Source organism: Odocoileus virginianus, chromosome 24 (assembly GCF_023699985.2).
Source record: "Odocoileus virginianus isolate 20LAN1187 ecotype Illinois chromosome 24, Ovbor_1.2, whole genome shotgun sequence".
Classification (NCBI taxonomy): domain Eukaryota; kingdom Metazoa; phylum Chordata; class Mammalia; order Artiodactyla; family Cervidae; genus Odocoileus; species Odocoileus virginianus.
The window spans coordinates 175645-247733 of NC_069697.1; the positions used below are offsets into that span (position 1 = coordinate 175645).

The window sequence follows — 72089 nt, forward strand, 5'->3', positions numbered from 1 at the left end:
CAGAATAGGAAAGACTAGAGATCTCTTCAAGAAAATTAGAGATACCAAAGGAATATTTCATGCAAAGATGAGTTCGATAAAGAACAGAAATGGTATGGATCTAACAGAAGCAGAAGATATTAAGAAGAGGTGGCAAGAATACACAGAAGAACTGTACAAAAAACATCTCCATGACCAAGATAATCATGATGGTGTGATCACTCACCTAGAGCCAGACATCCTGGAATGCGAAGTCAAGTGGGTCTTAGAAAGCATCACTATGAACAAAGCTAGTGGAGGTGATGGAATTCCAGTTGAGCTATATCAAATCCTGAAAGATTATTCTGTGAAAGTGCTGCACTCAAAGTGCCAGCAAATTTGGAAAACTCAGCAGTGGCCACAGGACTGGAAAAGGTCAGTTTTCATTCCAATCTCAAAGAATGCTCAAATTACCTCACAATTGCACTCATCTCACACGCTAGTAAAGTAATGCTCAAAATTCTCCAAGCCAGGCTTCAGCAATACGTGAACCGTGAACTTCCAGATGTTAAAGCCAGTTTTAGAAAAGGCAGAGGAACCAGAGATCAAATTGCCAACATCCACTGTATCATCAAAAAAGCAAGAGAGTTCCCGAAAAACAGGTATTTCTGCTTTATTGACTATGCCAAAGCCTTTGACTGTGTGGATCACAATAAACTATGGAAAATTCTGGAAAAGATGGGCATACTAGACCACCTGACCTGCCTCTTGAGAAACCTGTATGCAGGTCAGGAAGCAACAATTAGAACTGGACATGGAACAACACACTGGTTCCAAATAGGAAAAGGAGTAAGTCAAGGCTGTATATTGTCACCCTGTTTATTTAATTTATATGCAGTGTACATCATGAGAAACTTTGGGCTGGAAGACACACAAGCTAGAATCAAGATTGCTGAGAGAAATATGAATAACCTCAGATACGCAGATGACAACACCCTTATGGCAGACAGTGAAGAGGAACTAAAGAGCCTCTTGATGAAAGTGAAAGAGGAGAGTGAAAAAATTGGCTTAAAGCTCAACATTCAGAAAACTAAGATTATGGCATCTGGTCCCATCACTTCATGGGAAATAGATGGGGAAACAGTGGAAACAGTGTCAGACTTTATTTTTGGGGGCTCCCAAATCACTGCAGATGGTGACTGCAGCCATGAAATTAAGAGACACTCCTTGGAAGGAAAGTTATGACCAACCTAGACAGCATATTAAAAAGCAGAGACATTACGTTGCCAACAAAGGTCCATCTAGTCAAGGCTATGGTTTTTCCAGTGGTCATGTATGGATGTGAAAGTTGGACTGTGAAGAAAGCTGAGCACTGAAAAATTGATGCTTTTGAACTGTGGTGTTGGAGGAGACTCTTGAGAGTCCCTTAGATTGCAAGGAGATCCAATCAGTCCATCCTAAAGAAGATCAGTCCTGGGTGTTTTTGGAAGGACTGATGCTGAAGCTGAAACTCCAATACTTTAGCCACCTCATGCAAAGAGTTGACTGATTGGAAAAGACCCTGATTCTGGGATGGATTGGGGGTAGGAGGAGAAGGGGACGACAGAGGATGAGATGGCTGGATGGCATCACAGACTCGATGGACATGAGTTTGAGTAAACTCCGGGAGTTGATGATGGACAGGGAGGCCTGGCGTGCTGCGATTCATGGGGTCGCAAAGAGTTGGACACGACTGAGCGACTGAACTGAACTGAACTTAAACTGAAGGTGTTTGTGTCACTCAAGAGCTTTACTACCATTATCTAGTTATATATTTAAGGGTTGGAGTTTGTCCTTGCTTACTACATTATGATTCCATTGCAAAATCACTTTTTCCATCAGGCACTTCTCTATTTCTCAGGATATAAGATCTCTTAGGATTTCACTCTGTTGAGATAGGACTTAAATTTAGCTTCCTAAACATGGGCATCTCTGCAGACCATTTAGTATAACTTCCTGCCATTAGTATGGAATGAGCTGTTGTGGCTACATTATTATAAAAAATTGGATAATTAGCTTAACAGGATTTTACATTTAATTGAAGTTGACTTTCTTAGATTACAGAAGAAATTCATGTAGTTAAAATTTAATACATCAGAGACAAGCAATTGAGAAAGAAATATCTACATGATTCCCCTGTGCCACTATACCTTTATTTGTAATACTCTATAGGCAACAGTTTATTTATTAATACAAACACTTGCCTTTAGAAAATAATTGTGTGCCACTGAGTCATGGGCCAATTCGTGTAAGTTCAGTGTACCAAGGAGGGTACCAAGAGGGGTGCCAAGGAGTACAAGGTTCATTAAGTCTCTTTGTTGCTTGGAAAAGTATTAGAAGTACATATGGGTTAAAAAGGGGTTAAATAAGACATTTTTGCATTACTAAATAATCTATGAAGATTGCACTACTTATTTCACAACAATATACTGCACTGTCATATATATAAAGAATTTCTAGGGATACAAATTTATGATAATAATTCTGAAGTTTCTGGTAATGGTAAACAGATTTTACTTTCAGAAAATGTTTTTGATGTGCAATGAACAAATCAGTTCAGTCACACAATCATGTCTGACTCTTTGCAACCCCATGGACTGCAGCATGCCAGGCTTCCCTGTCCATCACCAATTCCGGGAGCTTGCTCAAACACATGCTATATAGAGAACACTTAAATAATAACTATATAGATAAACATTTTTCCAAAAGGTTACCTGTAGAGCTAGGTAAGTATAGACCAAGAAGTAACAATTTCGACAATTAACGAGGCCTTCTATAAACTCCCTCCTAAATGGCTAATCTCTTACGTCCAAAGAATAGACACTTTCTTGACTTTTACTATGACATATCAGTTTTGTATTTTTTTGGACCAGACGTAACTGGATGTCTATAGCATGCACTATTTTGTTCAATTACATTCAATCCATCCCTGCTGTTGCATGCAGTTTCAGTACATTCATTGTCATTGAAATATCTTAATTCTTTGTGCATATGCGTCATTTATTTATCTACTTTAATGTTGATGAACAATCATATTTGCCACCAAATGGTAGTGAGTATAATATGAAAGGCATATGAATTAAATATAGAGAAAGTGAAGAAAATGGTTAGAATTGGAATTAGATCATGCAAGACAAAGTATTTTGATGCTAGCCTTCCATTTCTATGGAAAATCAAACCAGAAATCTCTTACAAGTCCTTTGTACTCTTACAAGTACAAATCTCAATACAAGCCCCTATTTGAATCACAAATTCTGCGGGGTGTTCACAATAAGTGACTATTTATCCCCCACGTTCTATTTAGGGCCAGGGATCTCACACACTGTACAAGTCAATCAATTTAAGACACCCTTTATTGAGATTAAAATTCTTCATTTAATATGCAACATTTTATTTTCTTCAGTTCACTCAGTAGCCTTAGATTTGCTCATAAGGGCTAAATGCAGATGGAATCTGATTTTAGACACATTAGCATTTTGTGCTTTTTTTTTTTTTTTGGAGAGTAATGTTCTAACTGTATAATATTTATACTTGTGAGATTGACACTCATCTTTGTGTCAGGCTTCATTCTGAATCAATCTCACTCCTGCCCTCCTGCTGTTCAATACAGTATCTAGAAGGTAGATAAACATTTCAGAAGAAGGAAATGGCAACCTACTCCAGTACTCTTGCCTGGAAAATTCCATGGATGAAGGAGCCTGGTAGGCTACCGTCCATGGGGTCCTGAAGAGTAAGGTACAACTGAGCGAATTCACTTTCACTTTTCACTTTCATGCATTGGAGAAAGAAATGGCAACCCACTCCAGTGTTCTTGCCTGGAGAATGCCAGGGACAGGGGAGCCTGGTGGGCTGCCGTCTATGGGTTCGTGCAGAGTTGGGCACAACTGAAACGATTTAGCAGCAACAGCAGATAAACATTTCAAAAGGTAATAACATTTAAAAGGATTGAGAAAATATTATAAATAAAAGAAATATCCCCTCATTTTTCTATACCTCGACACATCCCCCTACCTGTCTCAGAATCCTAGAAAAGCTTTTACCCTGGAGTCTACCACCTATTCTCCTACTTGGGCTTTAATCTAAAATGTTTTCACTCAAAGGCGTCTTATGAAGGCACTTGAATAGACTTAGGTACCAAATTATTTTTGGCTTGTTTTATTGTAGAAAACACTCAAGAATGCACTTGATTCTTACAGGGTCCTTCAAATGAATGCTTATGTCTAAATACTAAATAAGCCACTTTCAGCGATTCAATCACCAGCAAACTAGAGTAGAGCTATGTGAAGTTTTCAAATATCTTCTAACCAGAGAAGAGTTCTTTGGTTTAATTATTAAAAAAAAAAAATCATCTGGATGTCTTTAACTTTCCATTACTTTTAGTATTCACAACCAGTTTATGTACTTAGATATAAGATGCGTGTATGTGTGTGTGAGTTTGTGCTCAGTTGTGTCTGACTCTTTGTGATCCCCTAGGCTGTAGCCTGCCAGTTCCTCTCTCCATGGAATTATCCAGGTAGGAATACTGGAGTGGGTTCCCTTTCCCTTCTCCAGGGGATCTTCCTGACTCAGGGATCAAACCTGCACTTCCTGCATCTCCTGCATTGACAGGTATATTCTTTACCACTGTGCCATCTGGGAAGCAGATATAAGGTACAAAACATGTGTTTAAGGCACATGCATTTAAAGCTATCTTTAATTTTTGTGGTTTTTTTTTTTTTTGCTTTATTATGAATAAATTTTCAATAAAATTAACTTATTTCTTTCTCCTTTTCTCTCTTTCATTCTTTCACTTACCCACTTGCTATATATCTCCTGGGTGACAGTCCTTAAAATCAGGATGTTCATAACCCCACATTGAAGGAAATAATTTAGAAAACAGATACACCAATGATCTGAAGCACAGGCTGGTGTGTGAATCAAGCTCATAGCTTGCAGGAGAGACGGAAAATCCCTGGAGGAGGTGACTAGGTTGCAAATTGCGGCACTCCAACCTGGATACAGAGTTTCCTTAAATGACATGGTCTTGTCCCACCTCACAGTCACTCTAACTGTCCAACCATCTTCACAGAATACTTTCTCTGCTGACTTTCATCTCTCAGTTACTTCCTACTTATCTCTTAGATACCAAACTAGTTGTGTTCATTTTCAAGAAGGAATTTTTAGCTTTCTTCAAAACATTTGAACAATGTGCTTTGGGTTTATGTTGTTCAGTCTTTACATTGTGGTACAAATATAGTTAATTATAAATAACGTGAATAATTATCTAATTAACACCTATCACTTCCATTAGAAAAGATTAATTTGTGTAAAAACTGCTAGATTTACCATTAAATTCAGAGGAAGCAAAAACCTGGCAAACTAACAGTTCAGAACTTTTCCACAAGTAGGGAGTCTTAAATGTAAGTTCAAGACATAAAATGGAAGCATGGAGTATATAGGAAACAGCACATTTTGGAATGACTTGAACATAATTAAAAAATACTTATTGATCACACCATAGGAATCAAAACAATTTTGACTTAAATCATAGTGTAAGAGTAGGAGAAAAACATATACCTACAACTTTACAATGGAACCACTTTCTATTTTTAGGCTTCTTCAGAGCCTCTTTCACATGCTTGTTTCTTAAGCTGTAAATCAGGGGGGTTAACATGGGAGTCACAAGGGTATAAAACAAGGTCATTTTGTCTTCATCTAGAGAGTAGGATGAACTTGGCTGGAAATACATGAAGAGCAGGGTTCCCTGGAAAATTGCCACATCACTTAGGTGGGAGGTGCAGGTGGAAAAAGCCTTGAACCTCCCTTCAGCAGAGTGGATCTTTACCACTGCTAGGATGATGTACCAGTAAGACACAGAAAGACCTGAGAGGGTACTCAGTTCAGTGAAGCCCAAAATGATACATATCACTAACGCATTGACCTGTGTGTCTGTGCAAGATAGTGAAAGAGGTGGACCATAGCAGAAAAAATGATTAATCTCATTGACTCACAGAAACACAGGTGGAATATTAATATTGTATTAATTAAAGCATCCACAATGCTGATCATATAAATCTCAACCATGAGCAGGGAGCACACCCTGCTGGACATGCTGACTGCATAGGGCAAGGGGCTGCTGATGGCCTTGTATCAGTCACAGGCCATCACTGCCAGTGGGAGACACTCAGAATCTACAAAGGTTCAGAAGATCAATGAATGCAGAGCACAGCCATAAAAGGGGATTGATTTGTTCTTGGCAAGGAGGTCTATCAACATCTTGGGTCCAATTTCTGTGGATTAGCAGGTCATTGAAGGAGAGGTGACCAAGGAAAAAGTACATTGGCATGTGAAGCTGGGAGTCCATTTTTATTAAAATGATCATCCCAAGATTTACAACAAGAATAATGAGATAAACAACCAGAAATGTGGTAAATGTCACTTTGATTCTAGAGTCATTATTAATTCCCAAGAGAATGAATTCTCAAGGAAGGGCAATTTTCTCCATCCATTCTTCTTTACTCTTCTAAAATGCTCCAGAAATCATAAAAAAAAAAGAGTGAGATCAAAGGTTTAACTCTTCTTGACATTTGGAAAAATATAATCTGTAAATAAGAAAAGATATATTACAATGCATTATATCTTTTATATCCTTTATCCTCATAACATAGCTTAGAGATGTCTCATTGTATGTTGTTGACAAAAGTTAACAGGATTTTGACAATTTGATCCTCAATTTGGATGTCATCTGTAAGGTATGTGAATTGTGTGAAACTTTACTGCTTTATCTCAGCAATCAATCATGAGATTAGAGATCACTACAGGTTAATATGATATGAAAGCAACACCCAAATTAAAGACACAAAACTGGAATATACAACCTTATATTTATAAGATAAATATCCAATTGAGCATAAAAGTGGTTATACTTCTTGAGTTATTTAAGAATCATATGCCAGAAACCAACACAACATTGTAAAGCAATTACCTTCCAATGAAAAATAAAACTTAAAAAGGAATAATAATTTGCTCAAGATTGTGTATTAAACTTGCACAATGAGCATATCTTGGAATTTAAAATAAACAATATGATATTACTATTCTCAGTCTAAATTAGTGTTCATATTTTTGAGACATTAGATATTTCATAAGTTTTTATCTAGATATATTCCACATTATTGTTACTTACATGCAGGAGTGGTGAGGGGTCAACAGATCTGTCTCTTGATCAGCCAAACAAATTCTAACAAGTGGGATCAACACAGCCTTTTAGATTTTAGCCTCATTTATTCCAGGTGGCTGCTAAGGTAGGCGGTGCCTGAGACAGGGGCTCCATACCTGGGTTGCAAAGATTTCCTATGGGAGGGCATGACCGTCCACTCCAGTGTTCTTGCTTGAGAATCCCATGGACAGAGGAGCCTGGCGGCCTACAGTCCATAGGGTCACAAAGAGTGCGACACAACTTGAAGCAACTTAGCATGAACACACATCCATTAAAAATAGAGATGGAAAAAGGAGCAATAAACATATCTTTGATATATTGCCTTCTATTTGTGTGTACATGTGTGTGTATGTATTTTTGTTTCCCTGTTAATATATGAAAACTGGAATATGAATGATAGTTTGATTTTGCTTTAAATAAGTAAATACAATATATGGTTTATACCAGGCTGAATTTGTATTTGTATATATCAGTGGTGACTGGTGAAATATTGAAAAAAGTCTTAAGTATACATATACCATTTCACAGTGGTTAAAAATATGATTATCTTCTTAATTTTGATTATTAACTAAATTAATATAACTTTTACTTATCTAATCAAAATGAATCCTTTTTCCCTTGCTTTAAAAGAAACATCATTTTTTTGCAAAGAGATTGCAGACTATGACTAAAGAAAATAGGCAAAAGAAATTTATCTACAATTTTCTAAACAATTTATTCCTTATTTTTTCAAATATAAAGTATTTTATTTTTCACTCTTATATTTGGTTACTTAGAAACCTACCTGTGATCAGCAAGCCTTTTGGCGCTTGCTCCTGGTAACTGAACAACATACACAAATCACATTTAATTTTTCATAGTGACATTTGGGAGTAAATCTCCAAAGCTTTTACACTCATGTTTTTGTATTATGCAAACATATGATTAATTAGATTTCTACTTCTGTATTTTCCCCTGTGATTGATGCAACCACTTCAGTGGTGGCCAAATTTTACTTCTTTGCAGTTGCTTCAAATTGATCAATATTAGAAAGGTAAAATGATATTAATATTATGATTCCCTAAGTTACTCTAAGTCTACACCATCTTCCACTCAAATTAGACATCTAATGAAAGTAAAACAAACTTTCTATTTAATTATTTTATCTTATCATTCATCCTGTTAAATTCTAAAATTAATACATTAATTAAAATGGTTATTTTACTTTTTATTGCTTATTCTTAATTATTTTTTACTTTGTGTGTATATTTCAGTGTCAAACCAAAAACTGATTTCCAAGACTGATGTCAAGTTTACCTCCTGTATTTTGTTTAGAAGTTTTATGGTTTCCATTCTTATGTTCGAGTCTTTAACTCATTTTGAGTTGACTTTTGTAAATGGAATAAGGAGAGTACAGGTGGCGCTAGTGGTAGAGAACCCGCTTGCCAATTTCGGAGACATAAGAGATCCTGGTTGGATCCCTGGGTAGGGAAGATCCCCTGGAGAAAGAAATGGCAGCCCTCTCCAGTATTGTTACCTGGGGAATGCCACGGATGGAAGAGCCTGTCAGGTTACAGTCCATGGTGTCGCACGACTGAGCAACGCAACACAGTTTCGTTATTTGGACTGCAGCTATCTAGTCGTTCCAGCACCATTTATTAAAAAAGACTATCTTCTCCATTGTATATTATTGGATTCATAATTGTACATTTACCAACCATGTGGCTTATTCGTTCCATTGATTGATGTGTCTGTTTTATTCCAATATCATACTCTTTTGATTAGTGTCTTCATAATATAGTTTGAAATCAGGAAAAGTGATGCCTTCAGGTTTGCTTTGCTTTCTGAAGACTGGTTGGCTATTAAGCATCCTTTTTGGTTCCATATCTCTAGGGTTTTTTTTTTTTTTTTTTTTTTTTATCTTGTGAAATATTGAATATGTAGCTTGTTTTGAGTGATACAGGTATTCTAGCTATAATAATTATTCTGATGCTTAAGAATGAAATACCTTTCCATTTATTTGTCTTCTTCAGTATCTTTCAGCAGTACAATGTTCCTGTATTTCATCAATACAATTTCTGTGTATAGTTCATTCACCTCTTGGTTAAGTTTATTTTAAATATTTTTATGAGATTTTTTTTGCTTAATTTATCTTTCTGATAAATAATTGTTAAGTGTATAGAAATGCAACTCTTTTTGTATTTATTTTATACCTGAAATTTAATGAATTTATTTATTGGTATTGTTATTCTTTGGCCACCTCATGTGAAAAGTTGACTCATTGGAAAAGACCCTGATTCTGGGAGAGATTGGGGGCAGGAAGAGAAGTGGATGACAGAGGATGAGATGGCTGCATGGCATCACTGACTCGATGGACATGAGTTTGAGTAATCTCTGGGAGTTGGTGATGGACGGGGAGGCCTGGTGTGCTGCGATTCATGGGGTCGCAAAGAGTCAGACGTGACTGAGAGAGTGAACTGAAATGATGTTGAAAAATGTAATATTTTCTATATACTATATGATGCTACCTGCAAAGAGACTATTTCACTTCTTTTTCCAACTGGATGACTTTTATTTCTTTTCTTTCCTATTTCTTCTGGCTAGGACTTTGAAGAAAATGTTAAATGCAATTTGCAAGGGTTGGAATTCTTGTCTTGTTTCTCATCTTTGAAGGAAAGATTTTACCTTTTCACTGTTTAATGTGATATAAGTTGAGTTTGACATATATGTCCTTTATTTTTACTGAGATAGGTTCCCTCTCTAACTGGTTTGCTGAGAATTTTATCACGAAAAATTTTCAAATTTGTCATTTGTTTTCTGCATTTCTTGAGATGACTATATTAATTTTTCTTGTGTTTGTTAATGTGGTATATCACATTAATTGACTTGCACAAGTTGACCTGTCCTTGCATGCTTGGAATAAATAACACTTGATCATAATGTATGATCTTTATAATACAGTTTTGATTTTTTTTTCAATATTTTGTTAGAGATTTATGCATTCATGTTTATCAGGAATATTGACCCTTAATTTTCATTCCTTGTTGTGTTTTGTCTGGTATTGAGCCAAGGTAATGCTGGGCTCATAAAATGAGTTTGGAGGTACTCCCTGTGCTTCTTTTTTTTTTTTTTTTTTTTGAAAAGTTTAAAAAATATTAATTCTTTAAATGCTAGAATTCACCAATGGAGCCATGTGGTCCTGAACTTATCTTTTGGGGAAGCTTTGGATATCTGATTAAATCTCCTTACTAGTAAGTGGTCTATTCAGATTTTCTAGTTTTTCATCATTCAGGCTATGTAGATTGTTATGCTCTAAGAATTTAACAATTTCTTCTAAGTCATTTGATTTTTTTTTTTAGGGGGGTGGATTTATATTGTTCATAGTAGCTTCTTATGATCTTTGGTTTTTGTGAAGTATCAAGGGTCATATCCCTGCTGCCATTTATAGTATTAGTTATTTGAGACTTCTCCCTTATTCTTGGTAAATTTAGCTATTTTTTCCCTCCATTTTATTAATACACAGAAGAACTGTACAAAAAGTATCTTCATGACCCCGTTAATTACAATGGTGTGATCACTCACCTAGAGTCAGACATCCTGGAATGTGAAGTCAAGTGGGCCTTAGGAAGCATCACTACAAACAAAGCTAGTGGAGGTGATGGAATTCCAGTAGAGTTATTTCAAATCCTAAAAAATAATGCTGCACTCAATATGTCAGCAAATTTGGAAAACTCAGCAGTGGCCAAAAGACTGGAAAAGTTCAGTTTTCATTCCAATCTCTGAGAAAGGCAATGCCAAAGAATGCTCAAACTACCGCACAATTGCACTCATCTCACACGCTAGTAAACTAATGCTCAAAATTCTCCAAGACAGGCTTCAGCAATACGGGAACTGTGAACTTGCAGATATTCAATCTGGTTTTAGAAAAGGCATAGGAAACAGAGGTCAAATTGCCAACATCAGCTGGATCATCGAAAAAGCAAGAGAGTTCCAAAAAAACAGGTATTTCTGCTTTATTGACTATGCCAAAGCCTTTGACTATGTGGATCACAATAAACTGTGGAAAATTCTGAAAGAGATGGGAATATCAGACCACCTGACTTGCCTCTTGAGAAATCTGTATGCAGGTCAGGAAGCAACAGTTAGACCTGGACATGGAACAATAGACTAGTTCCCAATAAGAAAAGGAGTACGTCAAGGCTGTATATTGTCAGCCTGTTTATTTAACTTATATGCACAGTACATCCTGAGAAACACTGGGTGGATGAAGCACAAGCTGGAACCAAGATTGCTGGGAAAATTATCAATAACCTCAGATACGCAGATGACACCACCCTTATGGCAGAAAGTGAAGAAGAACTAAAGAGTCTCTTGATGAAAAGGAAAGAAGAGAGTGAAAAAGCTTGCTTAAAGCTCAACATTGGGAAAACTAGGATCATGGCATCTCGTCCCATCACTTCATGGCAAATAGATGGGGAAACAGTGGCAACAGTGGCTGACTTGATTTTTTTTTGCTCCAAAATCACTGCAGATGGTGATTGCAGCCATGAAATTAAAAGACGCTTACTCCTTGGAAAGAAAGTTATGACCAACCTAGATAGCATATTAAAAAGCAGAGACATTACTTTGGCAACAAAGGTGCTTCTAGTCAAGGCTATGGCTTTTCCAGTGGTCAAGTATGGATGTGAGAGTTGGACTATAAAGAAAGCTGAGTGCAGAAGAATTGATGCTTTTGAACTGTGGTGTTGGAGAAAACTCTTGAGAATCCCTTGGACTGAAAGGAGATCCAACCAGTCCATCCTAAAGGAGATCAGTCCTGAGTGTTCATTGGAAGGTCTGATGTTGAAGCTGAAACTCCAATACTTTACCCACCTCATGCAAAGAGCTGGCTCATTGGAAAAGACCCTGATGCTGGGAAAGATTGAGAGCATGAAGAGAAGGGGATGACAGAGGATGAGATGGTTGGATGGCATCACCAACTCAATGGACATGGGTTTGAGTGGACTCCGGGAGTTGGTGATGGACAGGGAGGCCTGGCGTGCTGCTGCTCATGGGTCACAAAGTGTCGGCCATGACTGAGCAACTGAACTGAACTGAGGTGAAATCTACAGCTTTTATGGTGATTGCCTTTTTCTATTTCTTTGAACTCTGATCTTTGTTATTTTTTTCTTTTACTAACTTTTGACAGCATGTTTTGCTTTCCTAATTCCTTGGGTGTATAAAAGGTAGCTCTGGTTTTTTTTTTTTTTTCCCTTAATGTAAGCATTTTTTCACCACGAACTTGCCTCTTAAAAAACTGTGTTTGACGCCAGTCAGGATGGCTGCTATCCAAAAGTCTACAAGCAATAAATGCTGGAGAGGGTGTGGAGACAAGGGAACCCTCTTACACTGTTGGTGGGAATGCAAATTAGTACAGCCACTATGGAAAACAGTGTGGAGATTTCTTAAAAAGCTGGAAATAGAAATGCCATATGACCCAGCAATCCCACTTCTGGGCATACACACCGAGGAAACCAGATCGGAAAGAGACACGTGTACCCCAATGTTCATCGCAGCACTGTTTATAATAGCCAGGACATGGAAGCAACCTAGATGCTCGTCAGCAGACGAATGGATGAGGAAGCAGTGGTACATATACACCATGGAATATTACTCAGCCATTAAAAAGAATTCATTTGAATCAGTTCTAATGAGATGGATGAAACTGGAGCCCATTATACAGAGCGAAGTAAGCCAGAAAGATAAAGACCATTACAGTATACTAACACATATATATGGAATTTAGAAAGATGGTAACGATAACCCTATATGCAAAACAGAAAAAGAGACTCAGATGTATAGAACAGACTTGTGGACTCTGTGGGAGAAGGCGAGGGCGGGATGTTTCAAGAGAACAGCATTGAGCCATGTATATTATCTAGGGTGAAACAGATCACCAGCCCAGGTTGGGTGCATGAGACAAGTGCTCGGGCCTGGTGCACTGGGAAGACCCAGAGGGATCGGGTGGAGAGGGAGGTGGGAGTGGGGACCAGGATGGGGAATACATGTAAATCCATGGCTAATTCATTTCAATGTATGACAAAACTACTGTAATGATGTAAAGTAATTAGCCTCCAACTAATAAAAATAAATGAAAAAAAAAACTGTGTTTGTTGTAGCTTGTTATTGCCCTCTAATTTTTGGCATGACATTTTTTAATTTCCATTTGTGACAGTATATTTTTTCAAATTAGTTTTTTATTTCTTCTCTGAACTCCTGGTTGTTCAGGGATATGTTTAATCTCCACTAATTTGCAAATTTTTAAACTTATTTCTCTAATTATATTCTAGTTTTATACTGTTGTGGCTGGAAAAATGTTTGATATGGCTTCAATTTTCTGTGACACTCTTGAATGAAAGTCTTACTGTCTGTCAGAGTCAGATGATCTGGAGATGTGTTGACCCTTAAAATGTTAGTCACTCAGTCATGTCAGACTCTTTGTGAACTCATGGACTATAACCCAGCAGGATCCTCTGTCCACAGAATTCTCCAGGCAAGAATACTGAAGTGGGTAGTCATTCCCTTCTCCAGGGGATCTTCCTGACCCAGGGATTGAACCCAAGTCTCTAACATTCCAGGCAGAATCTCTACCATATACCTAGGATAGTCATAAAAGCTGAGGTACATCTATGTGTACAAATTCCTTCCAGGGAGATACTGGTAAATCGGGGTGAGAGGCCCACAGACAATTGAATAAGTCAATTTTAATTTTATAATTCCATTTATAGGAGTTAAAATATTCTTGCCTTTATTTCACATCTACTAGATCTCATAATAACAACCAGTATGTAGATCAAATGTATCTTTAGATGCTCTGATACAGGGCAGTCAAAAGGAGAGAGATTACCTAACCAGATTACACATCTATATTCTCTAAATTAGCAGCAATCCACCAACACTCCATTTTTCTTGGACAATATATCTCAAAAAATGATTTCTACCATGTTTCTGCTCATAAATAACAGTTTTAAAATATTGTGTGTAAATTGAGGAAACATAATACAGGTGAAAAACCCTGCAGTATTTTAATTCTGTGGAAGAGGTCAGCTTCTCATGAATGCCCCCTGTGGAAGCCAGAGAATCTGCTTGGGCTTTAATTTCATTCTGAAACATTTTTGCACAAAGACACTTTACAATGATAGCTAGAAATTCTAAAAAACAGTGGTGTTTAACTTCTACAACTGTAATAAATAAGTGCATGAATTTTGCATGCTTCTTCAAATATATCTGTACTGTTTAGACATGCTGATTCAGTGCTTTAGCATCAGATTCCAGAGCAGAAACCAACAAGATATATACATATTAAGAATGTATACAGATGAATGTTCTTTACTTCTAGTGTGATATGTATCTTCTTTCTAGATCAGCACCCTAGTATTCCAACAATTTTATATTCTTTCTTAAAATTTATTATATATATATATATATATATATATATATATATATATAGACACACACACACACATATGTTCAAGCCACATACAATATCTTCAGTTAATTTTGATTTTGTTAATTACTGAAGTCTAATAAAAACTCACAAATGTTATCTACTCTTTATTCCTTCCTTTTTCTTTACTTCTTTCTCTCTCTCTCTCTTTCTCCATTTGTGTCCCAAACATTAGGTAAGTGCTTTGGATAATACAAATGGAATGCAGAATCCTTGGGCAAAGATTGCTCACAATCTCATACCGTAGGCCATGATTTCACAAGCAATATGATATTAAATAGAATGACTAAAGAAAATGGTTGTCTGTGAACTACGAAAAGGAACATTTAATCAGAGCCTAGAACGGGAGGAGCTGATAGCTAATTATTAAAGAAAACTATACAATTTATGAAGGCACTTTAAATTGCTTTCAATTTTGGATTTCTTAATTCTAAAAAGGTGTGTGTATGTGTGTGTCTGTGTGTTCAGTCGCATCTGACTCTTTGTGACCCCAGGGACCACAGCCTACCAGGCTCCTCTGTACATGAAATTTTCCAGACAAGAATACTGGAGCAAGTTGCCATTTCCTACTCCAGCAGATCTACCTGACCCAAGGATTGAATCCAAGTCTCCTGCATCTCTTGCATCGGCAGGCAGATTCTTTACCACTGAGCCACTGGAAATCCCCTCAAAAGGCATACAGCAGCTCAACTCAAGACCTCTGTAAGTATCAAATCATCTTCTAGAATCTTTTCCTTTTCCAAATTATTTTTGGATCTTACAATTAATATCTCCATTCAGGAAAACCTTTCTTCTTCATACTGTGTTTTGACATTTCTTCCTAGATTTTTCACCCTCAGTTCAGTTCAGTTCAGTCACTCAGTTGTGTCCAACTCTTTGTGACCCCATGAATCGCAGCACACCAGGCCTCCCTGTCCACCACAAACTCCTGCCCATCTCATGCCCATTGAGTCGGTGATGCCATTCAGCCATCTCATCCTCTGTCATTCCCTTCTCCTTCTGCCCCCAATCCCTCCCAGAATCAGGGTCTTTTCCAATGAGTCAACTCTTCATATGAGGTGGCCAAAGTACTGGAGTTTCAGCTTCAGCATCAGTCCTTCCAATGAACACCCAGGACTGATCTCTTTTAGGATGGACTGGTTGGATCTCCTTGCAGTCCAAGGGACTCTCAAGAGTCTCCTCCAACACCACAGTTCAAAAGCATCAATTTTTCGGCACTCAGCTTTCTTCACAGTCCAACTCGCACATTCATACATGACCAATGGAAAAACCGTAGCCTTGACCAGACAGACCTTTGTTGCCAAAGTAATGTCTCTGCTTTTTAATATGCTATCTAGGTTGGTCATAACTTTCCTTCCAAGGAGTAAGTGTCTTTTAATTTCATGGTGGCAGTCACCATCTGCAGTGATTTTGGACCACAAAAAAATAAAGTCTGACTCTGTTTCCACTGTCTCCCCATCTATTTCCCATGAAGTGACGGCACCAGATGCCATGGTCTTAGTTTTCTGGATGTTGAGCTTTAAGCCAGCTTTTTCACTCTCCTCTTTCACTTTCATCAAGAGGCTTTTTAGTTCCTCTTCACTCTCTGCCATAAGGGTGGTGTCATCTGCATATCTGAGGTTATTGATATTTCTCCCGGTGATCTTAATTCCAGCTTGTGCTTTTTTCAGCCCAGCGTTTCTCATGATGTACTCTGCATAAAAGTTAAATAAGCAGGGTGACAATATACAGCCTTGACATACTTCTTTTCCTATTTGGAACCAGTCTGTTGTTCCATGTCCAGTTCTAACTGTTGCTTCCTGACCTGCATACAGGTTTCTCAAGAGGCAGGTCAGATGCTCTGGTATTTCCATTTCCTTCAGAATTTTCCACAGTTTTTTGTGATCCACACAGTTGAAGGTTTTGACATATTTTTCACCCTAAGTTTTTATTTATTTTTTTGACTAATGAAAGTTGTAAACTTTACTATGAATTGTATGCATAGTTAGTTAAAAAATGTTTATTTATCTAAATTATAAGGTCCATTTTTGTACAAACTAATGGATTTTTTAAGAAATGTAAAGCAATTAGAGGCAGACAAAAAAACAGTAAATAGTTGATAAATATTAACATACTTGAAATAATAATGCTTGAATGAATGGATACACACAAAAAATATGATAGAATTTGAAGAGCCAGCAAGTTTTGCACAGAGAGAGTTTCAGAGATAAGGTCAAGACATATAATGAAGCATGACAAGTTTTGAAAACTGTAACAATGTCCTATGGCTGAACTTTAGTATAAATACTCATTTATTAAATAATTTGATAAAATTATGTTTCTCATGTATCATACCATATAATTTTGCAAAAATAATAATTACTATATGTGTATGCATATATGTGATATAAATATTTGAAATCATCTTTTATTTTTTAGTTTTTTAGGGCATTTTTCACATCCTTGTTCCACAGGCTATAAATCAGAATGTTTAACATGGGAATCATAAGGGTGTAAAACAATGATGTCATTTTGTCTTGATCTAAAGAGTAGATTGAACTTGGCCTGAAGTACATAAAAAGCAGAGTTCCTGGAAAATTGCCACAGCAGTTAGGTGGGAGGCACAGATGGAGAAAGCTTTGAACCTCCCCTCAGCAGAATGGATCTTTGAGGCTGCTACGATGATATAATAGTAAGAGACAAGAGCTCCTGAAATCAAGCTCAATTCAATAACTCCAAAAACAATAAACACTGTCAATTCACTGACCTGTGTATCAGAGCAGGAAAGAAGGTAGAGTGGAGGTAAGTCACAGAAGTGGTTAATCTCATTTGCCCCACAGAAACATAAGCAGAATGCTAATGTCATGTGTATCAGAGCAGCTGTCATCCCCACCAAGTAAACCCCAGCCATGAGCAGGGAGCACATCCTGCTGGACATGCTGACCGCATAGAGCAAGGGCTGCTGATGGCTTTGTACTGGTCATAGGCCATCACTGCCAGCAGGAGACACTCAGAATCTGCAAAGGTACAGGCAATCAAGAACTGTAGGGCACAGCCATAGAAGGGGATTGGTTTGTTCTTGGCTAAAAGGTCAACCAGCATCTTAGATCTGATTGTTGTGAAATAGCAGAGGTCACAGAAGGAGAGGTGGCTGAGGAAAAGGTACACTGGTGTTTGCAGCTGGGGATCCATTCTAATCAAAATTATCACTCCAAGATTTCTCAGAAGATTAATAAGATAAACAAGTAACATGGCAAATAAGGTCACTTTCCCTCCCAGATTACTGGTAATCCCCAAGAAAATGAATGCAGTCACAGAGGAGCAATATTCTTTTTCCATACTTTAATTTTTATTATCTAAATTTTTGACAAAGTGATCAGGAAAACTATAGATGAACATATGGACATGTGCAAAATATCTGCAAAGGAGAACACAGTCTCTTTGTGTAAATGTCATTTTATACTCAGAAAATTACCCAATCATATACCTACTTTTTGAAGGAACATTGTTACCTACCTGGAAAAATAAAAACAAACAAAAAAAACTGTAATACATATTGAAAAAGTTTTATCTAAGTCTGCATGTCATCATGATGTATATAAAAGTTTATGAGTTTTTCATTTTTCTAGATTTTTGCTTTCTTATCTATGGAGGTATAATTAGATGAATGTTTCATTCTATGTTCAAAATACCATAGAAGAGACACCAATGTTTGACAGACCTGGCTGTCAGTTACAGGATTAGGCATTTTCCATCTCTAGAAGTACTTATTTGGACACAAAAAAGTGTTACCATTGTTAATGTTTCTCAAAAACAGCTCAGATAATGTAGGTTTAAAAAGATTTTCTATTTGTTCTAGAGCATATCAGCAACTATTCATAATGAAAATTACTATGTTACTGTCCTAGTCTAAGTTTCCTTCAGCATTCTGTAGACATGAAATAAGTATTATTGACCTTTACTATAGAAATGCGCTGTTGCTTTGCCACAGTACTCATTACCGATCTCTGCAGCACCCTGGTGCCAGGGGATGAATTCCTTGACCAGTCAAAGAAAAATGATACAAAGAAATGAAAGCAACAGAATTTAACACACTTATTTTCATTTCTTTGACTTTAGATTGGCTTTCATATTAAAACAAAGAAAAAAAGAAAATGGGATGAGGTATAATAAACACTTCTAATAAATATAGTCTCCTCCTTGTATGTATTTGCATGTGTCGTGTCTGCATATATGCACGTCTCTGTTGATATAACAATTAGAATATTGGTGACAGATTTTCTTTAAGTATATATTGGCATATGATTTACACAGAATTGTTTGCACATATTGCTATTTATAGTGTGGTATCTAAATTCTTTTGTAAATAAAATTTTAGAAAAAAGACTAAAATGTATATATATACTTCCTTAATGATGAAGAATAAAGGCTTTCCTGTGAATCTAAATTAAAAGTAAATAATTAAACAATCATCTTATAGATACTAGAGACAGATTCTTCCAGTTCTGAGAAGAAAATATTTTTTGACCATTAAGTTTATAAATCTCTCATTTTTTTAATGGTAAGTTTTTCTCCTATATTCTTAAGTCTGGAAACTCAAGAACATACCTGGAATGAGCAGGTCTTTCTGTCCTTGCTACTGATGCCTTAAAAAACAAACAGCTAACCTTTTATTTTGCCTGGTAGCATTTGGGACTTATACCTATGAAGTTTCCATCCCTTGGCTCAGTGTTTGCTAACATTTGGTTAATTATATTTTCTGCTCTGCATTTTTCCCTGTGAAAACAGTGAAAAAAAATTTGCAAAATTTGAGCTTTATTTCTTCACTATTGTCAACATATTGATCTGACAGGAAGAAAAATACAGATTATGTTTATTTTAAGCTGCACAGTTACACTGTGCATCTTACACTTTGACTAGTTACCTAGTCAAAGCAGAAATCCAGTGAATTAAAAGATTTCCCCACTTAGTAATTTACATCTTCCTATCATTCATTTTGTTTCTACCTTTTTGAAATATTCACCTTTCCCATGTCATTTAGGAATATTTCCAGTAATGAAAGGATATGAAGAAATGTCAAAACAATGCATGAAAGGCCAACAGATTTTTAAAAATCAGTACCTAAAATCAATTATTTTTGATTAATGCAAGATTTGATTCAGTTTGTAGGGATACTTGGATTCCACTCACAACTATTAGAAATGAAAAGTAGGGGAAATGCACTTATTTTATACTTGCACTATATCTTTTTAGAACAATGATTGACTCGGGTGGTAAAGACTTATTATGACTCATAATTTTCCCTCTTTTTAGAGAGGCAAAAGCAAGATATGTGTATTATAGAGAATTGATGATGCATTTTAGTCCCATTAGGCTCCAAAATCACTGCAGATGATGGCTACAGCCATGAAATTAAAAGATGCTTAATTTCTTTGGAAGAAAAGTTATGACTAACCTGGACAGCAAATTAAAAAGCAGAGAGATTACTTTGCCAACAAAGTTCCATCTATTCAAGGCTATGGTTTTTCCAGTAGTCATGTATGGATGTGAGAGTTGGACTATAAAGAAAGCTGAGCCCCAAAGAATGGGTGCTTTTGAACTGTGGTGTTGGAGAAGACTCTTGAGAGTCGTTTGGACTACAAGGAGATTCTACCAGTCCATCCTAAAGGAAAACAGTCCTGAATATTCATTGGAAGGACTGATGCTGAAACCGGAACCAGTATTTTGGCCACCTGATGCAAAGAACTGACTCATTGGAAAAGACTCTGATGATGGGAAAGACTGAAGGCGGGAGGAGAAGGGGATGACAGAGGATGAGATGGTTGGATGGCATCACTGAGTCTATGGACTTGAGTTTGAGCAAGCTCCAGGAGTTGGTGATGGACAGGGAGACCTGGCATGGTGCAGTCCATGGGGTAGCACAGAGTCAGACATGACTAAGCGACTGAATTTAAGCCCCCTTAACAATCATTTGATTAACTCTATAGCTAATGAGTGGTGTCACCATAGCAGTTCGGACACATTATTCAAGTACTTAACTGCTAGCTTGTGGAAATGCTGAAGAGGGTGGATTCTTTGTCCAGTCGGCTCAGTGGGTAATATCCACCCTCAGTTGAGGAGATGCAGAGAGACACGGGTTCAATTCCTGGGTCGGGAAGATGTCCTGGAGAAAGAAATGCCAACTCACTCCAGTATTCTTACCGGAGAAATCACATGAACAGGGAAACCTGGTGGGCTACAGTCCACAGGGTCATAAAAGAGTTGGGCACAATTTAGGGACTAACCAACAACAGCAAATCTCACATAGTTTTCATTTTTCTATTGTGTTGGGAAAACTTAAGATATATTTTCTGAGCAAATTTCAAATGTACAACACAGCATTGTCAATTATAGTCATCACATTGTGCCTTAAATCCCCAGAAACTATTCATGTTATAACAGAAAATCTGGACAATTTGAGCAACATCAATATCCCCTTCCCCCACCTCCTCTAGACCAAGGAGGGTTCTTTGAGTTCTACTCAGGTTCTTTGAATTCAGCTTTTTTAGATTCCATATAAAGGAGATTATACAGCATTTGTCTTTACTTTGTCTGACTTATTTCACTTAACATAATTCAAGATTAATCCATGTTTTCAAAATTGTGATTCTATAAGGGAGCAAAATTTGCCGCCCCAAAATATGGCTTTTTGGTATGGCCATTATATTGAGCTGAGTAATTTTCATTGTGCCAAATACTTGTATTTTAATCACTTTACATATATTTTCTTATTAAATCCTACAAGAATCCTATGACTTTATGGGTATCCCCATTTTATGGTTATTCATTCATTCATTCCATGCATATTTCTTGAATGCTGACTTATTATAAACAAGAGATCATTTTAGGTAATACCTAGGTGAAAAAAAGAGCAGTGTGGAGGCCATGGTAGGAATCTACATGGTTTGATTGGAGGTCAGCAGGGAAGGAGCTGGTACTGGCTGCAGGGAAAGGGAGCCAGGTAGGGTTGGGGTCGGAAAGGTAGTGGGCAGCAGTTCCTGTGGGTAGATGTAAATGACACAGAAAGGTTTTTTTGTTTTTTTTTTATCTTGCCCTTAGCTGTCTAAAGTAATTTAGATAGATCTCATGTTTCAAAGAAGGAACTACTATCATAGGTGGGGACTGCAGGATAGTATGAACTAGGTCTCCTAGACAAGGAGGAAACTAAAAAGTTCTGTTAAAATTTCTTTCTATGACTCAGTGTTTCTGTGCCTCCCAGGAAACGTTTGTCTACCAAACATTTGCTCTTTTCACCTCCTGGTGAATGGCCTTCCATTTCTTTTCATTTTCAGGCTCCTACCACTTTCTCCTTTGTCAAAGTTATATATGGTTAAAATGTAAAGATAAAATGAGATTATGTATACCTCCTTTTACTTGTCTTTGAAATCTCTCATGTTATATGGATTCCACCTATGTATGTAATTAAACATTTTTTCCTCTTGTTAATCTCTTTCATATAAATTTAGTTATTAGATCTGCCAACATGTACAAGGAGGGCAGAATTAATTTTTTCCTTCCTTAAACTTCTTTACTTCTAAAAAGTCATGGAATTGTCCACCTTAAGACCCCTATAATTGTCAGGCCTCTGCCTGCTTTCTTCTCCTATCACAACATGCATCATTTCTATTTTACACTCTAATCTCCATTTGATGAAACCTTTATAAAAAAAAACTAGATTTAGGATTTTCTTTATATCTATTGCCTATTGTTTTTACTTAATGATGATATTGAGGTTAGTATGAATTATTTGATATGTATGTAATTAATGTTAATTATTCAAACAGATAATAAGATTTATTAGTATAGAAACTATTCAAAGTGCTATGGAACACAAAACACTTAAATGCTCAGACTTCATTTAGTAAACACATAATGCACTAAAAGAACAGTAAATTGATATTTGAATTAAAGAATGGACAAAAATTTAGCAAAACTAGAAAGGTTGAAAGTCTTTCTAAATAGAGGGGATATTATTTATAAATTTTAGACACATAATGAAGTATGTAACATTTCTTAAAATTGAGCTTTAGAATGGATACTTATTTTATTTATTAAATTATTGGAGGCATCTTTGTTTCTCTTGTAACATTCAAAATAATTTTACAGTAAATAATTTATTTATGCTATAAATAAAATGCATGGGTGCACATATGCCAAATATAAATATTTAAAACCTTCTTTTATATTTTAGCTTTTCTAGGGCACCTTTCACATCCTTGTTCCATAGGCTATAGATCAGAGGGTTTAACATGGGAATCACAAAGGTGTAAAACAATGAGGTAATTTTGTCTTGACCTAGAGTGTGGGAAGAACTAGGTCTGAAAGATACGAAGAGTACAGTTCCCTGGAAAATTGCCACAACAATTAGATGGGAGGTGCAGGTGGAGAAAGCTTTGAACCTCCCTTCTGTAGAGTGGATCTTCAAGCCTGCTAGAATTATATAGCAATAAGAAACAAGGACTCCTGAAATGGAGCTTAATTCAATAAAGCCAAAAACAGAGAATAATGTCAACTCATTGACCCATGTATCAGAGCAGGAGAGAAGGTAAAGTGGGGATAAGTCACAGAAGAAAAGGTTAATCTCATTTGAGTCACAAAAGCATAAGCAGAATGCTAATGTCATGTGTATCAGAGCAGCTGTCATCACCATCATGCAAACCCCAGCCACGAGCAGGGAGCATACCCCACTGGACATGCTGACCGCATAGAGCAAGGGGCTGCTGATGGCCTTGTACCAGTCATAGGCCATCACTGCCAGCAGGAGACACTCAGAATCTGCAAAGATACAGAAGACCAAGAATTGCAGAGCACAGCCATAGAAGGGGATTGATTTGTTTTTGGCTAAAAGGTCTATCAACATCTTGGGACCAATTGCTGTTGAATAGCAGAGGTCACAGAAAGAGAAATGGCTGAGGAAAAAGTACATGAGTGTGTGCAGCCTGAGGATCCAACCTAATTAAAATAATCATTCCAAGATTTGCCAGAACGTTAATGAGATAAACAAGAAAAAACAGGATAAATAGGATTACTTTAATCCCAGGGTCATCAGTAATTCCAGAAAGTATGAATTCAGTTAAGGATGAGCAATTTCTTTTTTTCTATTCTTCTATGCTGTTCTCTAAATTCTTGAGGAAATTATCAAGGAAACGACACAGACATGTGTACCACTTCTGGACGTTTACAGTATATTTATAAGGAAGAACACAATTTATTTCTGCAATTTTCATTTTGTACTCAGAAAATGACTTGGTCAATAGTCACTCTTTAAAGAGGCATTGCTATCTACCTGCTAACAATATAAATATGTGAGATAGGTACTTGAGGAATTTGTTCTAAATCTACATGTTGTTCCCAAGGTATGTTACAATCTACAAACTAATTACTCTGAGCATAACCTTTCTTGTTTCAAGAAGAATATTTGGATGCATTAATGTCTCATTATATCATCAAAACAATGTGAAAAAAAACAACAATGTTAGAAAACACCAGGCTATAAGAGGGACTAGTATTTTCTATGCTTGAAAAACCTTCAGGCATACAAAAGTGTTTACAATTTTTATGTCACTTAAAGAACAATTTAGAATATTTACGTATTAGCATTAGAATAAATTATTACAACATACACTAATAACAATGAAGATGTTATTGGTACTAGTCTCTAATATCTAATGAGACATGTGATAATTAATATCACCTTTTCTCTTGAGATTTATTACTGCTTTACCACACGACTCATTACCTGTTTTTTGAGTGTCTGGTGCCAAAGATGGAATCTCTAAAACAGTCAAAGAACTAAAAGGAAATGTAAACAGCATAATTTAAAACATATTGCTCTATCTCTTTGGATTTTGAATGGACTTTGATAGCATCCAAGTGGAAACAGGTTTAGTGACAATAAATGCTTCTGAGATACATTGGCTTCTCTGTCTAGTGTGTGTATGTGTGTTGTGTTAGAATGTTTATTACAAAGTCTCTAATGTGCGTAAGATGGAGAAGGCAATGGCACCCCACTCCAGTACTCTTGCCTGGAAAATCCCATGGACGGAAGAGCCTGGTAGGCTGCAGTCCATCGGGTCACTACAAGTAGGACACGAATGAGCGACTTCACTTTCACTTTTCACTTTTCACTTTCATGCATTGGAGAAGGAAATGGCAACCCACTCCAGTGTTCTTGCCTTGAGAATCCCAGGGACGGTGGAACCTGGTGGGCTGCCGTCTATGGGGTCGCACAGGGTCGGACACGACTGAAGTGACTTAGCAGCAGCAATGCGCATAAGAATAGAATATAGGTGAGGAGCTTTTCTTTAGACCTTATGACACGGGATTCACATGAACGTGAATTTTGCACATTTTAATTTTTAAAGTGCTACCTACATTACTTTTTAAATAAGGTAAAACTAACAACAACAACAACGAAATCCTTAAATTTATCGATATACCATTCTGATGATAAAAGAAGTGAAGATTTTCCTGTGAATTAACATCAAAATAAATTGATAGTCATATTATGGATGCTAATAAGTACAAGCAGATTCTGACAGTTCTGAGAAGAAAATATTATTTCTGGACATTAAATTATATAATTTATTTAACTGAGTATGCAGGCATAAAATGTTTTACTTACAAATTTATTTTCCCAAAACAGTAGCTATTTGTTCTAGAGTCTTGAAATCATTACCTGGAAACCTAACTGAGATGAGCAGGTCTTGGGTAGCTGAATAACCAGATAGGCTTTTATTTTACCAGGCCCACTGGGACTCAAATCCCTGTGCTAGTGTATGTAGGTTTTGACAATATGCAAACACATCATTAAATTTATTTCTGTGTATAGCCCTGTGAATTCAGAAACAACTTAGCAAAGTCAAAATTTTATGCTTCAATATTGTCACCAAATTAATCTATGGTATAAAGAAGACTGCACAAGGTATTTAAGGTGTTCCTCACAGTTACCCTCTATCTGCTCAAAAAGATGCACAGCTTGAGAGCTTTGAGTTAAATTTTATTTGGGGCAGAATGAGGGCTGCAGCCTGGGAAACAACATCTCAGGGAGTTCTGAGAGATTTCTCCAAAGAGGCACTGGGGGAAAGTCAGTACATAAAATTTTGATGACAGGGGAGTTCAGTGCAATCAAGTGCTTATTTTACAAAAGGTTTCCTGCTAAGTAAGGAGCTAATGTCACCATGCAGGGATTTAGGAATTTTCTAGATATGAAGAGATGCAAGGATTAGGATCATAAAGTCAGTTCCTGAAAATATCTGTCTGAAGGCCTGTCCCACCAGTTTCCCTGGGGCACGGAGTGCCTCAGTCTCAGCCCCGAACCCCCCTCAGGGGGGTCGCAGGTCAGCAGCTGCAGCAGAACAGCGCTCGGTCTCCGCGGAGGCGGACGGCAAAGGCCCTGCTGCTGCTCCGCTGGTGGCAGAGACTGGCAAGTGCTGGTGTGTCGTGGACACCTCCATCAATATTCTCCTTCTCCAGTCAGGGCAAATCTAGCAAAGATCAAGTAGATCCTTCTTCTCCAAATTCTCTGGATTGTTCAATGTGTTTTAGAAGTACTCTCCATAACTACCTCATGTGGGGATATTACTACACTTTGATTGCATTTATTTTTATTAAAATATAGATATACATACATATATATATATATATATATATATACACACACACACACATACCATAAAACTCATTCTATTTGTATAAATAGTTCTTTGGGTTTAAATATTTTCAAGGTTGCTCACCCATCACCATTATCTACTTCTGGATACATTTGCATCTACATATCTACATTTGCATCAAAAAGACACTCATACTAACATCTGTCACTACCTCTTCTTCCCTCCCCCAGCTCTGGCAACCACTAATCTGCTTTCTGATTTTATGTAATTGCATATTCCGGCCATCTCACATAAAAAGAATCATGAAATAATGTCTGTCTATGTGTGTGTGTCTCCTGTCAGGTTTCTTTTCTTCAGTTAAATGTCTTTAAGGTTAAGTCATGTTGCTGAATGCATTGGAATTTTGTTTCATTAAATGGCACAAAAATATTGCATTTTATAGATGCAACACATTTTATTGATCCATTCTTCAAAAGGATGAATGCTGGCTTGTCTCTACTCTTTATCTATTATGAATAATGATTTTTTTAACACTTATGTCAATGTTGCCTTTCAACGCAGCCTTCAAAACCAAACATCAGCCTATTCCCATCTTTTAATCTCATACTGATAGCTTACAGTGAACAACGTTAGATTTGTGATCTCCAAAGAAGATTTAGCTTCAGGACCAGGGTCCAGGCTTGACCACTCAGAGCTTTTGTGTGGCAGAAGTTTTATTCCAGTGAAAACCAGAAGTTTATTCCAGTGAAAAGTTCTATTCCATGGAAACCTTCTGGCACAGACATCAGAAGGGGATGGAGAGTGCCCCCTCACTAGTCTTATCAAACCCTAATGTACTTTTACCAAACCGACCCCCCAACATACATCTTAAGTTAACAAGGTTAAAACTAGCAATAGAAAGGTCTTACCAGACCCACTCCCACAACATAGGTCTTAAGACAACAAGATTAGTCAGAAGGTTCTTGTTAAGAAGGAGAAATATGTCCTTAAGCAAGATGCATTGTTGTTATATAATCATTAGTACAGAGCTTAAGGAGAAGCACACCCTTGAGCAAGATGAGTTGCTTTGTGTAATCATTAGCTCTGGGATTAAAGAAAATATGTGACTATCAACCTACTTAAGAATTAACTCTCTCAATATCATCCAAGGACATTTAATTGAATCTGTGACTTCATCACATGATCTAATGTGTATGCTGTTTCTTTTTTTTTTTCATTTATTTTTATTAGTTGGAGGCTAATTACTTTACATCATTACAGTAGTTTTTGTCATACATTGAAATGAATTAGCCATGGATTTACATGTATTCCCCATCCCGGTCCCCCCTCCCACCTCCCTCTCCACCCCATCCCTCTGGGTCTTCCCAGTGCACCAGGCCTGAGCACTTGTCTCATGCACCCAACCTGGGCTGGTGATCTGTTTCACCCTAGATAATATACATGTTTCAATGCTGTTCTCTTGAAACATCCCACCCTCGCCTTCTCCCAGAGTCCACAAGTCTGTTCTATACATCTGAGTCTCTTTTTCTGTTTTGCATATAGGGTTATCATTACCATCTTTCTAAAGTCCATATATATGTGTTAGTATACTGTAATGTTCTTTATCTTTCTGGCTTGCTTTGCTCTGTATAATGGGCTCCAGTTTCCTCCATCTCATTAGAACTGATTCAAATGAATTCTTTTTAATGGCTGAGTAATATTCCATGGTGTATATGTACCACAGCTTCCTCATCCATTCGTCTGCTGATGGGCATCTGGGTTGCTTCCATGTCCTGGCTATTATAAACAGTGCTGTGATGAACATTGGGGTGCACGTGTCTCTTTCAGATCTGGTTTCCTTGGTGTGTATGCCCAGAAGTGGGATTGCTGGGTCATATGACAGTTCTATTTCCAGCTTTTTAAGAAATCTCCACACTGTTTTCCATAGTGGCTGTACTAATTTGCATTCCCACCAACAGTGTAAGAGGGTTCCCTTTTCTCCACACCCTCTCCAGCATTTATTGCTTGTAGACTTTTGGATAGCAGCCATCCTGACTGGTGTGTAATGGTACCACATTGTGGTTTTGATTTGCATTTCTCTGATAATGAGTGATGTTGAGCATCTTTTCATGTGTTTGTTAGCCATCTGTATGTCTTCCTTGGAGAAATGTCTGTTGAGTTCTTTGGCCCATTTTTTGATTGGGTCATTTATTTTTCTGGAGTTGAGCTGGAGGAATTGCTTGTATATTTTTGAGATTAATCCTTTGTCTGTTGCTTCATTTGCTATTATTTTCTCCCAATCTGAGGGCTGTCTTTTCACCTTGCTTATAGTTTCCTTTATTGTGCAAAAGCTTTTAAGTTTCATTAGGTCCCATTTGTTTATTTTTGCTTTTGTTTCTAAAATTCTGGGATGTGGGTCATAGAGGATCCTGCTGTGATTTATGTCAGAGAGTGTTTTGCCTATGTTCTCCTCTAGGAGTTTTATAGTTTCTGGTCTTACATTTAGATCTTTAATCCATTTTGAGTTTATTTTTATGTATGGTGTTAGAAAGTGTTCTAGTTTCATTCTTTTACAGGTGGTTGACCAGTTTTCCCAGCACCACTTGTTAAAGAGGTTATCTTTTTTCCATTGTATATCCTTGCCTCCTTTGTCGAAGATAAGGTGACCATAGGTTCGTGGATTTATCTCTGGGCTTTCTATTCTGTTCCATTGATCTATATTTCTGTCTTTGTGCCAGTACCATACTGTCTTGATGACTGTGGCTTTGTAGTAGAGTCTGAAGTCAGGCAGACTGATTCCTCCAGTTCCATTCTTCTTTCTCAGGATTACTTTGGCTATTCGAGGTTTTTTGTATTTCCATACAAATTGTGAAATTATTTGTTCTAGTTCTGTGAAAAATACCGTTGGTAGTTCGATAGGGATTGCATTGAATCTATAGGTTGCTTTGGGTAGTATAACCATTTTGACAATATTGATTCTTCCAATCCATGAACACGGTATATTTCTCCATCCGTTTGTGTCCTCTTTGATTTCTTTCATCAGTGTTTTATAGTTTTCTATGTATAGGTCTTTTGTTTCTTTAGGTAGATATACTCCTAAGTATTTTATTCTTTTTGTTGCAATGGTGAATGGTATTGTTTCCTTAATTTCTCTTTCTGTTTTCTCATTGTTAGTGTATAGGAATGCAAGAGATTTCTGTGTGTTAATTTTATATCCTGCAACTTTACTGTATTCATTGATTAGCTCTATTAATTTTCTGGTAGAGTCTTTAGGGTTTTCTATGTAGAGGATCATGTCATCTGCAAACAGAGAGAGTTTCACTTCTTCTTTTCCTATCTGGATTCCTTTTACTTCTTTTTCTGCCCTGATTGCTGTGGCCAACACTTCCAAAACTATGTTGAATAGTAGTGGTGAGAGTGGGCACCCTTGTCTTCTTCCTGATTTCAGGGGAAATGCTTTCAATTTTTCACCATTGAGGGTGATGCTTGCTGTGGGTTTGTCATATATAGCTTTTATTATTTTTTATGAGTTTTAATCATAAATGGATGTTGAATTTTGTCATGCTGTTTGTTGAATTATGTTGTATTTTTCCATAAATATGGCTACTGCATTTAAGTCTTTAGGAAAAAGTTTTGCTTTTATTATCTTTATTTTCTAAAATTGCTAATACAGGAGTTGCAAAGCTAACTGCTTTCTAAACATTTATTGCTAAGTATTTCTGTCTGTTAAAGTGGATAATACTGTACAAAGGATAGAAACATATTAGATTTGGGATTTTCCTTACTGACTGTTCATACATGCAAGGATGACTCATTTAAAAATTTTTGGTGGGTTTAATGATTTTCTAAGTAGGTTTAATTTTTGTTTTCTTAAATAATTTGTCTGATATTATCCATACTAGATTTGCATAATTAGAAATATTGAACATTTCCTTTTTCTATAGAAATGTAGTTGGAACACAATATTATATTAGTTTCAGATATATAGCTTAGTGATTCCATATTCTATATTCTCCATATATAGTTACAAAATATAGTCTATATTCTCTGTTTGTACATCATATCTTGTATCTTATTTATTTTATATCTAATAGTTTGGTTACTAGCAGGGGGAGGCATGAGGGAGAGGAAAGATTTGTGAGTAAATCAGAGGGAGGGTTACATCATCTTGGTACCTGTCATGAGAGATTGTAGAGCCTAGCCCATCTTTCAACTGAATATTTCGTTATGACTTCAGTCAACATGAAGAAGAAAAACAATAGCAAAAAATGGATCAATGGTCATTATTTTAAGTCATGTAATTTTGAAAAAGTGTTTATGTAGCAAAAGATAACTAGAACAGTAAGAGTAAATACATCAGAGAGAAACATCTCCATAAAATATAAAGAAAATATTTGAAAGCCATTTATTCATATATATGACACAGAACATGTATCCAAAATACATGAAGCTTTTGTCAATAGTAAAAACAACATTAACAACAACAAAAATGAACAAAATACTGAACAGATACTCTCACCAAAAAGATATATAAACAAATTAAAGCACAACTTTCTCAGAATCATTAGTTACTAAGGCAATGACAACAAAGTCACAGTAAGATAATATAACACAAATGTTAAATGCACTGAACCTGAATACTGATCATAATTAATCTCTGTTTCATCTGAATTCTCATTGGGAAATTAACAGCGACACAGGCTTTCTTATTAGTTTTGGCATTTTTCTCAGTTTGTTCTTTTCATTTGTTCTTTTACTTATTTCTATGAATCTAGGAAATTCATTATGCTAAAATGTATATAATTAGTACATATTTCATTTTGGAAAAGTGATCCTTAATGATAATTTTTGATGCCTTTTATATGTCACTGTCATTCTTTATTCTGAGGATGCTAATACTAAAATACCACCTGTACTCCTGTGGAGATATTGTTGGGGCAAACTTAAACCTCAACTAATTTTTAATAATCCCGCACTAAAATCCAGAAGGTGATGAGCTTGTTTCAAAGGAATTTTACTATCATTATTTCCTTCTCTATCACACATATGGTGCATGTAGAGTTGTCCTTAATCACCTAATTCTATTCCTATCCATTCTAATTTTTCCCTCAGCTACTTCCATTTTTTATAGGGTATAAAAGTCCCTTGAGTTACATTTTGCTCAGTCAGAACCCTGCTTTAGCTTTTTAACAGGGCGGCTTCTCAAAACTATGAAAACTAGCATCATTTTGATCTATTCCCACTCAACAATTGAAACCTGAATTGGGGTAACTACAGTATTATTACAAGATGGGTAACCTAAAATATCTCCTAATGGGATTTGTGTTTCATTAAAAATGAAGATCTTAAATAATTGAAAAGCTTGTCTTAAGGAGAAAACATATTCCTCAGACATAAGCAAGTGAGAAAAAAAAAAAATCTATACTTAGGGTTTTCCTGGTGCCTTGGCGACACTAAAACAATTCTATGTAGGGAAACGCTACCCAGATCAAGATCTTCTTCAGAATGTAGTTTTCTGGTCCCCAAATCTTGCATGGTTCTAAACTGAAGTACATTATAGCTCTCTCCTGCTGTGAGAATGACTAGGAGAGCTAGTGGGTATATAAAGACAGTGTTGTTCTACAAACAAGGCAGCATTTTTAGTAACATAAACATTAATACTATATTGAGATAGTCTAGAAAGTATGCACTACATCAATTTCATAAATATATAATGAACACTTGTACAAGAAACTTTTAGCTTTAAAAATAAAAATTAACAATCTCCTACAATCTCATAGTGAATGTATTCTATTTATGGGAAGCCATTGTTAGAGTATAATATACACATAGAAAAGGCATTTTCTGGATTTAGAAAAGGCAGAGGGACAGGAGATCAAATTGCCCACATCCGCTCAGTTCAGTTCAGTTCAGTTCAGTTGCTCAGGCATGTCCAACTCTTTGAAATCCCATGAACCACAGCATGCCAGGCCTCCTTGTCCATCAGCAACTCCTGGAGTTTACTCAAACCCAAGTCCATTGAGTTGGTGATGCCATCTAACCATCTCATCCTCTGTCGTCCCCTTCTCCTCTCGACTTCAGGCTTTACCAACCTCAGGGTCTTTTCAAACGAGCCAGCTCTTCACATCAGGTGATCAAAGTATTGGAGTTTCAGCTTCAACATCAGTCCTTCCAATGAACACCCAGGACTGATCTCCTTTAGGATGGACTAGTTGGATCTCCTTGCAGTCCAAGGGACTCTCAAAGAGTCTTCTCCAACACCACAGTTCAAAAGCATCAATTCTTCTGCGCTCAGCTTTCTTTATAGTCCAACTCTCACATCCATACATGATGACTGGAAAAACAGCCTAGACTAGATGGAACTTTGTTGACAAAGAAATGTTTCTGCTTTTTATTTTATTGTCTTTCTTTATTTTTTCTATTCCTTTTTTTCCCATTTATTTTTATTTGTTGAAGGATAATTACTTTACAATATTGCAGTGGTTTTTGCCATACATTGACATGAATCAGCCATGGATTTACATGTGTCCCCATCCTGATCCCCCCCTCCCACTTCCCTCCCCATCCCATCACTCTGGGTATTTCCAGTGCACCATCCCTGAGCACTTGTCTTATGCATCCAACCAGGTCTGGCGATCCGTTTAATATGCTGTCTAGGTTGGTCATAACTTTCCTTCCAAGGAGTAAGTGTCTTCTAATTTCTAGGCTGCAATCACCATCTGCAGTGATTTTGGAGCCCAGAAAAATAAAGTCAGCCACTGTTGCCCCTTCTAATTGCCATAAAGTGATGGATCATTGAAAAAGCAAGGTTTCCAGACAAACATATATTTCTGCTTTATTGACTATGTCAAGGCCTTTGACTGTGTGGATCACAATAAACTGTAGAAAATTCTTCAAGAGATGGGAATACAAGACCACCTGACCTGCTTCTAGAAATTTGTATGCAGGTCAGGAAGTAACAGTTAGAACTGGACATGGAACAACAGACTGGTTCCAAATAGGAAAAGGAGTACATCAAGGCTGCATATTGCACCCTGCTTATTTAACTTATACACAGAGTACCTCATGAGAAACATTGGGCTAGAAGACACACAAGCTGGAATCAAGATTGCTGGGAGAAGTATAAATAATCTCAGATACTCAGATGACACCACCCTTATGGCAGAAAGTGAAGAGGGACTAAAAAGCTTCTTGATGAAAGTGAAAGATGAGAATGAAAAAGCTGACTTAAAGCTCAACATTCAGAAAACTAAGATCATGGCATCTGGTCCCATCACTTCATGGGAAAGAGATGGGCAGACAGTGGAAACAGTGGCTTACTTTACTTTTTTGGGGCTCCAAAATCACTGCATATGGTGATTGCAGTCATGAAATTAAAAGATGCTTACTCCTTGGAAGGAAAGTTATGACCAACCTAGACAGCATATTAAAAAGCAGAGACATTATTTTGCCAACAAAAGTCCGTCTAGTCAAGGCTATCGTTTTTCCTGTGGTCATGTATGGATATGAAAGTTGGCCTGTGAAGAAAGTGGAGCACTGAAGAATTGATGCTTTTGAACTGTGGTGTTGGAGAACACTCTTGAGAGTCCCTCGGACTGCAAGGAGATCCAACCAGTCCATCCTAAAGGAGATCAGTCCTGGGTGTTCATTGGGAGGACTGATGTTGAAGCTGAAACTCCAATACTTTGGCCACCTGATGCAAAGAGCTGACTCAATGGAAAAGACCCTGATGCTGGGAAAGATTGAGGGCAGGAGGAGAAGGGGAATGACAAATGAGATGGTTGGATGGCATCACTGATTCAATGGACATGAGTTTGGGTAAACTCTGGGAGTTGCTGATGGACATGGCGGCCTGGCATGCTGTGGTTCATGGGGTCTCAAAGAGTTGGACTTGACTGAGCAACTGAACTGAACTAACTGATGTGTGTAGTCATATGTACAGATATATAATATAAATATTTAAAAATAGCTTATTTTTCAATTTTTATAAGACCTCCTTTATATCTTTGTTCTGCAAACTATAAATCAGAGGGTTTAACAAGAGAATCACAAGGGTGTAAAACAATGAGGTCATTTTGTCTTGATCTAGAGAATAGGAAGAACTTGGTCAGAAATTCATGAAGAGTAGAGTTCCCTGGAAAATGACCACTGCAGTTAGGTGGAAAGTGCAGGTGGAGAAAGCTTTGAACCTCCCCTCAGCAGAGTGGATCTTCAAGACTGAAAGGATGATATAACAATAAAAGACAAGAACGCCTGAAATTGTACTCAGCTCAATGAAACAGAAAACAATAAACACCATCAGTTCACTGACCTGTATATCAAAGCAGGAAAGGAGGAAAAGTGGAGGTAAATAACAGAAGAAATGGCTAATCACATTTGACCCACAGAAACATAAGCGGAATGCTGATGTTGTGTGGATCAAGGCATCTGTCATTCCAACCAGGTAAACCCCAGCCATGAGCAGGGAGCATACCCCACTGCACAAGCTGACTGCATAGAGCAAGGGGCTGCTGATGGCCTTGTACCAGTCATAGGCCATCACTGCCAGTAGGAGACACTCAGAATCTGCAAAGATACAGAAAACCAAGAATTGCAGAGCACAGCCACAGGAAGAGATTGATTTATTCTTGGCAAATAGGTCCACCGGCATCTTTGGGCCAGTGACTGTGGAATAGCAGAAGTCACAGAAGGAGAGGTGGCTGAGGAAAAAGTACATGGGTGTGTGAAGCTGGAGATCCATCCTAATCAGGGTTATCATTCCAAGTTTTGACAGAAGATTGATGAGATAAGCAAGGAGAAACATGGTAAATAGGATCACTTTGTTCTAAGTGTTATCAATAATTCCCAAGAAAATGAACTTAGTAAAGGAGAAGCGATTCTCTCTACTCAGCCTTCTTTGTTCTTTTCTAAAGTTTTAGCAAGTGATCAAGAAAATGACACATGGATGTGAAACACTTTTGCACGTCTGCAAAATATCACTAGATGGAGCATGATTTTTTTTCTATAATTATATTTTTATATTTAGAAAATAATTCATGTAATGTATATGTACTCTTGAAGAGGGACAGCTCTAAATAAGCAGTAATAAAATTGTCTGGACTTGAGCTTTGAGAAATAGTGATGTAAATTTAGATGTCATTCATGAGGTATGCTACTTTCTACAAACTCTTCTCTGAGCATTATTTTCCTTATTTCAGTGGGTAGATATCGATAAATTTCACTCTCCAAAGCAGAGACATTACTTTGCCAACAAAGGCCCTTCTAGTCAAGGCTATGGTTTTTCCAGTGGTCATGTATGGATGTAAGAGTTGGACTGTGAAGAAAACTGAGCCCCGAAGAATTGATGCTTTTGAAATGTGGTGTTGGAGGAGACTCTTGAGAGTCCCTTGGACTGCAAAGAGATCCAACCAGTCCATTCTAAAGGAGATAAGCCCTGGGTGTTCATTGGAAGAACTGATGCTGAAGCTGAAACTCCAATACTTTGGCCACCTCATGCGAAGTGTTGACTCATTGGAAAAGACCCTGATGCTGGGAAGGATTGGGGGCAGGAGGAGAAGGGGACGACAGAGGATGAGTTGGCTGGATGGCATCACTTACTCAATGGATATGAGTTTGGGTAAACTCCAGGAGTTAGTGATGGACCGGGAGGCCTGGCGTGCTGCGATTCATGGGGTAACAAAGAGTCAGACATGACTGAGTGACTGCACTGAACTGAACTGATCTGAACTATCTCTTCAAAATAATATGTAAGGACACCAGTGTTAGAGAAGACAGGTTTAAGCATGAGACTAAGCATTTTCTATGCTTGAAAATATTCACGAGTACAAAAAAAATGATTAGAAAAAATAACTACAAAATTTATGTTTCTCAAAAACACATGATCACTTTAAGAGTCTTTAACTTAGTTCCAGAAACAATGAGTATAACACTGACTAGCATTAATAAAAAATAATTATAGTACAGATTTTAGTTTAGGTTGTGTTTATTATTTGGAGATACATGAAATAATTATTATCTACCTTTTTTCTAGAAATTTGTAATTGCTTTCCCACAATGCTCTTTATCTCATTTTGTAGTGGTTGTAGTCTAGGGATGAATCTATTGACCAGTGGACAAAAAAAGTTAAAAGGAAGTAAAAGCAACAGAATGTACCACATACATTTGAATCATTTTAGAGTTTAAATCACCTTTAATTTAATAAAATGTAAATGAAAAGACTGACAATAGATACTTCTAAAATACAGACTTCTATCTATGTTATATGTATGTATTTATGTGTGTGAATGTGTATATATATATTTAATGTATCTGAGAATAGAATATAAGCAATAGACTTTTTCCTTAGACCTAAGTAAACAGGGTATATGGTTTGCTGTGGCGATGAATTTGTACATGTTTTTATTTTTACTGTGGTACATACACTATTTTTTCAATAAAACAATATATACCTTAAATTGTTTTTTAATATTTAACAGATGATAAAAAGAGTAAAGTCTAATCCATGAACCAAGAACAAAATGAAATAAATTAAAGTAGGTGTGTGTGGAATTAATAAGTTCAGACTCATTCAATTCTGAGAGGAAAATATTATTACTAGCCATTAAATGCAGATTTTGGAGAATAGGAAGGCATAAAATATTTCACTTACTAAACTGTGTCTTTCTCAAAAAGTTAAGTATTTTCTCCTATATTCTTTAAGTTAGGATCTAGAAACCTGCCTGAGATGAGCAAGGCTTGAGTAGCTGCACAACAATCAGTGAGTGTTAGTCACTCCGTGTCCAGCTCTTTATGACCCCATGTGACCTTCCCTGGCTCCTCTGTCCACGGAACTCTCCAGGCAAGAACACTGGAGCAGGTTGCCATTCCCTTCTCCAGGGAATCTTCCCCATCCAGGGATCAAATCTAGGTCTCTTGCACTGCAAGCAGACGCTTTACCATCTGAACCACCAGGCAAGAACAACAGGCAGATGGCCTTTCATTCTACCAGGTACATTGGGATGTAAATCCTGGTGCTACTGCTGTTAGGCTTTGATGTTACACAAACACTTCGTTAATTGTATTTCTGCTTCTCTATATTCCCTTGAGAATTCAGAGACAACTTAGCACCAGCTGAGTTTTTGTGCTTCACTGCTGTTACCAAATTGCCCTGTGTTAGGAAGAAAGCTGCAAATTGTAAGACTGCTTGACAGTTACCCTGAAACTATTTTCTCCTTCTCTAGTAAAACAGGAAACTTAAGGAAACTCAAAAATAATCCCTCCCTCCATCACTTCTAACTTCTTTGCATTATTCATTGTGTTTTTGAAACATTCTCCTTCATACCTCATTTAGGAGTATAACTACACTCCAATTGTATTTTCTTTTATATTAAAGTATAATACTTATATTACATATGTCATAAAATTCACCCTTTTAATGTATATAGGTTTTTGTTTTTAGTTTTATCGTGTTTTCAAGGTTTTTCAGTCATCACTACTATCTACCTCCAGAATATTTTCATCAGTTCAATATGAAATCCAAACCTTTTAGATCTCATTCCCTGTCCCTGCTGACCCCAGCCCTGGCAGCCACTAATCTATATTCTGACTCTGTGAAGTTTCTTATTCTTAGTCTTGCATATAAACAGAATCATGCAATGTGTGTTGTATTTTTTCTTCTCTCAGACTTTTTTTCTTCAGTGGAATACTGTCAAGGCTCATCCATATTGTTCATGTGTCAGAATCAGAATTCTGTTTCACTGAAGGGCACAATAATATTTCATTGTATGGATATTGCACACTATATTGATCCATTGTTCAATTGGATAAATCCTGGGTTGTTTCTGCTCTTTATCTGTCATGGATAATGATGCTACATTATTCTTATCAATACTAACTTTCAAGGCAGCCATCATCACCAAACATTATCTTACTCCTATTATCCAACCACATACCAAAGGATATTTCATTGACTTTATGTCTCCCTCACATTTTCTAAACAGTGCACTTTTTTTTCTGAGTTATATTAATTTGTTCATGTAAGAATCTGTGTACTAAATTTAAGGTCTCAGAAATTAGAGCAATGCTTATTTTGTATTTTCTAAACTTCATGACATAACGATTTGAAAAAATAGTACTTTCTAAATATTTGCCATTAAGTATTTATGACTATTAAGGTAGAAAATAATGTGCTATGCTCAGTTACTCAATCATGTCCAACTCTTTGCAACCCCCTTGGACCACAGTCAGCCAGGTTCCTCTGTCCATGGAATTTTCCCAGCAAGAATACTGAAACTGGGTTGCCATTTCTTCCTCCAGTTGAACTTCCCAACCCAGGGATGGAAACTGTGTCTCTTGCATCTCCTACATTGGCTGGCAGATTCTTTAGCACTGAGTCACCTGGGGAAATAATGTAAAAAATAGCAATAAACCTGTTTTGAAAATTTTTCTACAGATATAGCTTAATTGTACAAAAAAGGTCTTAATGATCTGGATAACCACGATGGTGTCATCACAGAGTTAGAGCCAGACATCCTAGAGTGTGAAGTCAAGTGGACCTTGGAAAGGACTACTATGAAAAAAGCTAGTGGAGGGGATGAAATTCCAGCTGAATTATTTCAAATTTTAAAAGTGATGCTGCTAAAGCGCTACACTCAATATGCCAGCAAACTTGGATAACTCACAAGTGGCCACAAGACTGGAAAAGGTCAGATTTCATTCCAACCTGAAAGAATGGCAATGACAAAGAATGCTCAGACTACCATGCAACTGTGCTCATTACACAAGCTTGCAAGGAAATGCTCAAAATCTTTTAAGCTAGGCTTCAACAGACATGAACTGAGAATTTCCAGATATACAAGCTGGATTTAGAAAAGGCAGAGGAACAAGAAATCAAATTGACATCAGTTGGATCACAGAAAAAGCAAGAGAATTTCAGAAAAATATCTACTTCTGCTTCATTGACTATGCAAAACCCATTGACTGAGTGGATCACAATGAACTGTGGAAAATTCTTAAAGAGATGTAAATACCAGACCATATTACCTTCCTCCTGATAAACCTATATGCAGTCAAGAAACAACAGTCAGAATCAGACTTGGAAAAATGGACTGGTTCAAAGTTGGGACAGGAGTACATGAAGGTTGTATATTGTCACCATGTTTATTTAATTTGTATATGCAGAGTATATCATGCAAAATTCCAGACTGGATGAAGCCCAAGCTGGAATTAAGATTACTTTAAGAAATAACATCCTCAGATATGCAGATGATATCACCCTAATGGCAGAAATGAAGGAGAACTAAAGAGTCTCTTGATGAAGGTGAAAGGAGAGTGAAAACGATGGCTTAAAACTCAATATTCTAAAACAAAGATTATGGTATCTGGTCCCATCACTTCATGGCAAATAGATGGGGAAAAAGTGGAAGCAGTGATAGATTTTATTTTTCTTGGGCTCCAAAATCACTATGAACATTAAAATTAAAAAATTCTTGCTCCTTGGAAGGAAAGCGATGACAAAACTTGAAAGTGTATTAAGAAGCAGAGATATCACTTTGCTGACAAAGATCCAAATAGCTAAAGGTATGGTTTTCCCAGTAGTCACGTAAGGTTGTGAGAGTAGGACCATAAAGAAGGCTGAGGCCAAGATTGATGCTTTCAAATTGTGGTGCTGGAGAAGAATGTTGAGAGTCCCTTCAACAGCAAGGGGATCAAACCAGTCAATCCTGAAATAAACCAACCCTGAATATTCACTGGAAAGACTTATGCTGATGCTGAAGCTTCAATTCTTTGGCCATCTGCTGTGAAGAGCCAACTCACTAGAAAAGACCTTGATGCTAGGAAAGATTGAGGGCAGGAGGAGAAGGGGGCGGCAGTGTATGAGATTGTTGGATGGCATCACCGATGGACATGAGTTTGAGCAAACTCAGGAAGATAGTGGAGGACAGGAGAGCATGGCGTGCTACAGCTCACGGGGTCGCAAGGAATCCAACATGACTTGGCAACTAAACAACAATAACAGTATTGGAGAGTGAGGGAAATGCTTGAAAATCATGTATCTATATATCTGAAAAAGAATTTGTATCCAAACTTTATGAAAATCTCTCATCAATAATAAAAATAAAATTAATAAAATTTACACTAAGGATTGAATAGATACTCTCACCAAGAATATGTTCAAATAACAAGGTTATATATAACAGTTTGCTCAGCATCTTTACTTGTTAGGGACATGACTGTAAAGTAACAATGGGTTAAAATTAAAAATGCTGATTAAGCCTAATTTTCTGTTTTATCTGAATTTTCATTTGGTATTTAACAGGAACACAGATTATATTCTTATTTGTTTGGGTTATATTTCTATTTATTTATTTTTATTTTGCTTGTTTCCTGCTTTTTCTTGTTTTTTTTTTTTATCTGTAAACCTAAGAAACTCATCTAGCAAAATTTCATATCATTAGTACATTTTTAATTTGGGAAAAATGATTCATAGGGACAATTGCTGATACCTTTTTAATGTCTTTGCCATTGCATTCTTGATGTGATCAACCCAATACTCAAATATCAAATGCATTACTGTGGGGATATTGTTGAGAAAAAGCTCAAACCACATAACTAATTGCTAATAATTTTCCACTGGTTAAAATCAAGAAACTGATGCACATATGTAACAAAAGAATTGCAATATCATTATTAAACCTCTCTGGCACACATTTGCTGTATGTAGAATTGTCCTTGATTACCGAATTCTGTTTCAATTCAAATTAATTTTCCTTCAGGTACTTCCTGATCTTCTGGGATTCAAAAATCCCTTAAGTTGCATTGTATTCAACCAGAACCTGACTTTCACTTTGTAACAGCTCCTCAAGACCATGTAGACGATCATGCCTTCAATGCCCCACAAGGGGGCAGCACTTCTTCATGGCCCACTGCTTTTTTCCGGGAATTTCCTTGTTTCTTATCTCCGATACTGTTGATTTCTGATGTGTTCGTTTCAGTTGTATGGATACATGATTCAGATGTGCATAGATGTTTGTTTATTCTCTTTGGGTTCATTTTCACGTATAGGTGATTACAGTGTGTTCATCAACTTTCCTGTGCTATTCAGTAGTTACTTTTGGATCATCTATTTGATACATATTACAGTATATATGTCAATTCCAAACTCTTAATTTCTCCCACTGTTTCTGAAGGTTGGGGGCTCTGCAGAGGGCAACAGGCATTCCTGGTCCATTGTGGAGGCACGCTGCCTGCTACGTGCCCCCAGCTCCCTTAACCCCCGTGACACTCCAACCTCGGTCACAAGCCAATCAGGCTCCAAGGATGAGACATCAGCCCAGGTCACTATGGCCTAAGGGGAATAGAATCAACATTTCTTCTTCCATATTTTTCTGTTTTTACACTATGATTTGAACTGGAGTATATAGGTGAGTTACAATTTTGTGGGGCTTTTTTTTGCTTTTCAATCTAATGCAACTTTATTTTCTTGGTGACCAGACGTTTCTTTTCTAAATCTGTTAGGCAGTGTTTCTTTGGGAAAGAACTTCATTTGTATCCATTTTCAGATTACCCTAGTAGAGGTGATATCATATGATAGTTGTCTCTCCCTGTCTCCCTTACTTCACTCGGAATGATCATCTCCACTTTATTTTCTGCGGCTGGACTTGGAGTTATTTCCTACGTCCTTATTGTTGAAAAATATTGCATTGTGTACATGTGTCCCATCTTCTGTCTCCATTCTTCTGTAATTTCTACTTTTAACTTGCTTTCCAGACTTGACTATTGTACCTTTTTGGGCCAAGATTGCAGGGGTTCCAGTGTCTTTTAGATGTTTTTATTTTCTTTGGGTTTATGCCCAGGTGTGGGACTGCTGGGTCCTACGGCACTTGTGTTGCAGTGAAAAGGGGGAAAAGACGAATTTATTGCAGTAAAAAAGAGAAAGAGAGAGATGAATTTTTCTCTTTCCCCTTCCTGAGAACAAAGGCAATAAAGAGAACTGTGAGCAGACCTGAACATTCCTAGATTTTTTTTTAACTTTAGCCACTCCTAGCTTTGCATGTCTGTAGCCAAGTTTGCTTTCCTGCCCCTAACTCTGTAGGAACTACACTTTGCCCTATGTAAAATCTCCTCTATCCTGGGAATAGTTAAATCATACTAAGGATAATGAGTCTAATGACACTAGAAAGTTAGGCTGGGTGCCTTATAACAATGCCAGTATATAGTTTCCCTAAAAAATAAGGATTGGTATGGGACAAACTAAGTCAGATGACTTAGGTATATACTAGGCTATGCATAATGGAAGTTCTTAAGTTCTTACTGATGACCTTGTCATTATTGCTAGCTATATTGTTTTCTACATTGCCTGTTTCAAAAGTGTTGTCCTAAGCCAATTATACAAAGTGAAGTAAGTCAGAAAGAGAAACACCAATATAGTATATTAAAGCATATGTATGCAATTTAGAAAGATGGTTATGACGACCCTATATGCAAGGCAGCAAGAGACACAGATGTAAAAACAGATTTTTGGACTCTGTGGGAGAAGGTGAGGGTGGAATGATTTGAGAGAATAGCATTGAAATATGTATTGCCATATGTAAAGTAGATGACCACTGCGAGCCTGACTCATGAAGCAGGGCGCTCAAAGCCGTGCTGCGGGACACCCTGGAGGGGTGGAGGGGAGGGCAGCGGGAGGGGGGTTCGGGGTGGGGGCACACGTGTGCACCTCTGGCTGATCATGTTGATGTACGGCAGAAAGCCACCGCAGTATTGCAAAGTAACTGTACTCCAATTAAAATAGATTAACTAATTTTTAAAGAATTTTTTTAAAGTATTGCACTCTACATTACCAAGTGTGTTACAAAATGGCTACGTAATGCCCCCAAGCTAGGGTCAGATTCATGACCCTGAAGAGGCTGGGCCATCTACCACTGAAGCCACTGACTTTAACACCCCCTGAAAGGAGTTCAGGGTGGAAATTAGGAATGAGGTACTCTGTGCTCCGAAAACAAAAACTGCAGAAAAGGCCTTTAGATAGTTGGACACTTTGGGGAGGAAATTTTTATGACCCCTGATTCTTGTATTTTAAACCTAGAGAAACACTAACATCACTGACAGCGACAGCCACTTTGGCTATTAAGAAAAAAAACTTACAATTAAAGTCAAAACAGAGTAAATAGCTAGGCGACACTGCAGTGTGATTTCAGACAAGCCCTTGCGTTGTTGAGAACCTGAGTCTTCCGAGCTGTGTCAGACTTAGGGTGCCATCAGCCATTCTGAAAACCAAGCCTGCTGGCAGCAGGTGACTGCAACCTTACTTTTTAAAGGTCTCTTCTTGTAACTGTTATATGTTTAGACAAGGAAATTGCTTTGGATCATATGTTGACAGGAAAAATAAATGTGTAATGACCAATAGCCACATTAAAGGTTAAGACCTACGTAGATAAACGTAGACACTGGCGACCTGGCTACAAGTCCCCTCAAAGCGTTAAGTCTAAATTAGGATTCAGGCTCAATTTCAGGCTTAATTTTTTCTAATTTGTCTATTAATGTTCAGGTTGTCATTCCTCTATTTCTGAGTCCTAATGGCTCCAGCCCTTTGGACGGGATGACCTCAGCACTGACCCTGTCTGGACACAGTCAAAATTGCCATCAAACGTAACTTGGTCCTTACTCGTTCTTTGAGCCCCATTTACAATAACTCTTTTACCGATCTATGACCTCTGTTTTCTTAACTTATCTCCTCCAGATGACAACAGACTTACATTGAGATAATAATGATGGGGAGAGAAAACCCACGCCCCCAAGGTGATTACAGCCACGCCTCTGAACAGATCCTGTGGGAACAACCACAAAAGTCACCCTGGGGCCCCTTAATCAAACGGGGCAAGAGCCCCGTGACCCCAACTCAACAGGGTCCCTGAGTCCCCGGTCAGCATTCAAGATGCTGTGAAAGGCCGGCCTTCTGTCCCTCGTCACCCCAATAAGGATTTCTTGGCCTTCACATCTCTCAAGGAGAAATTGAAGCAGGAGGAAGATGGGCCCCTGGGCTGAAGGAAAGATGGGCCCCTGGGTTGAACAGAGCAAAACTGAGGTTTTGTCCTCAACCAGACAAGAAAAAGAATGACACCTATTTACCTTGTCTTTGATATGGAGGAAATAAAATGACAGGAGAATTTGTTGCAGTGAAAAGGAAAAAGAAAAAAAAAAAGTGAGTTTGTTTCTTCTTTCCTGAGAACAAAGAAGATAAACAGAACAGTGAGCAGGCCTGAGCATTTCTAGTTGTTTTTTTTTCTTTCATTTTTACTTTAGCTGCTCCTAACTCTGCATATCTGTGACTTAGTTTGCTTTTCTGCCCCCTCCCTCTGCAGGATTACATTTCACACCTACTGTCCTGTGCTTACCCTTACAACACCCTTCCCCTTGTAGTTACACATCAGAAAGAAGGCTGAAGAGCCACCCAACTGCCAGGCTCAGTTACTGGGTTACTGATGCTAGCCTGGGACCATTTTTTGAGACATTCTAACGCATTTGTTCCTCATCAGCAGCCCCTCACTGTGAGCGCTTGCCTTATATAAGCCACTAGACTCCTCGTGGAGCAGGGAGCAGCACAGTTTTTGAGGCAGGAGCCTACTGTGTTCTCCTCTCCACTGGCTGAGGATTAAAGTCACCTTTCTATTCCTCCAAGCTTTGTCTCCATGTTTTTTTGAATACGGTGGACAGAGAAAGCCAAGATTTTGGCCAGCGACACTTGTATGTGATTTTTAAGTGACCCCCCACACATTCTCCTAAGTACATTGGGAACAACAGTGCAGGAATTTCCTTCCTCTCCACACCCTCTCCAGCATTTATTCTTTAAGATGTTTTAGGTGGCCAATCTGATGAATGTGAGTGCTTACCTCACTGGACTTTTGATTTTCATTTCTCTAGTCATTAGTGACGCTGAACAACTTTTCATGTGCCTATCTGCTCTCTGTAAGTTTTCCTTGGAGAAACATCCATTTCAATCTTTGGCCCATTTTTTTTTTTTTCTTGGTTTGTATGTATTTTTTATATTGAGCTGCATGAGCTGTTTGTATGTTTTGGAGATGAATTCCTTGTGGGTCTCTTCCTTTGCAAATATTTCTTTCTATTCTGAGGGTTGTCCTTATCTTTCCTTGAGGGTTTCCTTTTGGTATGCAAAAGCTTTTAAGGTTAACTTGGTCTCATTTTCTGATTTGTGGTTTATTTTTCATTTTTCTAAGAGGTGGATCCACAAAGAACTTGCTGCATTCATGTCAAATTGTGTCCTATTTCTAAAGAATTTCATAGTATCCATCCTTACAATTAGATTTTTAAAATCTATTTGGAGTTTATTTTTGTGTATGGTGTTAAGGAGTATTCTAACCTCTTTCTCATTTTCATGGCTAAGGAAGCTTCACAATGTCCTCCATGGTGGCCGTTACCAATTTATATTCCAAGCATCAGTGGAGGAGGGTTCCTTGTCTGCACACCCTCTCCAGCAGTTATTGTTTTTAGAGTGTTTGGCCATGGTCCTTCTGACTGGTGTGGTGTGATACCCCGCTGTAGTTTAGATTTGCATTTCTCTAATAAATAGTGATGTTGACATCTTTTCTTGTAATTATTTTAAAGGGTGTGAGTTAAACTTACTTCTTGGAATTGGCTTCATTAATGCCTGCCTTGTTTTGAATTATTTTCCAATGACCACCCCTAAGGCACTTCTCCGTGCCTTAGGAGGGCAGGTGTTTTTTACTTTGTGAAATGTGAGTATCTCCTGCCATATTAATAAACATGAAACGTCACAGCCATCAGTGATTTCTGGTGTCCAGGTGTGAATGAGGGTTCCCCAAACGGTGACCCAGAGGATGTCATCGCCACCCCACCCCCCCCAACACACGCACAGTGATAGCTGAGGAGCTGGGGGAATGCAAGAACAAGGTGAACAAGGAAGCAGGATTGGCCCCAGACAGCTGAGGTGATTATGAAAGGAATGAATTCAGTGAGCCCAGAGGCTTGCATCTTCCCAAACATTGAATGCTAAATTCCTTAACTGGATATCTGATCTTTGCTGTTCAGACCATCTGCTTCCCTTGTTGTAAACTTGTATAGCCTAACTTCCCCTCCTGCCTCCTTGGAGCAGTTTTCTCAGAGATACTGAGATGCTGTCTCCCAGACTTGGGGTTGTAAACATTCCCACCAAGTAAAATAACTTTCTCCTTTCAGGTTGTGACTGTATTTTTTAGTTGACAATTTACAGACCTTTAATTCTTACATAAATGCCCGGCAGCACTGCTCTTCATGGTGTTGTTACAGAAAATGGCCACAAGGCGGCAGCACTTCTCCATGTCGCACTCTTTTTTTTTAAACCTGTACTTTCCTTATTTTCTATTGGATATAATTGATTTCTAACGTTGTGCTTGTTTCAGATGTACAGGAACTAGATTCAGTTACATTAATACCTAGACATTTATCTATTCCCTTTTGGTTTCTTTTTCACATGTAGATGATCACAGTTTGTTCAATAAACTTCCCTAGGTTATTCAGTGAGTACTTTTTGATCATCTATTTGATATGTATTAATGTGCATATGTTAACTCCCATCCCTTCAGTTATCCCGCCTGTATCTGGAGAGCCACAGGCACTCCAGGTTCATCGTGGAGGCACACTGCCTGCCACATGCCCCCGGCTCCCTCAGCCCCAGGACACTCCAGCCTTGGGCCCCAAGCTAATCAGGCTCCGGGAATATGACACCAGCCCAGGTCACTGTGTCCTGAGGGAAATAGAGTCACTATTTATCTTTTGATTTTGCTGTTTTTATTTCATCATTTGAACTAGAGTACATAGGTGAATTACAGTCTTGTGGGTGGCCTTTTTCCCTTCTACCACAACTAGTTTCACTTCCATTAATACATGTTGAGTTTCTTTCCATATAGGTTATTACAGAGTGTGGAGTAAGTGTCCTTGTGTTATGCAGTGGATCCTGGTCATTTATTTTATAAATAGTAGTGTGCAAATATTAGTCTGAAGCAACTCATTTCTCCATGCCCCACATTTATATCCTGATGATTAGAAGTTTCTAGTCTGTGAGGCTCTGTCCCTGGGCAAGAAGTTCAATTGTATCCATCTTTAGATCACATCTATCATATGATACTGACACTTGCCTCTTCTTTGTCCGTTACTTCGCTCGGAATGATCATCTCTACTTCCGCTCCTGTGGCCTGCCTTGGCATTATTTCTTACTTCTCTATGGTTGAGAAATATTGCATTGTGTTCATGCACACCATCGTCTGTATCAATTCAACTGTGCTTCTACAATTAGCTTGATTTCCAGTCTTGGCTATTGTACCTTAGGGGGTCAAAATCACAGGGTTACCCATCTTTTTTTTTTTTTTTTTTTTTACAATATTCTGGCTGTATTCTGGACCCCTCCCCAGTTCAAACAGCAGACACAAACTGGCTCAGGCTCCAGGGATGGGATAGCAGCCCAAATCAGGGAGGTTGCAGGGAATAAATTAGACACTGATTTTTTTCTTTTTCATAACATGCTGAAGTTATGTCTGAGTGCAGTTGATTTGCAGTTTTGTGCCTCCTGATAGTGTACAACCGCCTGATTCAGTTATGACAGCGTATCTGTTCCTCTTTGGATTCTTTTGCCACAGAGATGATTGCATAAGCTCAAGCAAAGCTCCACTTGCTTAACATCAGGTCCTTCTTGAGCATCTATGACAGCTACAGATTTCTGTGTGTGTATGGAAGGAAGGAAAAGAGATCATCATTTTGGATCATCTATTACAGCTATTTATTTATGTGTGTATGTAAGTCCCTACCTCCAAATTCATCTCTGCCCTTTCTTCTTTTTTTTCACTGTGTTTGAATTCTCAAAGTCTCTTTTTGGGTTGTAACTTAGTTCCTTTGTATCTCTTTCTTATTTTTCCTACAAGGGACATCAAAGGCTGTTGCCTTCCTCAGTTTGACTGATTTCACTTAGCGTATGATCCTTCAAGGTCCATCCTTCTAGCAACCAGTGGCATAATTTCATAATTGCAGTGGTGCTTTTTCATAGCTGAGTATTCATCCATCCTCTATATGTAGCACATCTTCTTTAACCTTTAATCTGTCAGTGGACATTTTCCTGGTTCTGTGTTAAGTAGAGCTGCAGTGAATGTTGGGGTGCACGTGTTTTTATTGAATGATGACTTTCTTGGGATATGGGCCCATGTGTGGGGATGTCCGGTTCTCCTGAGGACTGGCTCTCTCTTGAGTTTTGTTTTGTTTTGTTTTGATATGCAGAGGCTGAGCTTTCTAGTGGCTGTTGTCAGTGTCCATTTCCACTGAACATGTAGTGGGGTTACCTCACTTGCTGGCTCTCTCCTGTATTTATTGTTTGTAGACTTGTGAGGATGACCAGTCTGACTGGTGGTATTTTGTTGATCCTTTAATGGACCAGAACCTGGTGGTCCGGAGTCGACAATGAGAGATTGTAAGAAGGAAAGAGGTTAATATTCCCTGGGTTACGCAGCCGGCTTCCGGGCTCCAGGGAATCAGCCAGAAATAGAGAAATAGAGAAAGACAGAAAGAATAGAAAGAAAAAAAGAAAGACATGGGGACCAAAGCTTTGATGGAGCAAAAGTGTTTTAATCAACATGGCTTGGGCATATATACTGTAGCTATTCTCAGCAAAGATAAAGATTAAAATTCCAGACTTACAAAACCTAAGACATCCCTATTAGAGAGAGAGTTGCAAACAATCATCTTTTACTGTAGGGCTCATAAAAAGGAAGAGGGTACTTATCACCGTAATGAGAAATGCCTGGATTCCTCAGCCCCAGGAAAGGCGCGCCTCTCCTCTTAATTCCTGAATATTCAGGAATCAATAAGGGCCAGAGGGTTCCTGACAGATCCAAACAGCACACGGGAAGCCTCTGGTTAAATGCTTCCTGACAGGATTTGATTTCCCGTTGTTTTGATTGGCATTCCTGCAACGGGTAGGGTTGCTGTGCATCTACTCCTGTGGTGAAGGTTTGCTTTTTTTTTTTTTTCTTATTTCCTTTACATTAAAGGGTATGAAGAAATTTTACTGTGGCAATTGGTTTCTTGAAACTCTGTTGTATTTGGAATTTATTTCTGCAACTCCAGCCCTGGGAGATTTCCTGAGGGCATCTGTCATTAACAAAAATCCCAGGCCTTGTGAATTAGAAGTGCTGGTCAGCCTCTTTGGTCAAGCTGTAGTTGCAAGAAATGTTTACAGGCACTTTTGAAAGTTCATCTCTGGTTCCTGGGAAAGTCAGCATCCTGGGCTGTGGATTAGAGTGAATTATACCTGAGCAAACACCTAAGGGCTTGTGTTTCACTACTGTCCCCCATAAAGCATCACACACACACACACACACACACACACACACACCAGACTAATTCCATCACACACACACACACACACCAGACTAATTACTCCTGGGTCAACAGCACCCTGCTGAATGTGCTTAGGTGCCTAGGAGGCTGCACTCCAGAAAGAAGGCTTGAGCTGGAATGCCCAGCACCAGGGGATGTGCAAGGTTTGTAACATTTGCTCCCAAGTCCCTGGAGGCCTGGATCCCGCTGGGGAGTCTGGTCCGAGCCAGAACATAGCAGACAGTAGATGTTTAAAAAGGGTTCAATGAAGGGCACACTTCCAGGCTATGTCAAACTCACCCCAGTCCAGCAGTGGGACCTAAGCCTGCTTAGGTGCTAGGAATGGGGTAGCAGCTCCAGTCAGGGAGGTCGGAGGGAATAAAGTAGGCACTGCTTCTCTTTCCTTCTCTTTAATATCACGCCAATGTTATGTTGCAGTATAGTTGATTTGCAGTGTCTGATTGTTGTTGTATATAGCTGCCTGATTCAGAATAATGTATCTATGAGATATGTCTATTCTTATTTGGTTTTTTTTTTTTTTGCCATAGAAGGTCAAACAGAGTGGTAAGCATCAGATCCTGGTGGATTGTGTATGTCACACAATTTTCTGTGTATACAAAGAGGAAAGGTAGCAGATAATTTCTGTGGATTCTCTCCTAGAGATACAGATTTCCATGTATAGGTGAGAGGTACAGATTCCCATGTATACGGGAAAGGAAGGAAGGAAGGAAGGAAGGAAGGGAGAAAGGAAGAGAATAATCCTTGGAGATTATTGATTACATATACAGGTTTCTATGTCTATGTTAGTTCAGCTCTCCTAAGTCATTTTCAGGGCCTTCACATTCTTTTCTATTTTTCTTTTCTTGGAACCCTGCTTGTGTTTGAAATCTCAGAGTCTCTTTGGGCTCGTAAATTTGGTACTTTGTATGTCTATTGATATTTTACCTAGAAGGTACATCATACACTATTGTCTTCCTATGCCTGACTGAGTTCTCTTAGAAATGATCCTTTAAGGTCCATCCCTGTGGATACCTGTGGATGTGTGACCCCAGCTTCAGGATCTGGGAAGGGATTCACCTTGGAGACTGTGAACATGTAACGCAGTTTCAGGGTCTGGGAGGGGGGCTCACCCTGGAGACTGTGGACGTGTGACCCCATGTACAGGATCTGGGGGTGGGGTCACCTTTGAGAGTGTTTACATGTGACCTCAGGTGTAGGGTCTGGGGGTTGTGTGGGTCTCACCCCTCTGCAGAGTCAGGATCGTGTAGACCCAGAGACCCCCCTCCCCTTTCCTGTAGCGTGTCTTGTTCCCCTGAGATTTCCAGCGTTTGAGTTGAAGGTGTTGCCCTGATGTACCTGTGGCCCTTTGTCTGCTCTTTTTTTTTTCCCCATTTATTTTTATTAGTTGGAGGCTAATTACTTTACATCATTGCAGTGGTTTTTGTCATACATTGAAATGGATTAGCCCCTTTGTCTGCTCTTGTTGCATCCATATGAGGTCAGGCGCTTTGGGGCAGCTGTGTTCTGTGTTCTACTGAGTGACCGATAACCCTTGGTGTGCAGTTTCTGAACCCCACTTGAGATTCTGGCCCCGGCACAGTGAGGCCCATCCACTGACCCCACACTGTGGTGAAGGAAAGGAAGCATGTGTTGCTGGTGCTGAGCAAGGAGTCCAGGGCAGACCATGCTAAAAAGGCCCACACTCCCTGAAGGCTTTCACGGGAAGTTTAAAAACAAGGTGAAGGAGGAGGTTATGGAGCGGGTGAGCCGCTCGGGGATCTTCTCCTGATTGGCTGGTGGTGAGGTCATTGGAGTCTCCTGATTATGGTGAGGTCATCGGGAGTCTCCTGGTTGGCTGGTGGTGAGGTCATCAGGAGTCAGCGTCATCACCTTCTGGTTCTAACAGGTCTGGAGTCCACGTGCTTGTGGGCAGCCTGCAGTCTACTTATGCAGCTGGTGGGGGTCTCAGCATGCATAAGACAGCTCACAGGACACAGCTCAGAATGTTACCTACAGCTCTTGAGGAGGAACATAGGTCCTTGACCTTGTTTAATGGCTAAGGTATTGTTTTGTCTTCTTTAACAGTTTTCCTTTCTTTCTGCATGTTCTCCCCTCTCTCGTGAAATGTACTCTTTGGAACGCAGAGAAGCCTGGGAGTCTAAAGGTTTTCTACTGACAGGAGGCAGGCAGAGGAGAGGACATGCTACGTTTTCCCTTAAGATTTGATTATTTTTTTGGATTAATGGATTAATCAATGCTTTGTAGGATCTTCTCCTCTTGTTTTATTCCCACCTCTTCCCAGGAAGGTCAATTTCAGTAATTAAAGGACATGGTAGGGACTTCCGGTCCAGTGGCTAACAGTCTGCGCTTACAGGTTCATTCCCTGGTCAGAGAACTAGATCCCACGTGCCACATCTAAAAGATCCTTTGTGCCAGACTGGCCCCAACCAAATATTATGATAAATAAATTACAAATATAAAAACCAAAAAATTTTTAATTAAGAATAAAATACTTGGTAAAACCCCTATGTAGCCATTCTTGCAAGTCCTTATTCAGAGAGCACATGGCCATGCTACCTATCTACAGACAGGACCCCGTGACAGATAGATGTCACCAGAGAGGCCATGCCTCTAATACCAGAACTACAAGAGGCAGTGTTCTTGGTAAACAGGCAGGACTTGTGATTGCTGAGTTCATTCACTTGTTTTAACCTTTCCTTGAATGTAGTCTGTGGTTGAAACAGCAGGACTCTGTCACCCTTGCCCCCTCGCCCCCAGCATGTCCTCTGCCTGCCTTTTGTCTGTGGGAAGTTTCAGTCAAATAAGTTTAATCAGAGAAATGAGAAATGCTGAAACAAAGGAAAACAGTCAAGGGAGACTAACCAATAATAATGCTGCCATTAAGCATCATCAAGGACCTCTAGTTCTTTCTCTAGGTCTGTAGATAACATTCTGAGCCACATCCTGTGAGCTGTTTTATAGATACCAAAACATTAGGTGGAGAAGTTAACTTCGTGATGATCAGACTTTACCCAGGGCATTAGCTGCTACAGTTCAGAGAACTGGCCACAAAGAAATGAGAAAAAACTGCCCCTGGAACTGAAGATTAACTATACCTAAAACAAAATGATTCCGGTCAGACCACTGATGACCAATTCCAAGATGACTGTCCAAGCTGACTGTGCTGTTTCTGCATGTAGCCCCTCTCCCCGCTCCCACCCCAGCCCGTCTGTAAGAGCTCTCACCCCCTGCCTGCTGGCAGTGGGAGCGGCCTTTGGACAGACCTCCGCCATCCCACTCCGCCATCCCACTCCTTGCAGTTGCCGGCATCTAAAACACAGCACACTTTCCTCTCCACCAACCTGGCCTGCTCATTGGCTTTTGAGCAGCGAGCAGCCAGACTCCGCGTACTTTTTCAGTAACATGCTAATTCACAATTGCTTTAATAAATAATTAGATATTGGTTTAGGTTTATTTTACTGTTAACTACCAGTGAGTCTACGCATTCTGGTATAAGCTTTATGCAAGCAGAAACATTTCTTGCTACTAAAATAAACAGTATTGCTTCTATGAATTAATAAATTCAGTTTAGTTCAGCCACTCAGTGATGTCTGACACTTTAAGACCCCAGATATGCAGCATGCCATGCCTCCCAGTCCATGACCAACTCCCAAGCTTGCTCAAACTCATGTGCATCAAGTCGGTGATGCCATCCAACCATCTCATCATCTATCGTTCAGTTCTCCTCCTGCCTTCAAGCTTTCCCAGCATCAGGGTCTTTTCAAATGAGTCAGTTCTTCACATCAGGTGGCCAAAGCATTGGAGTTTCAGTTTCAGCATCAGTCCTTCCAATGAATATTCAGGACTGATTTCTATTAGGATGGACTGGTTTGATCTCCTTACAGTACAAGAGACTCTCAAGAGTCTTTTCAAACACCACAGTTCAAAAGCATCTGTTCTTCAGTGCTCAACTCTCTTTATGGTCTAACTCTCACATCCATACATGACTACTGGAAAAACCATAGCTTTGAATAGATGGACATTTGTCAGCAAAGTAATGTCTCTGCTTTTTAATATGCTGTCTAGGTAAGCTTTTCTGTCAAGGTCTTTTAATTTCATGGCTGCAGTCACCATCTGCAGTGATTTTGGGGCCCCCAAAATAAAGTCTGTCACTGTTTCCATTATTTTCCCATCTATTTACCATGAAGTGATGGGACTGGATGCCATGATCTTAGTTTTCTGAATGTTGACTTTTAAGCCAACTTTTTGACTCTGCCCTTTCAATTTCATCAAGAACCTCCTGTTTACTTTCTGCCATAAGGGTGGTGTCATATGCATATCTGAGGTTATTGATATTTCTCCCAGCAATCTTGATTCCAGCTTATGCTTCATCCAGCCTGGCATTTTGCATGATGTACTCTTCATAGAAGTTAAATAAGCAGGGTGACAATATACAGCCTTGACACACTCATTTCCCGATTTGGAACCAGTCTATTGTTCCATGTCCGGTTCTAACTGTTGCTTCTTGACCTGCATACATATTTCTCAGGATGCAGGTAAGGTGTTCTGGTATTCCCATCTCTTGAAGAATTTTCCACAGTTTTTTGTGGCCCCAGTCAAAGGCTTTGGCATAGTCAATAAAGCAGAAGTAGATGTTTTCTGGAACTCCCTTGCTTTTTCAATGATCCAACAGATGTTGGCAATTTGATCTCTGGTTCCTCTGCCTTTTCTAAATCCAGCTTGAACATCTGGAACTTCATGGTTCATGTATTATTGAAGCCTGGCTTGGAGAATTTTGAGCATTACTTTACTAGCGTGTGAGATGAGTGCAATTGTGCTGTAGTTTGAGCACTATTTGGCATTGCCTTTCTTTGGGATTGGAATGAAAACTGACCTTTCCCAGTCCTGTGGCCACTGCAGTGTTTTCCAAATTTGCTGACATATTGAGTGTGGCACTATAATAGCATCATTTTTTAGGACTTGAAATCACTCAACTGGAATTCCATCACCTCCACTAGCTTTGTTTGTAGTGATGCTTCCCAAGGCCCACTTGACTTTGTACTCCAGCATGTCTGGCTCTAGGTGAGTGATCACACCATCGTGGTTATCTGGGCCATTAAGATCATTTTTGTATAGTTCTTCTGTGTATTCTTGTATAATTAATAAATTAGCCTGGTAATAATTAGTAGTTGATGCATTTATTATTGGTATTTAGGTGATTGTGTGGTTGGCCTTGAGTGCTTTCTTTATTGATGAGTGCTTTTAAACTCACTGTGGTATTGTATATGCTTGTTTTATAGAGATATTTGTTGTTGCTGTTGTTATTTAGTTGCCCAATCATGTCTGACTCTTTGTGACCCATGGACTCATGGCCGGCCAGGCTCCTGTGGCCGTGGGGATTCTCCAAGCAAGAACACTGGAGAGGGTAGCCATGCTCTCCTCCAGGGGATCTTCCTGACCCAGGATCTTCGAGTCCCCTGAATTGGCAGGTGAGTCTTTACCACTGAGCCACCAGGGAAACCCAGAGACATTTGTACCCTGTAACTGAAAACCTGTATCTAAAAACATATCTTTTAAAATAACACTGAAAGTTATGTTAAAAATTATGATTAAAGTAATATTTAAAATTGAACTGAAGTCCTTTTCTGGACAACCACCTATCACCAGGCTTACAGGGCTTCTTAGCTCTGCTCGTAAATCGTAGGAGGAGTTTGTTGCTGTAAACTGTCCATAAGCAGCTTCTCTGGCTCCAGGATATTTAACTTCTTCCATCCTCCTTTATGGTACTTTATCCATAGCACCGACTATAAATTTCTATCTTCTACATGTAGATGCTAAGTCTTTTATTTACTTATGAGCGTTGAGTCTGGTGGGAAGCTTGGTCTGGCTTTAGTACAAAGTGTTCTGACGTTTGAAATCTCCTCTAGGCTTCACTCTGATCCATCCAAGCATACTTTCCAGGATGCTCATCTTGTCAGGACTTATCGCCTCCTGTATGTTAGGGGCTATGAAGTCACTGATACTGGAGGCGGTGAATGTGTGTGCTTCATGACTCAACCAAGTTCTCTATTGTTTATTTACCACTAAATTCTCCTTTGGTTTTTTATTTCATAAAAATTTTTTTTTGTTTGTTTGTTTTTCCATAAAAATTTTTGTATACGTTATGTTCCTGGAGTACAAAATGTAGCCTGCATCTTCATCTGCCCTGGGCTACACCTTGACAGAACATCTGATAATTACGGTAATTATGCTTTCTGCTGCTCCTCACCAGGGTTCCTGAGAAAAGGATTTACCAGTGTCTGTCGATTATCAAACAAGTTCCTCTAGAGGAGCATGAATCACCACCAAGTTCCCTGACTTTTAGGCTGATGCTAATCCTATTCTGAGAATAAATTTCTTGTTATAATTATGTGAACGTAGGGCCAAGTGTAGACGGATATCTGATCCCAGTGTGGATCTTCGTTGTGGTGTAATCAGAACTGTTAGAGTCATATTTATATACTTATATATTTTCTTAATTTAAAAACTTCTCTTTCACTTTTATTGATGTGCAATTGACATATAAAGACTGTATAATTTTAAAATATACAGCATAATAAGTCAACGTACATACATGATGAAATGAATACCACAAAAAAAAAATTAGTGAACATCCAATCTTACATAAATGCAACATTAAATAAATAGGAAAAATATTTTCCCTTTGTGTTGAGAACTCTTAAGACTCTCTTAACTTTCATCTGTAACGTACACAGTGTTAATTTTATTTCATAGCTTATTTTCTTTCAGCTACGGATTTTTATAGCTTCACTAGGACTTAACTTAATTTTGAGGTAATCTTTAACATGCTTTACGCTGGATTTCTACTGATATGAGTTAATCTTAGGACCAAACTGACTAACGTACAATGTGCCAACCTCAACTGGTTATTGTAACTTACTCAGACTTCCTCTTGTGTGTTCTTGGTCTCTCAGTTATTGTAACTTACTCAGACTTCCTCTTGTGTGTTCTTGGTCTCTCAGTCATGTACGATTCTTCATGACCCCATGGATTGAAATCCACCAGGCTCCTCTGTCCATGGGATTCTCCAGGCGAGAATACTGGAGTGGGTTGCTGTGCCCTCCTCCAGGGGATCTTCCCAACCCAGGGATGGAACCTGGGTCTCTGTGTATCCTGCATTGCAGGAGGATTCTCTACCTGCTGCTGCTGCTGCTGCTGCGTCACTTCAGTAGTATCCGCACCTGTGTGATCCCATAGACTTCAGCCCACCAGGCTCCTCCACCCCTGGGATTTTCCCAGGTAAGAGTACTGGAGTGGGGTGCCATTGCCTTCCCCATCTACCTGCTGAGCCGCCTCTTATGGCTTACCTTTCAACTGTGCTATTTCCCACGGGGCAGGGTTACACAAAGCAAAGTTTTTTGTGTACCTGGTGTCTGCTCCATTTAATCTTCTATGTTTAGAGACCATTCTCAACCATTCTATGTTTAGAGATCTGACACAGATAATTGCACGTGTAATTGTATCAATCTTAGACATTAGTAGACTGGAACTTGGGCTTCCCTTGTGGCTTAGCTGGTAAAGAACCTGCCTACAGTGCAGGAGACCTGGATCCGATTCAGGAATGGCTACCCACTCAAGTATTCTGGCCTGGAGAATTCCATGGACTGTATAGTCCATGGGGTTGCAAAGAATTGGACACGATGGAGTGACTTTCACTTTCACTTTGTCAATTGATTACAACTGCTACACTCAACGTGAAATTAAAAGACACTTACTCTTTGGAAGGAAAGTTATGACCAATCTAGACAGCATATTAAAAAGCAGAGACGTTACTTTGCCAACAAAGGTCCGTCTAGTCAAGGCTATGGTTTTTCCAGTGGTCATGTATGGATGTGAGAATTGCACTGTGAAGAAAGCTGAGCACCAAAGAATTGATGCTTTTGAACTGTGGTGTTGGAGAAGACTCTTGAGAGTCCCTTGGACTGCAAGGAGATCCAACCAGTCCATCCTGAAGGAGCTCAGTCCTGGATGTTCATTAGAAGGACTGATGCTGAAGCTGAAACTCCAATACTTTGGCCACCTCATGCAAAGAATTGACTCATTGGAAAAGACCCTGATGCTGGGACGGATTGGGGGCAGGAGGAGAAGGGGACAACAGAGGATGAGATGGCTGGATGGCATCACTGACTCAATGGACATGGGTTTGGGTAGACTCCGGGAGTTGGGGATGGACAGGGAGGCCTGGCGTGCTGGGATTCATGGGGTCGCAAAGAGTCGGACATGACTGAGTGACTGAACTGAACTGAACGGAACACTCAGCAACACTTTGATACCCCATGGGTATCTCTGCTGTTTACTGTTGTAAAGCCATGCAGAATGTATGGTGATACAGCTCAGTTCAAGTGTGACTTTCCATTACAGAGCTTCAGTTTACTCATCCATATGATAAACTTTTAACCGTGGTCTGAGTGGGCCTAGCCAGCTCACAAGATGGCTTTAAAAATCAAATTAAGTAATTAACTTTTTAATGGATTAATTAATTAGTTTATTAACTTTTGGCTGTGCTGGGTCTCTGTTGCTGCTCAGGCGTTTCTCTAGCTGTGGTGCATGGACTTCTCACTGAGGCGGCTTATCCTGCCGTGGAGCACAGGCTCTACGGCGCAGGCTCCGTAGTTGTGGTGCATAGGTTTAGTTGTTCCACGACATGTAAGATCTTCCTAGACCAGGATCAAATCCGTGTCCCCTGCACTGACAGGCAGACTCTTCACCACTGGACCAAAAAGGAAGCCCATAAAGTAATTTACACACGAGAGAATTTTACAGAAGCCGTACATGCAAACAATTCCAGTAGTTGGAATTCTTCAGAAGGAAGTAATGAGCATATCATTTCAGTTTTATATTTAAAGCTTTGCTTGCATACTAATTTAAAATCATTTCTTAAAAACACAGCAATACACATGCCTCCAAGCAGGAAGTTGATGTAGTGGAATGCTGGAGAGAGATAGCAAGGAACTGTGTGGATATTTACAGACACTAATCAGAAATATCATTAGTGGCTGTTTTCTCTGGGGGTAGTAGAATCACAGAAAATGTTTAAAACTTTCTGTTTGCTTTGTAGTAAGTTATGAATTTTCTCCCATATATGTATAACTTTGATAATGTTTTAAAAAGAAAATACTTGGGGGAAAAAAATCAATGTTTCCCTGTAAAACAGCATTTAAATAGCTCTCCCCAGAATTTTCATCCTACAGAATTCCATTATTTGAGGCTTGTGGTAGAACAGTAAGTGCAAGGCCATTCTTGAATGCTGTCAGGAAAGTCTGTTTAGCAAAATTACTGCCTTTCCAAGTAATCACACCAGCAAAAGAAAATGATTTCTTTTCCATTTCCCATCACTGTGTTTAAATTAAATTCTCTCTTCTCTTTGTTTCCTTGTTCTCTTGCCTGTGTCATTTCTCTGTGGCTTAGAAGAGGTTCATTTTGTGAGACTGTCTTATCTCTATGGAAACTCTAAGAAAATATAGAAAGAATTGGCTGAGTTGGAGTGAACACAGACAGTGAAATCCATTTTATAATCCTTCTGTGGACCATGATTGTCCAGTGCATCTCTGCCTTTCCTGGTTCTGATACTGAAATGCTTCATCTCTCATTGTGTGTGGCCTCGGCCACCTCTGAGACACGGTGTCCCTCTGAGCTGAGGAGGAAGGGTTTGCTGCCTACATAACAAACCAGCAGAACGGTTGTTCTCGTCCCCTCCAATGTGTCTGGAGAACCGAGGTAAAGGAAACGATGCTTTACTTGACTTGTTTACTCCTTTTCTTTCTCCTTGATGGAAGCTAAGGCTCTGTAAATGTTATTGTATTCTGTTTATTCTATAACAACTACTTAGCAAAAGGGTTTAGCTTTTCTTCTCTGCTGCTGCTGCTGCTGCTGCTAAGTCACTTCAGTCGTGTCCGACTCTGTGCGACCCCATAGACAGCAGCCCACCAGGCTCCCCCATCCCTGGGATTCTCCAGGCAAGAACACTGGAGTGGGTTGCCATTTCCTTCTCCAATGCATGAAAGTGAAAAGTGAACGTGAAGTCGCTCAGTCATGTCCGACTCTTAGCGACTCCATGGATCGCAGCCCACCAGGCTTCTCCATCCATGGGATTTTCCAGGCAAGAGTCCTGGAGTGGGTTGCCATTGCCTTCTTAACCTCAAATGAGAGCCTTTAAAAATGTAACTTCTCTCTTCAGGTAATGCAACAGTAGCATATATATTGATGTATGTGTAATATAGCATACACTATGCCCACATGGACTTATAACAGCAAAGATCTCAATGCAATTATTCAATATGTACCATTTTCCAAAATATGCATTGTTGAAGACCAGCTCAGTGGATGGACTGAGTAGAAGCTCCAAGGCACCTCCCAAAGCCACACTTCCTTGCAAGAAAAAAAAATGTCATGGCCACTATTTGGCAGTCTGCTGCCCGAACTGATTCACTACAGCTTTCTGAATCCCAGTGAAACTATTACATCTGAGAAGCATGCTTAACAAATCAATGAGATGCACTGAAAACTTCAAGGTTTGCAGTCAGCATTGGTCCACAGAAAGGTTCCAGTTCTTCTCCATGATAGTGCCCCACCACACATCACACAACTGACACTTCAAAAGTTGAATGAATTGGGCTACGACATTTTGCCTCACCTGCAATATTCACCTGACCTCTTGCCAACTGACCACCACTTCTTCAAGCATCTTGACAACTTTTTGTAGGGAAAATGCTTCCACAACCAGCAGGATGCAAAAAGTGCTGTCCAAGAATTCGTCATATCCTGAAGCATGGAGTTGGCCTTTTTTTTTTTTTTTTTTTTTTTGCTATAGGAATAAACAAACATCTCATTGGCAAAAATGCAATGATTCTAATGGTTCCTATTTTTATTAATAAAGATATGTTTCAGCCTATTTATAATGATTTAAAAGTCACTGTTCAAAACCACATTTGCCCCATTACATTTGCCCCAAACTAATAGATGGACAACAGGCATACTCAACATCACTCATTATTAGAAATGCAAATCAAAATCACAATGAAGTCATCGTCCAACCCTCCTTGTAGATAGGACACAAGTCAGGGGTCTTTATGTATCTTTGTACTTATTTGTGTCTTTTGAAAGAATTAATGCTTTCAAACTGTGTTGCTAGAGAAGACTCTTCAGAGTCCTTTGGACAGCAAACAGATCAAACCAGCCAATCCTAAAGGAAATCAAGCCTGAATATTTATTGGAAGGATTGATGCTGAAGCTTCAATACTTTGGTCACCTGATGTGAAGAGCCAATTCTTTAGAAAAGACCCTGATGCTGGGAAAGATTGAAGGCAGGAGGAGAAGGGAGATGACAGAGGATGAGATGGTTGGATGGCATCACTGACTCAATGGGCATGAGTTTGAGCAAGCTCCAGGAGATGGTGAAAGACAGGGGAGCCTGGAGTGTGGTAGTCCATGGGGTTCCAAAGAGTCAGACATGACTCAGTGACTGAACAACAATGAATTGTTTCATATGTTTTATTTGTTTCTTTCTCTCTGCTCCTTCAGTTAGGCTCTGATGATCCCCAGGTGGGTTAGGTTCTTGTTCCTAGATTTCCCAAAGGGCAACCTTATTAAGAACAGAGTGCTCTCTCTGTTAGGGCATAAAGGGTTTTCTCACTGATAATTAACATGAGGACCTGGTTAAACTCCTCAGGTTAAACCCCATGATCTTGTGGGTGTCTACTCCATCACTAGGTCCTCCTGGAGGTTTTAACACAGGTTGTCTTCACTGAGCCTCTGGCAACTCATAAATTAAAGTTAAGGCTTTCGTACCCATGGACTGCCTCCTTGTGGTAATTTCCATTTGTGTGTCTCCACACCAGATGTTTTGTTCTCCCATGTGAGATGCAGGAGTGGAGTAGAGGCAGGTAGTTCCTGGCCCTGAGGCAGCTCGGCAGTGAGGAAACCTGAGTTAGGTTAGCCTCTGTAAAAGGGGTTTCTTTTAAGGTCAGGTCTGGTGAAGGCCTGGAGCCCTGGGAACAAATGACACTCAAATATTAAAGTGTCAAGGAGAAGTCCATGATCTGTATAAGCAAAGGCAGCATTCCTTAGTGCCAATAAAAAGTTTTTGACTTGATTTACTGATCACTGATCCTTGAGTTGAGAAGATCCCTTGGAAAATGGAATGGCTACCCACTCCAGTATTCTTGCCTGGAGAATTCCATGGACAGAGGAGCCTGGTGGACTACAGTCCATGCAGTCACAAAGAGTTGGCCACAATTCAAGCAAATAACACACTTTTGCTTCTTATCCAGTGAAATGGAGCAAGAGGTCACCAGTGATGTGGTGTTTTCAATGACATTTATATGATAATAACTGTTAAAGCTTTTAAAATGCAGTTTTTTTAGTGTGACTTCATCCTCTCTATACTCAGAAACTGCACATTATAAGTACAAGCTGAGAGGACATCTGCAAAAGTCATTCAGGGAAGTTTGAGAATGTGACTGTGTCAGCAGGATGTGATGAACTCTGTGGCAGACACGTGTGTGTGAGTGACTGGCTGTCTTGGAGACGAGATATTCAAGGACACATAGGAAGACGAACTGTTCAGACATTATCTGGACCGAGGCCTTCCCAACAGGGCTATTTCTAAATGACAGACTCTGAAAAATACATAGACTGTTCCTGGGAACCACACGAACCTCTCCTCATCAGGTGTTTTTTTACATGATGAACCATTGCCTGAGATGAGAAACCACCCTGAACCCTTGACACGCTGTTTTTGTGCAATATAGAAGCTCATGTGTTGTCTTATGTGACTGCACAAGCCACCTAAAATATTTCAGTAGGTTCAAGGCCACTTCTGCTTTCACCTGACTCTCTTTTTAGAAAGAGATCTGTTTTTAAGGTAGGGTTTACATGGTACATGAAACCAGAATCTCTTTTTTCCTTTTTTTAAAAAACAAATTTATTGGAGTATAATTGCCTTACGGTGTTCTTTGTTCCTACTGTAGAGCAGAGTGAATCAGCTGTATGTGTAACTATATCCCCTCTTTTTTTGGATTTCCTTCTCAGTTAGGTCACCAAGGGGGACAGAGGAGTGGATGATTTGGGAGATTGGGGTTGACACATATACACTATTGATACTATGAATAAAATAGATAATTAATGAGAACCTACTGTACAGCACAGAATCTTTTTAAATATTTTTATTTGTTTATGGCTGTGCTGGGTCTTCACTGCTGTGTGGGCCTCATCTAGGTGCAGTGCCTGGTGGCCTTTGTCGTCGTGGTTCCTGGACTCCAAAGGACCAGCTCGACAGCTGTGGCACAGGCGTAGTTACCCTGCAGCATGTGGGATCCTCCTGGATCAGGGATCGAACTTATGTCTCCTGCATTGGCAGGTAGATTCTTTACCATTGAGCTACCAGAGGTGCCCCCAGAATCTTTTTAGACTACTCCTCTCTCAGCCATTAACACACCCTGGCAATCAGATTGATATACTTTTTAAATAAACTGAAGTTTCTTTTTCTTCGAGTAGAGGAAGTTAGTATTGCTTCAAATATTTTCTAAAGTTAGGCTTTAAATTTCACATTCATGTACCCCAGGAGGTAGGCAGGACTTTCCAATATATGACAGAAAGGGTCTATCACACTTAAATTCTTGTTTAATCATAACTTGTTTACATTGTGGAAGTGTGCATAAATTATTCATTACAGCTCATTAAATTTTTACAAGTGGCAACCCACACCAGTATTCTTGCCTGGAGAATCCCACGGGCAGATGAGCCTGGTGGGCTACAGTCCATGGGGTTGCAAAAAGTCAAACACGACTGAAAGACTAACACTTTGACTTTACGTTTTTCTCAAGAAAAAAAAACCTAAGTATCTTCTGTTCGTACTCTCATGAGTTCAGACCGCCTTGTTGAGATCTGTTGGGACTGTACCTTGCTCCTCATGGCCTGAGTTTCTGTGGCTTCTTCTCAAAATGCCTCCGCTGCCACCAGAGCTACTCCTGGTCTCTGCTCAAAACTTGCCCTCCCGCCACTTTAGCAGGACTGAGCATGCATCCTTAAGTTAAAGGATCCAGAGATCTCAAGCTAGGCTCCTCAAGAAGTTTATAGTCAGTTTTTCAGGGGCCATAAGCCTAGTCACAGAACAACAAGCAAGGTGACACCTCATCCAGGAGACAACTTCTCCAGGAGACCCAAGAAGCAAGTTCCCAATATCAGGGGCTGGTTGTCCTCTTTCAGCCTGCTCTCCTGTGTTCTCTCCTTGATTCTTGCTTTCTTCTTCACTTACTTAAGAAGCTAGATTATTAACAGATACTCAAACTTCTTATCTACAATGTGTATATGTTTCCCACACTCCTTTGTGGGTCTTTTGATTAAGATGCACGTTCAGTATAATTATCGTTTTTACTTGTGTTCCTTTGAATGACATCCAGCTTCCTCTGATGTTGTTAGTTCATTACAATAAGAAAGGTGATTTTCTGTGTAATGGGAATCAAGCAATAAGTGCTTTGTAAATGACAAAACAATGGGTCAAGTGGCCAGAAAAATAAAACTCCCATTAAACCTAGACATGAACAATAACAACAGTTGGCAATTTTGTAGCCCATGGTTTCACAGAAATACAACTTGGGCACCCTTAGCTCCTGCTGAATACAGAACTACAAACCCCCACGACATGTCTTTCTTAGTATTATTCCGTGTTGCTTTGCTCAAATGTGTCATCACCAAAATCCAAAATACTGAGAAATGGACTTTGTCCCTTCAACTGATCCAACAAGTTACCTTTGAGAAAAAAGAAATAGCAAATCTGACAATAACAGACTCTGGGAAACTGCCAGCCAGCAGAGCCTTATCCTACACCCACAGCTCACCAGAAAGCAGTGAAGAGGGAACTCACTTCTGTTTGCAGACAACGGGTGTTATCATCTCCATCCTGGACTGACATGGACGTCAAGGGGGAGGGGCTGGGAGCTTAAAACCCTGCCTTTCACCATCTCCTGGAGCTTGCTCAAACTCGTATCCATTGAGTCGGTGATGCCATCCAACCATCTCATCCTCTGTCGTCCCCCTCTCCTCCTGCCCTCAGTCTTTCCCAGCATCAGGGTCTTTTCCAATGAGTTGGCTCTTCGCATCAGGTGGCCAGAGTATTGGAGCTTCAGTTTCAGTCCTTCCAGTGAATGTTCAGGCTTGATTTCCTTTAAATCCTGGTTTTGGTGTTCTCCGTGATTAGAAACTACACATTCCCAAGATGCATTGCTGTCATTATGTGAAGGCTGGGAAAAATGAAAGGGCAAGTCTGGCTCTGGGAAATACTTAGCCCTGAATATGAACTGTAAATCAGTAAAAACCCTGAATTACCAAGACTGTTGAGCTAACTCGGCTCAGAACTTGGTCTCCTATGCATGAGCATAGTTACTGTGTCTCACACGCTGCCAGGCCCCAAGGAGTTCCCGACCTCACAAGAATCATCTGAGAATCTGTCACCCAGCCACACCCTACAAACCAATCGCTCCACTCATCGTGCCTGGGGCTGTTAAAATTCTGCCAGGTTGTTTTCCTTTCTTATTTCAGTAAGCCCAGCAACGTAACCCTTTTCTGCTCAGTGGGGGTTTTTGACAGTGTTTTGCTAAAGCCTAAAGGAGATCAGTCCTGGGTGTTCATTGGAGGGACTGATGCTGAAGCTGAAACTCCAATACTTTGGCCACCTCATGCGAAGAGTTGACTCATTGGAAAAGACCCTGATGCTGGGAGGGATTGGGAGCAGGAGGAGAAGTGGACGACAGAGGATGAGTTGGTTGGATGGCATCACCGACTCGATGGACATGAGTTTGAGGACAGGGAGGCCTTGCGTGCTGTGATTCATGGGGTCGCAAAGAGTTGGACACGACTGAGTGACTGAAATGAACTGAACTGAACTGAAAGTTGACAAAAGCTATAAGCACAAAAATCAATAGCTTATCTCTAGGATAGCAAGGCATGTCTAGAAATAGAATTGGGAAACAGTTTTTCCGTGATACATACAGCAATAATAAAATGCTTAGGAACAATGTCCACAGGAAAGGCACAGGGTCTGTATAAATAAAGCAATCGAGTTATTCTGAAAGAAGTAATGGAAAATGCCAACAAAATGGAAAAGTGCAAGTAGAATAAAAGTATCAATTTCCCCCAAATTATCATAGAATTCATACAGTCTTAAAGGATCAATACTTTACAAACATTTTACCATATTAAGCAATTAGCATCATTCTCAAATTGGTAACCTTAGATGAAATATGAGTGGAGTGTTGCATCTGTAATTTATTTTGGCAGGTAAACTATATCAAACTAGATAAGCATTAGTCTTATCTTTATAAAAATGAATAAGATTTAATTATATCTTCAAAAGTATTTAAATTCAGCTTAATTTAAGTCATTCTGATTTCTCTATATTTTTCATTATAATTTATCTTTTAATTTTAAAGATAATGTTGAAGTAATATAATTTTCATTGAACAAAATGAGGTGATCTACTAAAGGGAAAGTAATATTTACATGGAAAAAAATTGAGTCATTTTTGTAAACTTGTATTATCGTCATTTTAGCAAAATCACTGTTTTCAATTATTTATAAAAATATCCCTTCCCTTCAACAGAACATGAAATCTATGCTGTGATCGTGGTCTTGGATAGTTTGTCAAATTTCAGAAACATAGCACTCACATTTTGAAGTCTTGTGTTGAAGATTCATATACTTGATAGTTTATTGGCATTGGTAATTTTATCTTTAAAAATGTAAACACATCACATACTCACCTCAGTTTCACTGTTGCTCATGAGTGTTAGGAGGGGTTGCAGGAGGGTGCCTGAATTCATCTGAAAAGCTGGCAGGGGGGTGAGGAAGCGCAACGTCCCGAGGAGCTGGAGTGGGGCTGGGGCCCAGGTGGGGCCTGGGGAAGCTCCAGGTCCAGAGAAACTATAGAGGGACTTTGACCATGGTTTCTTGACCACAGTACTTAGTTATTTTATTTTTAGTGTGGTACCTGTATGCTTTTATTTGTACATTTTACTACTGTAATACAGACAAAATGGAAGACCAATATTGGACTGTGGTAAATTCAGCAATGTCGTATCACTTAAGACCTATCCAGTCTTTGGTGAGGATTATTCTCAACATCGTGCTCTACAAAGCTATAGCATCGATTATTGTAAAACCATTTTACATATATATGAAAATACAGTATCATGGGTCTGAAATGTTTCTGAAATAATCTCATAAAAAAATAGAAGCTATTATGTATTTTTTAAATATTTATTTTCCTTCACCTGGTCTTGTTTGTGGCATGTGGGATCTAGTTTCCTGACCAGGGATTGAACCCAGGCCCCTTGCATTGGGAAAAAAAAAATATTTTCTTCCCTAATTTTTATTTAGTTTTATGCGAACTAAGGCTCTATATAGGAAAGTCTGGATATGATGAAGAATTTAAGAATAGAAGACTTAGAGAGGAGTTTTGTTGCGGTAAATTAAGCAAAACAGGGAAAAGGGCAAGAAACACATTGTTTTCAATGTGAGACAAGTGCAAGTCCAAAAACAAGAAATGTGGTGGAAAAGGCCACACCAGTATTTATTAAGGTAATACTTAATGTATGTGTGATGGGCCGGACAGGTTCCCATCCCATGAAGTGTACATTCTAGTGGGCAGATGGGACACCCCATTTATGAACCCCTTGACATGTTTTTACTGAAGAGTGTGATTGGACCTATTTGAGTTGTTGTGTGAAGCAGCAGAATCCAGTCAGTCAAATATGTGCAAGTTCTGACATCCTGCAGGTTATGAGGAAGGCCTCACAAACAGGTTTCAGTGAACTGATTTCTCCTTGTGTTGCTTCCATTAAATATTAACAGTTCTGTGATGAGGCAGAACTAAACAGGGTCAAAACCATGCATGGATCTTTGGAGTTAGACTTTAAGAAAAAAAATGCATGTGTTTGTTTATTTATGGCTGCGCTAGGTCTTTGTTGCTGTGTGGGCTTTTCTCAGGTGCAGCGAATGGGGGCTCCTCTCTAGTCGCAGTGCAGGGCTTCTCACTGCAGTGGCTTCTCTTTTTGGGGCGTGCAGGTTTCCGTGTTTGCCGCACGTGGGCTCGGAAAGTGCGTGCTCAGTAGTTGTGGCCATAGGCTTAGGTGCCCCCACAGAATGCAGGATCGTCCTGGACCAGGGATGGACGCCATGTCTCCTGCCTTGGCATGTGGATTCTTCACCCCTGAGCCACCAGGGAAGCCTTGGAGTTACTCTTTTAAGAAATGAGTCTCAAAAAGAAATAACTGAGCCTCAGAGATGGCAATGGTCATCTTACTCGCATTCATCTCCCTAATAACAACCGCCAGTATTTACTGAGTGCTTGCTGTGTACCACACAATAATATGCATTTTAAATTCATTATCTAATTTGTTATGCAATTGTACCAAAGATATGTTAGACATTTGTGTTTAATGTTCCATTTTCAGGTAAAGTGAATTCACCACCATCTATTAATACTCTGTCTGTTTCCATGAGCTCAGCTTCTCTGGCTTAATCCTGCTATAGAAGGCTTGTAAGACACACATCTCAGCAGGTTATAGTTGAAGGATTTTATTCTAATACATTCTAATATATTCTTTTATCATTCACATTTAATATTTTTGAACATGCCTACTGGTTTTCTGTTTCATACTGAAATAAGTCTATTTCTACATAAGTACATCTCATGATGTCAACATATTATTTGTGGATTCCACAACTGTGGCTTAAATTATGGATGATACTTTGAAATGAATTAATTTTTTTTAATTTTGTAGTCATATTTTAATTATTTTTTATGCAAAGCCTTCTTCACCTGATCATCATTTTCTCCTCCCTAACTGCTATTTTTATGGTTTTTTACAACTTAACTTGATTTGGGTTTGTTTTTTTTTTCATTTTTTTAAACTTATTTTTTCATTTATTTATGTTACTTGGAGTCTAATTACTTTACAATATTGTAGTGATTTTTGCCATACATTGATATGAATCAGCCATGGATTTACATCTGTTCCCCATCCTGAACCCCCCCCTCCCACCTCCCTCCCAATCCCATCCCGAACCCCCCCCTCCCACCTCCCTCCCCATCCCATCCCTGTGGGTCATCCTAGTACACCAGCCCAGAGCACTTGTCTCATGCATCCAACGTGGGCTGGCGATCTGTTTCACAATTGGTAATATGCATGTTTCAATGCTATTCTCTCGGATCATCCCTCCCTCGCCTTCTCCCACAGAGTCCAAAAGTTTGTTCTATATATCTGTGTCTCTTTTTCTATCTTGCATAGGGGGTCATCATTACCATCTTTCTAAATTCCATATATATACTTTAGTATACCTTATTGGTGTTTTTCTTTCTGGCTTACTTCACTCTGTATAATGAGCTCCAGTTTCATCCATCTCATTAGAACTGATTCAAATCAATTCTTTTTAATGGCTGAGTAATATTCCATTGCGTATATGTACCACAGCTTTCTTATCTGCTGATGGGCATCTAGGTTGATTCCATGTCCTGGCTATTATAAACAGTGCTGCGATGAACACTGGGGTACACGTGTCTCTTTCAGATCTGGTTTCCTCGGTATGTATGCCCAGGAGTGGGATTGCTGGGTCATACGGCAGTTCTATTTCCAGTTTTTTAAGGAATCTCCACACTGTTCTCCATAGTGGCTGTACTAGTTTGCTTCAGAATCAATACCAAATGAATACGTTAACTCTTTTGCTCTAGGGAGTTTGTTTCTATTTTCAATATTGGTGGTGATTGCTTAGTCGCTAAATTGCGTCCATCTCATGACCTCATGGACTGTAATATGTCAGGCTGCTCTGTCCATGGGATTCTCCAGGCAAGAATACTGGAGTGGGTTGTCATGCCCTCCTCTAGGGGATCTTCCCGACCCAGGGATTGAACCTGCATCTCCTGAATTGGCAGGCAGATTCTTTACCACTGAGCCACCAGGGAAATCCATTTTCAAAAATAAATTACTACAAATACTATGCATTTTTTTTTACTATACATTTTTGAGCTGAACAAGGTAACACAGAATCAAATTTTGAGATTTTTCTACTAATGAAACAATGTAATGAACTTAAGGGTAAAGTCATCTTTGAAACTGTGTATCAGAGTAGAAATATCTAATTAAATTAACTTTTAACCCTACAGTGGTGGTCTGACATTGATTAAAATTGTATTAAAACAACAAAGTGTTTGCACAAACTGTTTCAGAAGAGAGGAAAAGTTGTAACTGTGCCTCTAGGTGTATCTTCCCTGCCTGAAGTTGCAGTGTTTTTCAGAAATGCATGTCTTTACCCCTGTCCCAGAATCAATTTTCAAGTGTGCACAGTTTCAATCATTAATCAATATGGAATCATGGGAAATAAATCCTTTCTTAGATGCACTCATCTTAACCACTAATGTCATCCTTGACTTTAGTACATCCAAACATCCACCTTTTGCCACATTGTCATCTGCCTTTGGATCCACATATATTCTGATATTTTTTGAGACCAGAAAAGCCTAAGGAAAAAGAAAACCCAGCCATTGATTGATTTTCTCATTTTTCCCGTGACCTGAGTTTAGTTTCCCTCCGTGACTTTTTCTTCACACCTTTAATATGTGCTGTTTTATCACAGAAAATGCTGCTTTTCAATGAACTCCAATCTCTTCTTTGAAAACTCTCAGAAATGTTGGGCCTTGTGTGAACAAAAGAACAGAAACCACCTGGAACAAAGCTGAAACTATAATACCTGAATGCTGGTCTCCACAAAGAATAAGTGTTTTAGAACAAGAAAATCATAATATAATAAAAATAAGATTAGGAATCACAGAAGAATCAAGCAATAAAGTAAAAGACACTTTTTAGCTCGGGAAAGCAAACATAAGTTGTGGATAATTTGTATGTGCTCAAACAAATTAGTTGGTGCACTTTCAGGGTGAAATACAGATTGCTTTGTTTAAAGATCCTTCTTTTTTATCTAGACAGACATCTTGACAATAAATCCAAGTGGAAGATATCTAAAAAGTCACATTACGTGTGCACTCTAATGATATCATCTCCATAGGTGGAATAATTCTGGATTTTTATATTTACATAAAAAGTTTCCCTGGAAATCCAGAACCACAACTAAATGTGTCAAAAACGTCAACTGTGTTGATGGGTAAGAAGCAAAGTCAGGTGAATCAGCTGGAGAACAGAGCAGAAACTATTTTAAAATAAACACCAGTTTAAACTGTTCTGACTGTAACATTTGGTTTGTTTGAGTAAACATGATATTGCTTCATAAGACAATTTAAAATGATATGAAAAAGAAAATAGCCTTCCAAATAAATGGCTTAATGTCCACTTTGTAGCACTGAAATAAAAAGGACAAGGATTTTAAAAAGAGAAGAATCAATGAAAACATATTTGTGAGGAGATGAGAGTACCCACTTTTTGTTTAAATACTGTATTGATTGAATATTGGTTCTGATTACCGCTTTCAGCCTTTGAAACAATTCCATCTATAGCACTGAGGCTGGCTTTCAATGTACTGTCAGGGCTGAGTCATAAGAATTGGGTGCTGAAACTTTCCTAGTAAGGCTTTGTGCTGCCCATTTCAGCGTGGACCACGGGAGAATGTGGGAGACATTCAGAGCCTCAGGCAGAATGATCATGGTCGGTCTCAGTTGCTGGGCTGGTGATAACTCACATTTTAAGATGCAACTTCAGAGGCAGATATTATTAAATAGAAAAAAAAGTGATATTTCTCTTGATATGAAATTAACCCTCGGCCCCATCACTATGCATAAAATAGATAGCTAATGAGAACCTACTGTACAGCACAGGGAACCTTCCTCAGTGCTCCGCGGTGATTTAAGTGGGAAGGAAACCCAGAAATGAGGGAATCTATGTATACGTAGAACTGATTCACTCTGCTGTATGCTAGAAATGAACACAATATTGTAAAGCATCTATACCGCATTTTAAAGAAACTGATTGCATACAAGACACTTGTGTAGGCCCTAGGGTCGCAAGCATTGGATAAGCAATCAAAACCTGTCCTCGTGAAGTGCAAGGTCTGGTAGGGAGAAAGAGAAGACGGGGGATTAATAAATCCTTAAACAAAGGAAGCTGAAGAGACAATGTCGTTAACTGCTGTGAACAAAACAAGCAGGGAAGCAATTTAGGGAATGTCTGGTGATGACACAGTGTTTGTAAAGATGGCTACCAGTATCCCTCCGAGAGTGAAAGAGCTCCGTGTGTGCCAGAGACGAGGGGACCCTTGTGGAAGCATGTTCTCAGGAGAGGGAACAGAACCTGCAAAGACTCCAAGGCAGGGGCTCAGCAAGCAAGGCTCCCTGTCTGGAGCCAGGGAGAGGGAGCAGGAGTGAGGAGATGCAGGGCTCGCAGGTTATTTATTGTGACGA

At 38.9% G+C, this 72089-nt stretch overlaps 4 pseudogenes; all 4 read right to left on the reverse strand.

The window, feature by feature from the left end:
• Nucleotides 1-5521: 5521 nt before the first annotated feature.
• On the reverse strand, nt 5522-6485 carry LOC110129681 (olfactory receptor-like protein OLF2; annotated as a pseudogene).
• Nucleotides 6486-17074: 10589 nt separating this feature from the next.
• Nucleotides 17075-17978, reverse strand: LOC110129675 (olfactory receptor 5W2-like; annotated as a pseudogene).
• A 4867-nt stretch (nt 17979-22845) lies between these two features.
• LOC110129682 (olfactory receptor 5W2-like) lies at nt 22846-26134 on the reverse strand (annotated as a pseudogene).
• Nucleotides 26135-34199: 8065 nt separating this feature from the next.
• LOC110124850 (olfactory receptor 5W2-like) lies at nt 34200-46584 on the reverse strand (annotated as a pseudogene).
• Nucleotides 46585-72089: the final 25505 nt, after the last annotated feature.